This window comes from Anabrus simplex, chromosome X (assembly GCF_040414725.1).
Source record: "Anabrus simplex isolate iqAnaSimp1 chromosome X, ASM4041472v1, whole genome shotgun sequence".
Classification (NCBI taxonomy): Eukaryota; Metazoa; Arthropoda; class Insecta; order Orthoptera; family Tettigoniidae; genus Anabrus; species Anabrus simplex.
Genome location: NC_090279.1, coordinates 139,144,042 through 139,216,130, shown reverse-complemented (window position 1 = coordinate 139,216,130; position 72,089 = coordinate 139,144,042). Strand labels below are relative to the sequence as shown.

Below are 72,089 nucleotides of genomic sequence, written 5' to 3'. Positions count from 1 at the left end.
TTTATAATCATCCATGTCCTCATGCCAGGATTATCCAGTTTCTCTATAGGAATGCTGGCTTGCATGAATGCTTTTGTTTGGTCTATTACAAACTGCTGGATATCACTTTTCAACTTCCTTGCGATGTGTAAAGTATCGCCGAATATTATTTGTCGCTTATTTGCTTCATTCGTCTTTTTTGTGTGTTTCTGATTCTCTGTTTATCGCACCTGTCTTCTCGTTTCGACTTAATACGAACATTACAGTACTTACACAATCGAATCTTTCTTTCAGCACCAAACACATAGAACGCCCCACTGCTGTATTCATCGGGCCTCGGAAAAACAAACGGTTGTGACTTTAGTTTTTGGCATTTTTGTCCTTAAATGGTAGACATTTTCCGGTAGCGAACTCTCACTGCCAAAGAGTATAATACGCACTGCTGTATCTACAACCGCAACGCCATTTGCAGTAATCGATAATATATACCGATTTTGATTGATTGCCTTAGAGACTGCGGAACTGAATCCACAGTCCTCATCGCTTTGTGTGGAGAATATACAACCTATCAAGCAACAGACAGGAAACTAAAATATTCAAGTTGTCAGAAGAACTTCAACATTTATTGGAGAGCTTTTCCGGAATTATTTAGCACTTTTCTTAACAAGTGGGGTATATTTCGTGATTATTTGCGTAATTCGCGCAGTAGATCATATTTAATTTTGCTGAAATACGGTACTTTAGTACATATAAAGTCATATATAGGAAAGAAAGAAGATATGAAAAAATTCGTGCTTAAATACGTCAGCTCCGTGTCGGTAGATTTACTGGCAGAACTCCTACATGCCGGCACCTCGGCGTCTCCGAAAACAGCAGGTTCAATCCTAGCTTAGTCTAGTAGTGCTTAAATACGTCAGCTCCGTGTCGGTAGATTTACTGGCAGAACTCCTACATTTCGCCACCTCGGCGTCTTCGAAAACAGCAGGTTCAATCCTGGCTTAGTCTAGTAGTGCTTAAATACGTCAGCTCCGTGTCGGTAGATTTACTGGAAGAAGTCCTACGTTCTGACACCTCGGCGCCTTGTGTTGTTAACATGGCAGGTTCTATCCTGGCTTAGTTTGTAGTGCTTAAATACGTCAGCCTCGTGTCGGTAGATTTACTGGAAGAAGTCCTACATTCTGACACCTCGGCGCCTTGTGTTGTTAACATGGCAGGTTCAATACTAGCTTAGTCTAGTAGTGCTTAAATACGTCAGCCTCGTGTCGGTAGATTTACTGGAAGAAGTCCTAAATTCTCCGAATGAGACCTCATTGATGCGCTGCATTTGCCACTTATGTGGGTTTCTTCTTGTGTTTCGCAATCCATAGTAATGATAGGTGTCACCGAAGCGACAGTTTTGAGTGAGAACAAGTCTCAGGTACACCCCAAGGCACCAGACTCCCCTGACACCTCAGCGTTTCCGGAAACAGCAGGTTCGATCCTAGCTCAGTCCGATGGTGCTCAAATACATCAGCTTTGTGTCGGTAGATTTACTGGCAGAACACCTACATTCCGGCACCTTGGCGTCTCGTGTTGTTCTCGGCCCAGCACAACGGCCCTAAGAGGTTACAGGCAGGGGATATCGTAGATGATACCCCTTTTCTTTACGGTCTCTGAGCCAGGATCGAACCTGCTGTTTGACCGCTTCTTTGAGGAAGAAAGTCAGTGCATAAACTTTTGTTACAACTGTACTGCATACGTATGCAACTTGCTTTGCTGCATAGTAACAAGTCACAGTCCACCGGATGTAGTCTGTGTGAAATGCACGGCAGTTGCAGTCCATCCATGTGTGTGTAATCGTGTGTGCATATAGGCAATATACTGGATACCCTCACCTGCAACGAAGCTGACTATCGAGATTCATATCTGCTAAAAAAAGGTAAGTTTAATTCTTTGATTATTATTATTATTATTATTATTATTATTATTATTATTATTATTATTATTATTATTATTATTATTATTATTATTATTTCGAATTTTTACATTTTTTTTCTTTTTTTTTTTTATAATATCATCGTCTGCCTCAACATTATTCCAGTGAGCATTGTTCAGTTTGCAGTCTTCAACTTAAGGTAAGCCAAAGCTGTTGGTTGGTGCCAGGCAGTTCTGTTAACAATCCAACTAACGTTCGAGCGCTTCCATTACTATGTGCGATGCAAGTGCTGTGCTACTCTCAGGCAGTAATAACAGGCTACCTGTTAACCAGCTCGTGTCCTTTCCTATCCTTTGATCGCTATGTGCGACGCAAGTGCTAAGTTTACCTTTCTAGGATATCTTTTAGACATACATTAATATTTTTTTGTTTTCTTCTAGGTACATCAAGAATTATTGTTGTCATTCATCCGAGTTGCAGTTCGCAGTCTTTAATCGTCCCTCATCAGGGTCGCAGTCTTGAAACGAGCACGTCTTAAGGTATGTTTTAATATTTTTTAACGATCTCATATGTTTACATGGTTTTTAAAAATCTAAAAAATAGAATTCCGCTTTTGTTGTAGAAAAATCAAACGGATTAAGCAGACGGCTCAGCATTCTTCAGCGATTTAAAAATTGGAGGAAAGATTTTTCCGTGCCTGTGACGACTTCTACTCAGTGTGCTAATTGATTTTAGAACTAAATCTTGTGTCATTAGTTTTGTTGGTGCGTAATTATGACCATGAGTTCGGAAACTGTACATACATGTTTTTCATCGCGTATTCTAAGCGGCATGATACGAAATTCATTAAATATTATAGATCCAAATTCATTTTTACTCTCTTGCTATAATGTTTTCGAAGGAAAAGTCAGTTTTTTGCTGTCTATGTATACGGCGCTTAAACTAAACGCTAGTCTTGCAGGTTCTTTTATTCTTTTCAAAGATAATCATGAAAATCATGAAACATTTTACATTTGTTCTAAAATGACGAAACTCTTATGTTCAGACGATATTTCGATATGGTTTCGCGAACACATCGTTGACAGACTGCTAGCTAAAATTCAAACGTTTGAAGAAGGAGCGAGGAATAAGGCACTTGAAAGTGTTTTACATCTTCAAGTTAACGTGTGCAAATTTGACCCTTTCAATTCAGGTAGGCGACACATTAGACTTCCTCCAGCGGTACGTTTGCAATGAAACCACAAGGCACTACTGCTTGATATCTAATCTAATCTTTCCCGTCTGTTAAACTCTCAACTTTCAATACACCATGGGAAAATTTTTATTTGTGAGCGATGTTTGCAGTACTTTACGACAGATACCGGTAGTTTGTTAGCTACAGATGTCAATAATTGTACAACACATCCTGCCGTAAAACGTGTTCTGCCAACCACGGAAAATGCAGAAATAAAGTTTGAAAATGATTATCGACAGGAACGTTCCCTTCACGGTATATGGAGATTTTGAATGTTTTACTGTTCCTTTTCAATGTTGCCAACCCGACTTGAGCGAACCTTACACGGATTATGTGCGAAAGCACACTCCATTTTCAGTAGCTTACAAAGTCGTTTGTTCGTACGATGCATCTCTATCCTTTTTTAAGATGTGTCGAGGCGAAAACTGTACGGCATGGTTTTTCAATTAATTAAAGGGGTTGGCGGAACGCGTTCATACGCTTATTTCACAACCAGTGCCCATTCAAATGACGCTAGAAGAAATGATTTTGCATGATGAAAGTGATAAATGTCACATCTGTAAACAGCCCATTATTTCCCCACAGATTAAGGTTAGAGACCACTGTCACTTCACCGGGAAATATCGTGGACCTGCACATGATTCGCGCAATCTTTTATATCGTGTACCTAAATTTTTTCCATGCTTTTCCCATTACATGTCAGGTTACAACAGTCACTATATCGTTCGTGAATTTGGGCAATGAAATTGTACAAAGTTCACTGTGATTGCGCAAAATCATGAACGGTTTGTTTCATTCAGTTATCTTGTAGGCGATATTAGCATTCTCTTTCGAGATTCCTACAAATTTATGAACTTTTACTTGATACACTTGTAAATGGGATTTCCAGCGACGACTTGAAGTACATTCGTGAGTATTTTCCAGATCCTGAGCAATTTATACTTTGTATAAAGAAAGGGGTTCTGCCCTATGACTACATTCAGAGCTTTCAAACATTAGAAGAAACAAAATTACCTCCTCAGTCTGCTTTTACAAGTGTGTTAAGTGAATGTAACACGCCGTCACTCAGCTCATCGTCATACGATAAGCATACGGTATCTATTTCTGATGATGACTATTTGCATGCCTGCCAGGTGTGGTCAACGTTTCAGCTACAGATCTTAGGTCAATATGCTGACTTGTATTTGAAGATAGATACACTTTTACTCTGTGATGTGTTTGAGAAGTTTCGTAAAAGGTGTTTATCTATTTACGGATTAGACCAGGGATGGCGAACCTTTTCCAACTAGTGTGCCATTTTAGGTCTGGATTATTATTCTCAACTGTTTACTGTGCCACTTGTTATTTTCGTTTGTAATGGATACAACCTCCACCCCTACTCACCACCACCACCATCGACTTCCATCCCTAATTCCAAATTTTGTTTCATAATATGGTATTACATATATATATATTGTAAAATACCAAATACATGTGATTGCATGTTTCATGATTGTATATTGCGAATACTGCAAAAATACTTAGTAGCTTTGTCATTTATGTTAGGTTTATAACTTGTCTTCACAACGATCACTGTCGAAAATGTCTGCTTGCAGGCGTATGATGACCCAAACAAAGTAAGTAGCGCTGTAGCAAGTTTCTTCATGGCCGAAAACTTTTGTGGGAGACTGTTCCACTGTTCAAGTATTAAGTTCTCCGGCTTCTGGAGGGGGTATTCACCATCCAGAGCACACCCAATTTTCACTAATGCTTCATCAAGTTGTACGAAATTTTTCACCCATACATGCTTTCTTAAAATTCAGTCAACTCCATTTCTAAACTGTCAATATCTAACCACTCTAAAAAAACTCATTTGTGCAATATGAGGTTTGGAAATAAAGTGCGATACTTTCTCCATATCTCAATATTGGGATCATTCCTTAGCCACTATTTGTCTTACAAAATTCACAACAATAAACAGTTACTCACTAAGAAAAACTACGCGATGCTGGCAACCACACACAAGCCAAATTTCACTAATTCACTTGATATGGGTGAGCGAATGGCTCGTCGGCTGCGTCTGACAGTTATTTCACTTGACTTCCGGACCTGTGGGTGTTGTAATGTTGCCATAATGCACGTTCGAATGGAAATAGAATTTAGATATTCGGTATTTATTTCTTAAACCTGAAACACTATGACTATACGACGGATGAGATATGTATACTGTAGTTTGAGTACAAAACGTACATAAAAATGTTAAGATGGTCATGTGGTGTGCCACCGAAATCGTGTTCGCGTGTCACCTAATGACACGCGTGGCATAGGTTCGCCATCCCTGGATTAGACCCTTGCTATTACTACACAACACCAGGTCGGTCGTGGGATGCGATGCTCAAGTTTACCTTTGTTCAACTTGATCTTCTAACGGATGTCGACATGCTTTTGTTTTTTGAACGCGGCATTCGCGGCGGACTCGTTTCGCTTGTCAACAGGCATGCTATCCCGAATAATCCCTACCTCGACAACTATAATCCAGAGAAAGAACAGCTATACTTGATGTATTTCGATGTCAATAATATGTATGTGTGGGTCATGTCACAGCCATTACCGTGTAAAAATTTTGTATGGCTAACAGAAACTGAAATTCAACATTTAGATGTTTTTGAGGCTGCAAAAGATCCTCATCGTGGCTACGTGCTGGAAAGTTCTCTTGCATACCCTTCTCATCTGCATGATTCACATTCTGACCTTCCTTTTTTTGTTGAAAAAATGATTCCACCTAACGATACGTCGAAACACACTAAACTGCTAGCAAATCTTTTTCGAAAAAGCGCTATGTTATTCACATACAATGTCTTGTTCAATGTCTCGAATACGGCTTACAGTTAGAGTGTATTCATCGTATCGTTGCGTTTAAGCAGGAAGCATGGCTTAAACCGCACACGGATTTGAATACTGAACATAGTCAACGCGCTACAACAACATTTGAGAGTACATTTTTCAAACTGATGAATAACTCGATCTATGGCAAAAGCATGGAAAATGTACGCAAACATCGCGACATTCATTTAATTAATCAGTGGGATGGCCGGTATGAAGCGCGCAAGTACATCTCAAAACCAAATTTCAAAGCCTATCATGTTATTGATCGCGACCTTATTTCTCTTGAAATGAAAACAACAGAGATCGTCTATGCCAAGCCAATTTATTTGGGAATGTCTATACTTGATTTTTGAAAATTAAAAATGTATGATTTTCACTATGGATTTGCAAAGCAACAGTTTAGTGATCTTACACTTTTGTATATGGATATAGATAGTTTCATTTATCATATTCGGAAGACAGACGTCTACGATGTAAAGCGAAATCATTAGCAATACTTTGACACTTCTTCCTTTTCCCCTAGTAATCCGTTTAACATTCGACCGGAAAACAAGAAAGTCATAGGGCTTATAAAAGATGAATGCGGCATGAATATCATGACTGAGTTTATTGGTTTAGCACCAAAAATGTATGCCTATGACACTCAAAATTCGCAGTCTGTTAAGAAAGCCAAAGGCGTCGTTAGCTGTTTACACCTTCAACACTATCGCGATGTACTCACCTCAAGAAATGCCGCTTTCTGTATTAAAAAAAGGATTCAGTCACGTAAACATCATGTGTATACGATCGAACAAAATAAATGTTCATTGCTTCCTTGCGATGACAAACGTGTAAGGGATAGCGATTCCCTTACCAGTGTTCCATGGGGGTACAGCATCAAATAAAACTTGTACATACAAAAAAGTACAGGAACATTGTAAGCTAAATCTTGTACATATAAGAATTGCATCGAGAAGCGAAGAAGTACACAAACATCACCACGACAAATGATTCAAGATAAAACTTGTACATACAAGATGTAAATAAGTAAAGAAGAAGAGGCTGTATGTCAAGAAAGAATGTGTTTAGCAGATTCGTAAGTATGTTATCTTCTCAGAGAGGCAGTTTAGTAAGTATGTTGCGAATTATTTTTTCTACACAGTGTTTGATTCTAGTCTCACAATACAGTGTTCTGAACATCATCTATAGTATGTAATTCTAGTTATAATATGTATTGAACAGCAGTATGTGTACAAGTCTAAACATGCACAATCACGTCATCGCTGCAGCACGTTCACACTCTTACCTTGATGTCGTTACAGTAATGCATGTTTAAACTTGTTCGATAAAGCTATGCCTTGACAAAAAAGGAGAAAGAGCAGCTTAGTATGTATGATGAGAAAGGATTTTTTCTAAACAGGGTTCGATTCTAGTCTTGCAATGCAGTGTTCTACAACATCGAACTACAGTATGTGATTTTTTATTCTCAACACTTGTTGTAGTATGTTTGAACAGTAGTATGTAGTCAAGTCTAATTATGCACAATGATGTTATCGCAGCACACTCTTGCCTTCGCTATGTATGTTCGATAAAGCTATGCCTTGAGAGAGGAGGAGGTAGAGGGGGAGGAGGAGGTAGGGGAGGAGGAGGAGGAGGTGGAAGAGGTAGCTACAACAACCACCGCTATCTTGCGCTAATTAGCATTGGCAAGGGCATCTTGTCGTAAACTAAGGATAGTCTTCTTCAAGATAGTAGGTGAGAGGTTAAGTTCGCGTATGCACTAATGTTTTTTGTTGATAGCTAACGGATTCTTTTTTTCAAATTAACCGCTACTACATTTCAAAGGTATGTACCTAAGGATAGCAGCACAGTGCTCTGTTGATTAAAGATGGCAGCTTGTCAAGTTGAATTTTTCAAATTGCCCGCCACAACATGATGAAGGTATGTAGCTAAAGAGGGTAGCACGGTGTTCTGTTGATTAAAGATGGCAGCTTGTCAAATAGAATTTTTCAAATTGTCCGCCACCACATGTTAAAGGTATGTAGTTAAAGAGTGCAGCACTCAGGTTAGCGATGCAAGATGGCAGATAGCAGCTATCAAAAAAAGTCACGTAGCATTGTTTACCAATTCAGCTAGTAGCTAAAGAGTGCAGCACTGTGGTTTGTGATGCAAGATGGCGGATGACAGCTGGCAAAAAAGCACGTGGCTTTGTAAAACACGTTGAATTTATTGCCACCACATTTCAAAAGTAAGAAGCTAAAGAGTGCAGCACTGAGGTTTGTGATGCAGGAATGCTGATGACAGCTTACGGAAGTTTTCAAATTGCCCGCAGTGCCGTAAAGAAGGCAGCACGGTGTTCTGTTGATTAAAGATGTCCGATGACAGCTGACGAAATTGCTCCCTACTACAATAAGGATAGCAGCACGGTGCTCTGTTGATTAAAGATGGCGGATGACAGCTGTCGAAGAAAAGCACGTGGCTTTGTTTACCGATTCAAATCACGCGCTAGTAAGGGTTAGTGCCGTAAAGAGGGCAGCACTAAGGTTACCGATGCAAGATGGCGGATGACAGCTGTTAGAAAAAAGCACGTGGCTTTGTTTACCATTTCAAAGGTCAGCGATGCAAGATGGCGGATGACAGCTGTCAAAAAAGCACGTGGATTTGTTTACCGATTCAAATCTTGCGCTAGTAAGGTTAAGTTGGCAGCACTGAGGTTTAGGCCCGTTAAGATGGCAGCAATGAGGTTAGCGATGCGTTGTTGTCGAAGACAGCTATCAAAAAGCATGTGGCTGTCAAAAAAAGCACATGGCTTTGTTTACCGATTCAAATCTCGCGCTAGTGAGATTTAGTTGGCAGCACTAAAGTTTAGGCCCGTCAGGATGGCAGCAGTGAGGTTAGCGATGCGTTGTTGTTTGAAGATAGATGTCAAAAGCACGTGGCTGTCAAAAAGCACGTGGCTTTGTATGTAAACAAGAGCATGTGGCTTTGTTTACCAACAAGAGCACGTGGTGATTACGTCGTAGTCACGTGAACGGAGTCAATGATCTCGGAGTTAATGATCTCAGAGTCAATGTCCTCGGGTGCTGACTCAGCAAAAATAATGCTGACGAGGTGGATTGGGACGCCCACAGCTCCCCTACTTCTACTGACTGATAAAATACAATATAAACATAGACTCTCAAGCTGGAAACGTGTTGAAATCTTGTTCTAATGCCAACTTGGAAGATTTCCAGAAGTTTACTATCATTCTAAATGATTATGAACTTTTATAAAATTAATTAAATAATTAACTATCACATTACTAATTCATCTTACATTTGACAATGCCTTAATTGTTATTTCGATCATCACTGATGTAAAGTGCATTACAATAGTTTAATAACCACCATTTAAATGTTTATTACTGACACTTAGTGTCACCAATTATTGCATTATAATAAATTATAATTTTGCATCATGGGTTATTAACTTTTCATTTTCTTGGAACATTCCAATATAGCGGTTCCTTTATTGTATCGTGGTTGCAAAGTTGATCACAGAATTTGAAATAATTCTGACGGCTTGGGTAGGAATATTTCGGACTGAGTGACGTGGTTGAGAAATGGCGACAATACTGATTGTCCCGTGTTTAACTCTGTTAACTGTCGGCCACACATCTAATAAATTTTCTTCCTCCACTATTTACGCTTTATAAATCGGAGTATTATTCCCACAAAATTATCTGTTACTTCTGATTGATAGCCTATAGTGACTAATAATACAGAGCGCTAACACTGAAATACTTAGAATGGCGAATTTTCATTGGCTGAGGTATTTTGATGATTGTCTGTCTGGACGATTTCACTTCATTTTTAGGGGTTCAGGAAGGTATTTCCAACTTCTCTCTTCGTTGCTCCGTGGTTCCTTGTCTCGCAACCAGCGGAAATTTCCCACACGTCTGGGTGGGTTGTCCTACTTTCTACGCTATCTAGTGCGCACTGGTGAGCTTTTTTTTCGCCGAGATAATTGTTTTATTGCCCCCAACAGAACGTGATTTTAAGAAACTTGAGTGGTTTAAGGATATTCTTTGGCGGTCTTTGTCAAAATACTGCTGTAAGAGCATTGAATTTCGCTGTATGAAAAAAATCACATTTTTATATTCAATAAAGTTTTATTATGATCAAATGAGGCTCAATTCGATGGGAGCAGAAGGTTAACATTTACCTAAATTAATCTGTGGTTTCGTATATAATGACAAACTACGATGGTGTGAGAGGATTATATGCTTTATAAAGTCGTTGTCAGGTGTCTGCACAATACGAAAAATCACGTGTAATTATTTTTTTTGGTTACAGTTTCAGCTTCCCGGGTGCTGTAATTATGAATATTGTGCTTTAATTGATTTCAGTTTTCAAGCTAATGAAGCAAGGAAGAATATGGGTAATTGCATTAAGAAGGGAGAATTTCTTACCTGGCAAGCATTCAACATTATGCTCGAAGCATTTCTCACCGGAATGTTTTCACAACGAAGCTCATGATGTGGGAATTAAAATGAAGCAAAATTCAGTACCAACAATTCTTAATTTCCCACACCACATTTTACCAGCAGGATGTTTCTTTTCTTCAGCGGTTCCTATTTATAGGCCTATTTCAGATGTGCCATGCGCATTAGTTATAATGTGCTTTACCAAGCCGAAATTAGTAGGTGGAGTGAAATTTCACCTGTGTTGCTTTTTATGTATCCCTTTATTATTATGATCATTATTGTTGAAGCAGCATATTATAAAAGACTCATATACAACCAGTGCCAATTGAACTGCTGTTGACCCTAGTGTATTGTGTATTTTCCGACTGATGATAAGTGAACATTTCTTGTTACCTGTTTATCTTTTGCTCTTGAGAGTTCATCTTTTGGCGCTGTACGCTACTCGTGTCCGTTTCTGTCCGTATTTTGCTGTGTTTGCGCATCGCTTGGTGTAGATATATTTCAGTACACCAAGAATGGTAAATACAGTTTCTACAGCTGTTTGTGAAAGTTATGAAGTGTTTATTTCAGATGTCATTCTCATTAATATTTAAAATTAGGCTACATTTCCTTATGAAGAACTTTCAAATGTTACCCTCAACCATTAATCCGAATAATATGATGCGGTAATAGGAAAAAATAAATGTCCCTTATATTATAATAAATAATTGACATTAAACAACAAATACTTACAAAAATACGATCATAATGAGATTGTAATCTATGGTAGGTCACCTTCAGGAAGGACTTCCGCTGTAAATATCCATTTATGTCCACGGTTTTCATTGTAATTTACGGTTAACCAGAGCAGCTAAGTAAGTACCTCCCATGTTCCGAATTCATGACCTTTTCGAATGCCACTGTTTGACAATTAACCATATATCCCCTCAGAACCTATTTCGAATCCCCCATGATCTGATAATGATATTGGCCTCACGCTGCAACATGCACTCTGTGTATTAATGCACTAAAGGTAGCACTGAGGTATAATTCTAGGTGATTCGCCGATGATTGAAGTTTAAGAATAATATCGCCTTGTCCACAAAGTGTAATAATGTTCAATTTACAATATTTTATACAAAAAGTCATGAAATATGAGTACCGGTGGGTACACCTGCCCCGCTCATTTAAATCATGCGTATTGTAGAACGACATCTTAAATTGAAGATGGCAACAATTAGTGCAAGAAATTTGGACTTTTCCCTATAGATGTCTCTATTAAAAAGGAACTACTAAAATTCTGAAGATATTTGTTTTTCCTACGTTTCCTAAACTGAATTGATTATGTTTTGTGTTGTTATGTTCAATGGATTACTACACTTCTCTCTGACCGCCGACTTCCAATATTGACCAATAGGAAATTTATATATTTATTGCAACCAGTAGGGATTTTCATGTACCTATGAAAATTATCCAATAAGAATTGGGGGGGGGGGTGTCGGGTTTTACCCCAGTGTTTTCGGGAACCTTCCTCTTGAGTGTATAAGCTACCCATTTTTCGAGCCATTTTGTCTTGCTAATCGCTCTGGTCTAGTGTGTGTGTGTACAAAGGAGGCGGGGCCTCGCCAGTCGTCGAGCATCTACAGGTAATGACAGTCCACCCGTATTAAGTGAAAGCTAACTCGAAGGCAGGGTTTCCGAATTGAACCATGTAACATAAATTGTTAAGTTCTACTTCTAAATGAAATTTCTAGCAGCTGTAAATAACTTAAACTTCATTAGGGAATAGAGAATGAGTCACTCTCTCGACCTCCCTCTCATGTTGATTTTGAGGTGACTAGAATTATGTAACCTTTTCAATCTTTAAATTCTGTGACGTAAAGATTTTCTCCAGCTAGTCACTTCAGTAGTTAGCCTCTGTATCGTCGGGCCACGAGCCCAACTAGTGTTTTCAAGGAGTTCGATTGTTCGCCTACACTTCAGTTTGATTTTGGGCTCATAACGTTAACCTGTTGTATAACTCAAGCAACTGTACAGGCTGTGATGTGAAGTATGTATTGAATGCCTGACAAAGTTAGTAGGTAAACGAGCATGCACTGACGTAAGATATGGATCGATGGCCAGAAAATATTACTTATTAACTATTAAGCGTGAATGTAGGCATTTTGCTATATCATTCAAATAACATATTTCATTTCAGACGAATATTCGAAGGTAGCAGTGACTTGATAGTGCCCATTTGATGATTATTTCATTAATGCTGCAAGACCTAACATTCCAGTGGTCGCGTGAATCACAATGGTGATCCAGCCGTTTAGTTTCTTCGCTATTGTTTGTTGGTATCACTGTTGACCTTGAGCATCTGTGTACCTTCCTCACACCTCGACCCCTCTCTGACACGCAGGAGTCTGCTAACCCTTGACTGATGGCTGTTGCGTTATAAGACAATTTATTCTTGTGGATCACAACTGTGATCAGTGCGACCACTAGCGTGACTTCTTTTGACTTTGTTCGTTTCTTATTACAGTGTCTAATCTCAGTTCCTGTGCTTATATAAGCACCGTGTCATGAGTTTATATTAATTATTGGTATATATGAGCAAATTGAATGACTGTGAGAAAATAAATCTATGAACCATACATTGAGGGAGATAATGGAGGGAGTGAGTGAGATAAATCACAATGCCAGTAATATTTCAGGTGTCTCTTATAGATGCACACAAAATAATATTACACTGTACAGAAAATAGAGTTCTATGCACAATGCACAATCATATTCATTGAATAAGTAGCACAGAACAGCCTCATATCACAAAGAAAGTATGGATCGCAATTGTGATCCGCGCGACCACCGGAGAGTTAATTCCAAGTATTAATAATAAAGATGATAATAATAAACATATGTATCGTGTTAGCTCAAGATGGAGTTGTTTACCTTTAAAAATTATATTCGTACTTCCTTTGGACATGAAAGTCTTATGGCCGGAGATCGTCAGAAATAAGTCGACAAATGCGTAACACTAGCAACTGTACAGGCTGTGATGTGAAGTATTGATGGATGACCAGGAAATGTTTCCAGGAAGCAGTACAGGCTGTAACATGAAGTACGGATGGATTGCAAGACAATGTTACCTAGCAAACTTGCAGGCTGTGATGTGGGGTATGGATTGATGGCATAAAGGGTTACCTAGTAACCGTGCAGACTGTGATGTAAGGTATGGATGGAGGGCCGCAAAATGTCACCTGGCAAACAATAAGGATGTGATTTTAACTATGGGTTGATGGCCAGACATAGTTATCAGTAACTGCGCAGGCTGTGATGTGAAGTATATTTGGATGGCCAGATGATTTTACCCAGTAACAATTCTGGCTGTGATGTAAGGTATGGATGCATGGTCAGGAAGTATTACCTACAAAATTGAAGGTTGTGATGTGAAGTATGCATTGATGGCCCGAGAATGTAACGTGGTAACCGTGGAAGCTATGGTATGATGGATGGACGAATGGCCAAAAATTGTTACCTACAAGACATGAAAGCTGTGATATGAAGTATGGATGGATGCTCAGACTATTTTACCAAGAACCAGCGCAGACTGTAATGTGAAGTGTGGATGGATGGCCATCCAATATTACATGGCAAACTTGCAGGCTGTGATGCAAGGTATGGATGGATGGCCAGACAATATGCAGTAGTAACTGTGCAGGCTGTGTTGTGAAGTATGAATGCATGACCAGACAATGTTACCCAGAAACCGTACAGGCTGTGTTGTGAAGTATGAATGAATGGACAGACAATGTTACCCAGAAATTGTACGGGCTTTGTTGTGAAGTATGATGGATGACCGGACAATGTTTCCAAACAACCGTGCACGCTGTGGTATTACGATGAATGGATGGCCAGAAAATGTTACGTAGCAAATATTAAGGACGTGATGTGAAGGGGATGGCCAGACAATAATATCTAGCCACCATGCTGGATGTGATGTGAAGTATGGGTGGTTGGCCAGAAAAGGTTACCAAGAATCTCTACAGGCAGTGATGTGAAGTATGGATGAATGGATGGCCAGACAATGTTGTCTACTAACGGTGCAGGCTGTGATGTTAGTTATGGAAGTATGGCCAGAAAATATTACCTACCAAACGTGAAGGCTGTGATGTGGAGTATCGATGGATGGCCAGAAAATATTACCTACCAAACTCGAAGGCTATAATGTGAATTATGGTTGGTTTGCCAGACAATGTTACATAGTACCTTTGCAGGCTGCGATGTGAACTATGGATAGATGGTCAGGAAATGTTACATAGTAACAGTACAAGCTGTGAGGTAAACTACGGATAGACGGCCAGAAAATGTTACCTAGTGTAATACAGGCTGTGTTATGAAGTATGGATGGCTGGCTGGACAACGTCGCCTAACAAACGTGCAGGCTGAGAATTGATGAGCAGAAGATGTTACCTACCAAGCATTAAATCTGTGATACGAAGTATGGGTTGATCGCCCATAACTGTGCAGGCTCTGATCTGAAGTTTGTGTGGGTGGCCAGAAAAGTATTAAATACTAAACATGAAAGCTGTGATGTAAAGTATTGTTTGACGGCCACACAATGTTATCAAGAAACTGCATGGGCTCTGATGTGAAGTATGGTTTGATGGCAGGAATATGCTACCAAGGAAATGTACAAGCTCTGATATGAAGTTTGAATGGTCGGCCACACATTGTTACCTCGCAAACGCGCAGGCTAAGATGTGGATGGACGGCCAGACAATATTACCTAGAAACTGTGCGGACTCATAAATGTGAAGTATGTTTGGATGGCCAGAAAGTTTTACAGAGGAACTGTACAAGCTCTGATACGGAGTATGGTGGATGGTCAGTCAATGTTACCTACTAAGTGTACAGGCTTTGATACGAAGTATGGATAGATGGCCGGAAAATGTTACCTAGTAAACATGAGGCTGTGACGAGAAGTTTTGTTGGATGGCCAGAAAATGTTAGGTAGTATACATGAGGCTGTGACGAGAAGTACTGGTGGATGGCTATAAATAGTTATCTGGTTACTTTGAACGCTCTGTTGTATTGTGCGGATGGATGCCACAAAGTGCCATCTATTAATCTTTCAGGATGTGATGTGAAGTATGAATGGATGGCCAGAGAGTGTTACAAAGAAACTGTACCGCCTGTAATGTAGAGTATGGTGGATGACCAAAAATTCTCACCTAGCAAATGTGCCGGCAGTGACATGAAGTTCGGATGGATGGCCAGAAAATGTCACGTAGTAACCGTGCAGGTTGTGATGTGAAGTATGGGTGGATGCCAGCCAACTTTACATAGTAATTGTACAGGCTGTGATGTAAGATGTGGATGGACGGTCAGGCGATGTTACCTGGCCAACATGAAGGCTGCGATGTGAATAGTGGGTGGATAGTCAGACAATGTTACCAAGATACCGTGCAGACTGTATTGTGATATATGTATGGATGGCCAGACATTGTTACCAAGAATCTGTACAGGCTGTGATGTGGAGATAAGATGGATGGCCAGACAATGTTTACATACAACCTTGCAGTCTGCGATATAAGATTAGAATGGATGGTCGGACTATGTTACCTATCCACAGTGCAGGTGTCAATGTCAATACTGGTAAGTATGGGTTTTAAGGACCACTCTACCGCGCACACGTCGCACAATGCACGTACACCTTACACACCATACCTCAATACGGTAGCATAACAGCCTTCCTCTCAGGTCTACGTGCAAGTGTTCAACGCCTCACCGCTAGAACATTGATCTTAGTCAGTCACGAGACCGATGATGGGCGGCCGTGACTGAGAGACGTACAGAACGAAACTTTGATTTTCCTACATAGAAACGTGACACCAGTTTTAAACAATTTATAGGCGGAAAGCTCATGACATGTGTATTTCATTTCAAACTGAGCTGTTTTTAGTTCTGAGGAGATGAGTTGCTTGCAGAGGAATCTCGCAGAAAATACCGTTTGTTATTTAGCGAAAAAGCAACTTTAAAAGTATTTAGGACCTGTCTACTGTGTATACATTCTCTGTTACTGCGGCGGACAAGGTTGGATTCATAAAAAATAATTGTTTTCCTTTAAATAGAAATATGTAACAATTCATCTCAGCGACACAAAGGCCCCAGATATCAGAGATTATCTTGTGAAAAACGAAAATGAATTCTAAAGATGGAGACCGCAGCCCTGAGGAGCTGCTCTGTTATCCGGCTCTCCAGACGGCCACCAAGTGTGGCACAGTAGATCCATGCAATTTTCCTCTCTTCAGAATATCGCAGTTGTTTCTGGGGTCGCTGTTTGCTCTTGGGCGGAAGATGATCATGTTGCTCCGCAAAGCAAGATCATCTGCGTGTCTTCAACTAGGAGGTGGGTCTAGACCTACAATATTGTAGACGATCCCGCTAGAAAACAGCTGTGTTCCACTGAGAGTAATAATATCCATGGTTTGCAGGAGACTAATGGTTCAGGGCGTAGCGCTAATATCACCCCCCTGTGCCATGTGGTGTGTCGTCTTTGCTGGGAATGCTGAAAACTGCACACTCGGACAAAATCGGACATTCCAGAAACTGAAAAGGCACGACGTGACTTTAAATACATTAGAAACTGCTTCCGAAAACAATGATGTGCTTCAGATAGAAGTCACTGCCTTCGGACACGTTAAGCAGAAGTTAAAGTGAAATATCCGTCAGATACCGAGTTTTGTGGCTGGTTAATCCTCTGTCCGAAATGTGTTTCAGATCACAGTTCCCCGCAAAACCACCGTAAAGCTCTACTTGAGCATCTGTTCAAGATGAATCATTTTCAGAAGAGCAAAGTAACATTTGGCTGTACATTCAGGTTCACTAATTCTTCAGTGACAATCCGACAGAAAGTCAGTGCTGAAGTAGAAGACGCTGGTCTTACTTTTGTTACAATAACGACACACAACAATCCTCCATCTGTACTAAGCGTGGAAACTCTGCTTCATGGGGTGGTGGTGGTGGTGGTGGTGGTGGTGGTGGTGGTGGTGGTGGTGGTGGTGGTGTTGGAGGTGTTGGTGGTGGTGGTGGAGGTGGTTATAATTTAACCACTCTCTATTAACACTAAACAGAAGTTAAACTGATAATGTGGAAAAATGAAGGTATCAGCGAAAGAAAGACACGGGCCACGAAGCCTTGAAAATAAAAGACACCGCAGGCCCCGATACCTAATACCTAAGGGGTCAGAAAAGAACTAGTGTTGGCCAAGGAAGGTGGGTATGACAGATGAAAGTGAGGAGAGTTTCTATAGTAAGTTGAAGCAGTGCTAGAACTCAGCTAAGTGTGCAATGGTCGTCAACCAGCAATCCCGAATCAAGAACCTCTAGGGCTCCTTTAAGTCGTCTCTTACGAAAGGTAGGATTAACTTGGTTGTTATCAATCGCCTCCACACACAGGGGTGTGAACCAACCAGGCCGTCAATTCTTCCACTTGACTATTGCTATGCCAATAAAAATGAAGAGTGTCCTTTTGTTGTCAGACGTACATTGCCCCGGAGAAACTCAAGAGGCTGTAGCAAAGCTGCAGAGTGGAAGTCTGTTAGCTTACTGATAGAGAACCATCCTAAACCCAGCAATGTTTAATGTCAAAATGACGGTACAAAATTCCTCTAACGAGAACATTGCGAGAGTTCGGTCAGCGCAACTGTGCATCTCAGCACCGGCTTACTGAAGCCTAACCACATCAATCCAAAAAGGAAACATAATTCTCCCGCATGACCACTATCTACCTGAAGGTCAAGGAAAGGCTTTCTCAGGTTTCTCAAGGCTCCATGGAACCAACTGAGTCAGTAAGTGGCAGGAAAACGGAACGACAAGACCAACAGTTCTAACTTCGTTTTAAGTAGAAAAGTAGAATTATTTCATCTCTTTCGTCATTGAACAGCACCAGCCCTCACTTTGGGAGTCCTGCAGATTTCAGTGATGCAAGCAAATGATTAGGCAATTTTCTGAATTTAGGTTGTGCTACTTTTGACTTGAAACCTGAAGTACGTAAGTCTTCTTGGATCCCCCGTACTTACACTGGAGTACTTTCCAGTTGCGTTCCTTCTCTAGCTCTTCAATGTAACGCAAACTCAGATAACATCACCATAGCAAATGGATCGTGACCATTTGGCGATAACAAAGACAGTCCGAAGTGCCGAAACACGGCCTACCTCATGGGAAAACTGGCCGTAATTTTCCAAACGCCAAGTGACTGCGGGTCTGTTGAAAACCACAATGGGAATTGCGACTGCGGCAGAACAAACAAGTGTTTCCTCCTCCAGCATCTCTCGCAATTAGTCAGATGACCAAACATATAGCAATTAAACACCTACGGTCTAAAGGATTCCAGATGGCAGGTATAGTATGTGTCTTCCGTGACGGCACATTCTCCATCATCGCAAGTGTGGGCAGAACTCCCGCGTATCGTCGGAGTACACAATTCACCTACTCATCTCTATCTCCCGTCACTTTTGGCAGGTATGTTCAGTTTTGGCCATAAAGCGCGAGGTTGTGGCACACCATCTCAGGCGCCCCTCATGGAGATGGACTTGAGGAGTGCAGCAAAGCGTCTCCTGGGCCGTACAAAATCCAAAACCATTTGAGTGACTGATCAACAGCATATGGCGTAAGGGCACTGGGATTCCAATTCCCAAGCCAGGTAAAGATTATTCCCAACAAATGGCCTCTGAAAGCTGCCTGTAGGGATGGATAATGGAAGACTTTTGCGGGCCTTCGATGAGCGAGGTTTCTTGACGTGTGTGACGGTCTGCCGTGGATCACAATTCAGGAGGCTGCTCCTCGGCAGTAGCACTTAGTCGCCGTGTTTTATTTTTACCTGGGAATGTCTTAGAACGGTACCTGGTGGTATTTTCACCATAAAACAGAGGGGATTGCGGCGACTTCATGTCCCTCAAGCGTTTTCCGGTTCGTGTATCACGTTCAAAATCATGGAGATCTTTACTGAGTGCCGCTCTGTTCGCAGTCGTTCCATCGCTGTACGTAGACTGTCAGCTCTACATTTGAGCTCCAGAATGATGACGGTCCCTGAGTAAAGTGTCGAACGAGTCGAGAGACAGTAGAGAAAACCACAGTTGCACACTTCTATCAACAATGGCGTGAAACCTCAATGCCCACTACATATGCCAGATGGCCTTGTATTTTATAAAAGAAGGTAACCCATTACATGTCTCATAACTTTGTTGTTTTTAAGGGAAAGCTGAACTTTACGTGACTGATGACCTTGCTGATTTTCAGGGAAGGTAGAACATTATGTGTCTGGTGACCATGTTGTTTCTAAAGGTTGGTAGAACATTATATTTCTGATGACCTTGTTGTTTTTAAGGGAAGGTAGAACATTACATGTCTCATAAATTTGTCGTTTTTAAGGGAAGGTTGAAAATTACGTGTCTTGTGACCTTGTTGTTTTAAAGGAAGGAAGAACATTATGTGTGTGATGACCTTGTTGTTCTTAAGGGACGTAGATAATTGCATGCCTGATGACATTGTTGTATTTAAGGGATGGTACAACTTTAGATGTCCCATGACCTTGTTGTTTCTAACAGAATATAGAATATCAAATGTCTGATGACCTTGTTGTTTTTAGGGAAGGTAGAACATTACATGTCCCATGACCTTGTTGTTTCTAACGGAATATAGAACATGACATGTCTGGTGACCTTGTTGTTTCTGAGGGAGGGTAGAAAATTACATGTCTGCTGACCTTATTGTTTTTAAAGGAAGGTAGAACATTATATATCTGGTGACCTTGTTACTTTTGAGGGAATGTAGAACATTACATGTCCGATGACCTTGATGTTTTAAGGAAAGGTAGATTATTTGATGTCTGATTACCTTATTGTTTTTAGAGGAACGTAGAACATACACGACTGATGACCTCGCTGTTCTGTAAAGTTTCCCTGTAGTTAGTGTTGAAACAGGGGAAAGAACTTCACGACTTATTAACAAGTATCTTTATTATACACCAACACTGTACATGTTCACAGCGGGATCTCGCAGATGAAGGGCCGGAGTTGTGCACATTCGATGTTCCTCAGCAGACCTGTCTCGTGAGCAAGGGCGCACTTCCTACCAGCACTGTTATGCGGGTAACCAGAATACCACCAACTGCTGAGTGCAGGCTCACCTGAAACACAGGACACAAGTGTCGTACAGTAGATCCATAACACTTTATCTTTCTTCAGATTATCCCAGTAATTTCCGAGGTCACTGGAACACCCCAGGCTCATTTTGGTTTTCGCCTCAGATTTACGGCCAGATGGACTTCCTGACAACACGCGCATTTCTGGATGAAAATATCAACCCAGTATAGAGCGGGATTCGAACCTCAGCCTTCAGGACCCCCAGTGGATTTGGGAGTTAAGAAGAGCATCCACGTTATCCCCTGTTTGTCGTAAGAGGACACTAAAAGGTCAACCACTGGATCTCACTTGAGACCGTGGTTTGACTACCACGGTTCCTCTAGCTGAGCCTGGCATTTTCCCCACTAAATTCTTGTCAGGCTCCTCTCTCTTATCTTTCTTGTGCGACCTCTCTGGGTCAACACTTGTTCTAGTCCGACACCGATGTCCTTGGGAGTCTTTCATAATCACGACCGTCGTGGGGCTTCTCTATCTTTCCGGTACCTTCAATTTTTAGAAGTGCCGGACCGCTTCTGATTGGTGTTAATAGAGGATGGTCTCCCAGTGGTATTCCTATTAAAACAATATTCTCTGATGTTCTACTTGACTGCACTGTTAAGCCACCAGTAATCTTATTCTAAAAATAATTTCTTTTGATGGCAACAACTTACCACGTGAGCGGTTCGTCAAACTGGTATTACATATTGCTATCATGAAGTCAACCAGGTCCGTGTAAATGAGATCGGAATATGTTCACAGATCCACGAATTGGAGCAATGTCAATTTTATGTACGCTTTTCACAGGCAGCTGAAGCACTTTGTGGAAATTTATAAAGAAGTCTTGGATGTTATCTCGTGCTCCAGTTTTCAATCCGATAACTTTGATGTTACGAAGCTGGTACTTAAGTCGATACGCCGTGTGCTGCCAGTCAACTTCTTCCTGCACCTGGACTCTATTACGTGCATTTCCACATTCTGTCCCGCTCTTCTATATTGAATTGTATTCCCTATCATTACGCACCGCGGTATTTCTATTCTGATTTGATGTACTTATTCTTACAATTCTATTAATAAATAGTCTGTCCCTTATAAGACAGAGTCATCGCTTTCGGTATATTTTCAACATTTAAGTTTCGTAATTCTTATTCGTGTGTTTTGGGGTTGCGACAACATTGTTGTTTTATTTTCCCGATAAGTACGACCCCGTGCGTAGAGACCATAGAATACATCCATGGTATTCCCTGCCAATCGTAAGGGGATAACAAAATGCGCCCAATGAGCTCTTCATTTCGGAGCGTGACTTAGTGACCGTGGGGAAGTTAGCTGAGTCCTGGCATTACTTCCACATAATTTTGTCAGGCTCCTCACTTTCATCTATCCTTGGTTAACTCTCGTTCTTGTCCGACCACGGCGTTATTACATTTTCGATACCTGAGGAGACTTTCATCTCCCCCTTCCCTTTCTTTAGCCGATACCTTCATCTCTCGAAGTGTCAGAACTTTTCATTCTTTTGCTCCATTAGTGGATGGCTGCCCAATTGTAGTTCCTCATAAAATACAAATACCACAATACCACATTCCAGTAATTAAAAATAGTAATAAGTAACAAATGCCGACATGAAATATTGACCGAGCTGCCTCAGAGACGATGAAGTCTTGTCGCTATAACGTACTACAGTGGTTCGAGTGATTGAATAGGCCAGAGAAGAAGTTGAAGTACATGCTGATGCTCCTCAAACCAAGATCAAATCCACTATGCCTGGAGCACTGTCGTCTGAAGAAGTTGTGGCAGTGCCTTGTTATACATCTGTTGACCTAAAATGTCCACTTAGTAAGAATCGCGCCGTGCTGTCAGAAACTCACAACATTATAAACTACTAGTGCTGTACGACAAGTAATTGGAAATAAGAACCACACATGTTAATGTATTTATGAAACAAAAGACAGATAGTCGTTACCCCTGGAAGTACTGAACGTTGAAAGGCATAACAGTCCATAATGATAATGTATGTATGTATGCATGTATGTATGTATGTATGTATGTATGTATGTATGTATGTTAATAGTCTTTAATATATACTATGGAGATAACATGGTTTACATAGTGCGAATGATCCATTCACTGAGAGATAGTATTTAACACTTAACAGTTCGAGATCTTGTAATGTGTAACTGGTGCCAATGATTCCCGTTTCCTCAGTAACTTTGTGTAAGGCAACAGAAGAGCCGTTGTAGCTGTGCACATCATCACACGAGGCAATCACTTCGCAGAAGTGATCGTCTGTCTATAACTGTGGAAACATTCTCATTATTTCAATATCGTCCTGAATGACAAACAAAATAAGGATTTAATACATGAAAGATCTGGTCAAGGTTCCTCACAGCCACCGATCTCTAGCACTCGGCGTGCTGGTAGCACCTGCATATCGTAACGTGCCATCCTGTGTTCCACTGAGTAACATCAGAGATAAACAAGACTCCTTCATGCGATGGTTTTCTAGGAGGTTCCTTCCCATCTGTAATTTTTCTACTTTCATTGAGCACGCCCACTGACGAAACTATGCCCATCCCGATCTGTCACCCGTAGTACACATTTTATAACAGACACAAACATATCTAAAGTCAATACAAACTAGTGAACCACCCAAAAGTCAGCCAAAGTGAAGCGATGAGAATCATAATTGCGATGAACGAAATACACAAAGGCACAGTGCAAATATCACCCCAGTGGAGTGATAGTGTCAGACTGTACTTGTTGGTGGCTGCAGGGAATAGAGTGATCCGAAACGTGCAAGTCGCTGACTCAAAGAGAAGCGGAAATTGTAGTAGCTGCAATAAGGAAGCTGAAAAGAGAGCAGAGTGAGATTCACAACAAATTCGAGCACTTACTTTTATTATAACTGAGAAGAAACGGGAAGGAGATGGTTTCAAATATCACAAAAAATATGAAAATTCAAGCGCACCAGAAAGTAGAAACTGCTTCGTGAGTCGATGATGTGAAGGTGAAGAGAGCAAATACATATGTATCGATTAGTTAACCTGAGGTCAAGTGAAGTCACCGCGGTTCACGTCTAGACATCATCTGTTCAGAAGAAAACATTTCCGGGATCAAATCGCAGAGACTATTAGAACAGCGAAGTTGGCTTTGGTCGTCTTACTATTGACGATATCACTACTTGGTCTGAGGTTCAGCAGGTTCCGTAGTCGTTACCAAGGATATGAATGATATAGCCACACAACTTTCATATGTCTCTGAAGTGTTAGCATCTCAATTTGTAAATTACTGTTCACGTTCGAGTACAGAGAGACACCATTGAGTTCTTGGCGATTACGACGAAGTTAAGATCACTACGTATCTATTATACTTTCACGACGAGACATGTGGGCACTTTTAATTAATTAATTAATTAACAAGAGCATAGAAATGCACATAGAGAAGTGTGGGTGTTTATTCTCTGGTATAATGTAGTAGTGTTCTCTTGCGATTCTTGCAACAGGAGGAGTTTTATTTGTCACACAAACTACACGAAGAGTCCTTGTTGGGTTCATGGTATTTCGTATCCTTGCATATTCTGTGGTGGTATCCACGTATCGCCAGGCTTGTCAGTGCAGAACGCACGTCGTGGTTTCCTTTTGTCCATCCTCTATCAATCATGGCATCTGTAGAGTAGAAATTCTCTTCTACATTCGTCCGCTTGTCTCGTCGGAGGGTCAATAAATATTTTCTTGGCTGGTTAAGTGACATCTCAAGTCCTCATTGAAGGAGGTTCATACGCAAGCCTTGAGGGCGCTTTTTTGCAATTCCGAGGGCTCATTTTAGGAAGCGGACTTTTACTTTTTCTATTGTCTCTAGAAATTCCCAGATCAGTTGCAAGTCGTACGTGATAAGTGGTTAAGTGTAAGAGAGGGCCGTGAGCCCTAACTTCGCCACATACAAAGGCATAAAATAAATAAATAAATAAATAAATGGTACTATTTTAGCGCTGAACAGAGTCATAGCTCTTATCGCTCTTTCCCTGATGTGGATCCTGTATGACGTTCCTGATGTCTCTAGAGTTAGTGCTAAGTATTTGTTCCTAGTAACATCTTGTCTTCGGTTCGTACCCTGCCCCCTCTTCGAAAAACCATATGAATACTTTTTCCTGGTTTATGACGAATTTGTTGTTTTCAGCTCAAATGTTCAGTTTGTTTAAGGCTTCTTTAAGGTCATTTTCGGTCTACGAACCTAGGACCATGTCATGAGGATACATATAGGGCGACACCGATTTCAGATTTTCAATGGATTTTCTGCGTCAGATGTAGCAATGTTAAACAGGAAAGGACTAACTGGGTCACCTTGAATTACTCAATTTGTTTGAAGGATTTCTTTTGATATACTTATCCCGTCGTTTATCGCTACATTGCTTTGTGATAGGAGTTTCCTCTGAGTTTGACAATTGCCTTGTCTTCTATCATGGGGTCCATACTGTTCCTGTCCAACATGTCGAATGCCTTTGTAAAGTCCGTGAAAACTGTACAGTATTGGCCTTTGGGGTGTCTTAGCCGCCCAGATGTCTTCTTGTACACATTCTATAGCCTGTGAAGGTGATCGTTTCCTTCTTAATCTGAATGGATACTCTTATATTTGATGGTCAGTGAAGTTCGTTTGTCCTTCTGATATTATACTCCAGAGCAATCCCTCGTTATGAGATTGGTTTGTCGGCTTGTCCCTTCCTTTATATCATGTCTTCATTCTAAATTTCCTCCAGTCCTCGCAGATTTTTCCGCTTTGTAGACATTTGCTGAACAAAAAGATCCATATATTTGCAAGGTGTTGTGCACTTCTTGAGACCGAGGAATCCTAATTCCGATCGTCTGAATATATGATTGCATTATTTAAATAAATAACTTAATAAACTCAACTACAAAACACACCAAGGAGTTTCTCAGCGGAGGTTTACGAACACTTGGTCTTTGTCCACTGTGAGGTGCATTCGGTACTTCTCAAAATCTGGTTTCCGTTTTGTCCTCACAAGAAAGTTTTCAGCCCACACAATAGAGAACAGCTCTCCCACATCAGGGAAGCCATCCGGCTGTAAAATTGTGTGGCCCCACCAGAGAGTAGAGATGAGCTCCTATGTGTCTCAGGAGGATGTGATGACCAAACAAGTGCTGTTTTATCCCCACCGGAATTGTTCATCGTCTCTGAGCGCAAACGGTAAAGACGAGGCCACACATTCTACGAATCAGAAATGAGAAAATCTGCGACAAAACACGGAATTGCGTTTCTGCATTTGAGACTGAGATAAATCAGCATCTTGGAGGAATATAAAGTTCTGGCTATGATGTAAATGAGACCTGGTAATCTGGCAATCTAGAAGTTGTAGCTTGCTGCTTGTGAGAACTGTTTAAGTCTGCGAGGGCTCCTCAAACATTTTCACGTGTCGAAGTAATGACATTCCTGCTCTGGCTCAGCTCAGTAATATCAATGACGCTGATAACGGTGATACGCGTATCCTTCTAGATAATTCACGGCGATATATATCCTGAAACAGAGACAGCATTTACGTACGGTCGTCATCATTCAAAACCGTTCTTTATAATTATAAAAAAATATTGTTTTCGAGATCACCTGAGCGAGTAGCGAAAAGTACATTCTAGCCGTGAAAATGGAAATATGGATATTCTAAGCAAGTTTCTGGGCCTTGACTCACGAATTACTTCAAGTGATTCAGAGAAAATAAGGAAATGTTTAGTAAGAAATCGGTAAAACACAACGTCAACTATAAATAGAGATCGGAGTAACTGACAGCTGCTGGTGATTGGTAGTGTGTGTGAAAAAGAGAACAATAAAATATGACGACAGGCGGTACATTTAAACAGGAAGCTACACATTCTTATTCACTCGGGCTGTTTGTCTACGAGCTTTACCTGTAATACTTATCGTCGCACATGAGTGTGTTGGTGATCAAGAAACACCCTGTACCTGCTAGTTGGTAGTAACATTTCTCACAACGAGAACTCCATGACGAGCAAATTTTATTAAATAGGATGTGCATCGCTAAATGCAATTCACTTCTTCTACGCGATGCAGGAGCATTCGCACCCGTTTCCCAGGTGATCGACCGTCTGATGGTGAGAGATATTTCGAAGGCGTTTTTGACGGCTGCTTCGTTGTTGAACCTCTTTCGTGTCCAACCATGACCCCAGGGTACTGTTGTCGTGTGAGTGACTGCAGTCACGTCCTAGTACTTGAACTATGGGCAACGACTGAGGGGACGAGTAAGTTGTACTGAGAGTCGGGAGTAGTATTGAGCACCTCGGACATATTCTGAGTCATGGTCCTCCTTGAGTCGTGAGTAGTATTGGGCACCTTGGATATATCCTGAGACATGGTCCTCCTTGAGTCGGGAGTAGTATTGGGCACCTCGGACATATTCTGAGTCATGGCCCTCCTTGAGTCGGGAGTAGTATTGGGCACCTTGGATATATCCTGAGACATGGTCCTCCTTGAGTCGGGAGTAGTATTGGGCACCTCGGACATATTCTGACTCATGGTCCTCCTTGAGTCGGGAGTAGTATTGGGCACCTCGGACATATTCTGAGTCATGGTCCTCCTTGAGTCGGGAGTAGTATTGGGCACCTTGGATATATCCTGAGACATGGTCCTCCTTGAGTCGAGAGTAGTATTGGGCACCTCGGACATACTCTGAGTGATGGCTCTCCTTGAGTCGGGAGTAGTATTGGGCACCTCGGACATATTCTGAGTCATGGTCCTCCTTGAGTCGGGAGTAGTATTGGGCACCTCGGACATATTCTGACTCATGGTCCTCCTTGAGTCGGGAGTAGTATTGGGCACCTTGGATATATCCTGAGATAGGGTCCTCCTTGAGTCGAGAGTAGTATTGGGCACCTCGGACATATTCTGAGTCATGGCCCTCCTTGAGTCGGGAGTAGTATTGAGCACATCGGACATATTCTGAGTCATGGCCCTCCTTGAGTCGGGAGTAGTATTGGGCACCTCGGACATATTCTGAGTCATGGTCCTCCTTGAGTCGGGAGTAGTATTGAGCATCTCGGACATATTCTGAGTCATGGCCCTCCTTGAGTCGAGAGTAGTATTGGGCACCTTGGATATACTGTATTCTTCGTCATGGCCCTCCTTGAGTCGGGAGTAGTATTGGGCACCTTGGATATATCCTGAGACATGGTCCTCCTTGAGTCGAGAGTAGTATTGGGCACCTCGGACATATTCTGAGTCATGGCCCTCCTTGAGTCGGGAGTAGTAATGGGCACCTCGGACATACTGTATTCTGCGTCATGGCCCTCCGTGAGTCGGGAGTAGTATTGGGCACCTCGGCCATGTTCTGAGTCATGGCCCTCCCTGTGCTCAAGAGGCGAGGACTATACAATCAACCGTAGGTCGCTAACCTGTCAGAGGAGAGACTCTCAGTTGGACTATGTGTAAGTAGATGAGCAGCCTGCTTCACATAATTTACCGACCTGAGAATATTTTAAGCAAACCTCCGGGAGTAAAGGATTTCCAATTAGTTTTGACAGTGCTGGATTCTTTGGAAGCAAAGAGGTGAAGGAAATTATATTCGATATTAATCTATCGACCCACAGTAATGGGGAAATCATAACAAATAAAGTAGAAATGGGCGAGTTAGGAAGAGTTAGGAAATAATGATATTTCGGCAAGCGCTGATAATGAGGAAGGGATAGGAGGAAATCAAATGCTTTTAACAAGTGTTGAAAAGGGATGAGCAGCGTGTGGGTTACGGAGGGAAAAAGGAAAAAAGTAATGTTTTGGATTAATCTGGTAAACTCATAGTACTTCCGAACAGATAATAGTACAGGTGGAAGGAATATAAGAGGAAATATTCATCTTGACGTCGCGAGCAACCAAGCTGACAGAGTAATAAGATGAGCCTGGAAAGTTAGTCAAGGTCCTTCTGATTTGACGAAAGCAGTAATTGTACCTATTTGTAAGCAAGAGGACTGCTAGAACCATCAAGGTACTTCAACGACACTGATGATGGTGATTCCTTCGTGCACCGGGCAAGGTATTCACTAGTATTTTTGGAGGGAGAAACCAATAAATGTCTTATACTGTGTTGGATGAGACCAGTGTGGTTTCAGACCTCAGAGGGGTTTTCATGGTCAGGTCTTCAGTATTCGTCACATAAGTAAAAAGTGCTATGATATGAATAGCAAGTTTTGTTTATGTTTCGTAGATCTAGAGAAGGCATATGAGAGAGTACTTGAGGGAAGGATGTCAGCCACACTGGGAGAATATGGGATTAAGCCTAGATTATTGGGAGCAATAAAAATCACTTATGTTCACATTGAAAGTGGATGGTAGAACGAGTTCTTGATTCAAGGTACTTACAGGGGTGGGATATGGCTGAAATCTTCAATGTTGTTGTTCATAGTTTACAAGGATCATCTACTGGAAGGTATAAAGCGCCAGGGATGCTGAAATGTCGTAAGCATTTTGGTGTTAATGGCAGACAGAGCTGAAAGCCTGCAGTCTAATTTCTTGGAAAATAAAATAGGTGCAGTGAGTCCGGCATTAATATTGGCATTACCATGAATAAAGGGGCTCCCTGGCCGAGGCGGTAAAGGCGTACTCGGTTCGCCCGGAAGGACGTGGGTTCGAATCCACGTCAGAAAGTCGTAAAATTTAGGAAATTAGATTTCTACTTCCGGAGGTGCATATGGCCCTGAGGTTCACTCATCCTACACCAAAAATTAGTACCAGGTTAATTCTTGGGGGCAAAGGCGGCCGGGCGTAGAGCTAACAACTCTACCCCATCAAGTGCCGAGGTTACGAATAGTGGAAGCCTTTACCTTCCACCACTCCCAGGGCCTTCGTGGCCTGTACGGAGGTGTCTTTGCTTTTTTTTATTGCCAAGAAGAAAGTCATGTCAGTGGGGAAGAAAGTTCCGAGAACTGAATGTCAGGTCGGAGATACAAAACTGGAACTTCTCCCAGGAAGCAAGGTGCAGCATAATTAATGCAGTGAGCTCTGGGATGGAACGGTCTGTTTTCAGGAAAACTTCGCTGTGTGGGAGTGCAAGCTGGTAGGACTCTGGATATCTCGTCCATACGTCAGTTGTAATATACATTGCAATAACGAGAATGAAGTCTAGAAACACCGGGTGGGAACAATGACAGGAAGGTACCCAGAATGAGAATATAAATGCTAAGTGATGCATAAGCTCCATTGATGAAGCGGTACTCCGGTGTTGGGGTCGCGTGAGTTGAATGGAGGCTGATGGGTTACCTGCGAGAATAACGGAGTAAGCCATCGAGGGTAAGAGCAGCAGAGGAGACCAGGACTCAGTTTCTAATGATTTAAAGACAAGAGGTGTGGAACCAAACGAGGGAACAGCAGTCTATAATGATGATGTCCCTACCACGACCCCAATGTGTCCTACTCTCTAGTTGACGTCCGTGATAAACCCGCACGCCTTGATGCAGCACATAGCCTACTCCTGTCAAAGAACACCGAGAGGTCTGCTCAAGGATTAACGTCTCCCTCCTACAGATGAATGTCCTCATACCCTCACTTTACGACTCTTTCCCTTCATTTAGACATAAGTAATATTATTCACTTTATGTTCCAGTAACTACATTCGTATGGTTTGGGAGACGCCAACGTGCCGGAATTTTATCCATCAGGGTTTATTTTATGTCCCAGTAAATCTACGGACATGAGACTGACATACCACCGAACTGAGCGAGGATCGAACCTGCCAAGTTGGGCTCAGAAAGCCTGGGCTACTGAGGGCAGGACTTCTTCATTCCTCCCCTGATTATAGGCAATACGGTGTGGTCATCAGCCAGTGACATCGCTAACTACAGCTAAATGTCGGCTTCTGTTGTTTAATATGACAAATGTCTTCCGTCCGACATTCGGTAATTCATGAGGAGAAGAGAGCTAGAGAGAACTCACCTTTCACAGACACCCAACGATCTTCACCTTCGGGCTTGTAAACTCCCATCCAGGGGCTCCAGTACCCCACACTCTCGAACATTGTAGGGAACACCTCGCTTCTCTCCCATTCACTTTCCAATACCATGAGATCGCCTCCGTCTCTCTTGCACTGCTCCCTGGCGTCACTCCAGCTCTTTTCTTCACGGTACGTCTTATAACAGTTGAAACCTTCAAACAGTCGGTAACCTGTGGGCAGATAGAACATCACATTTAACAATTAGTTCGCATGTTCATATTTTAGACCATCCTACGAGTGAAAATGACGATCCTTCATTACTTGTCGTACTCTTCGATGCATGATATGATCAGGAGACACCGTAGCGTACAGAAGAGGAGTTGATGAGCTGAAGTGAAGGACATGAGGTACGATAGCGGAAAAGGAGAGGGTGAAACGCGGTGCCGACATGCAGCCTACTTCGCTCATAAAGCAGCAAGCGATTTGCTCATGGCTCAACTTCGCCCTCACTCTAAATGAGCAATGTGGTGAGGTTTGTAATGAATCCAGGCTTTTGTACGCAATCCACCAGCACCTCTCCCACCCGGCTGGCCAACATTGTGATGGTGAAAATTGTTTCGACCAACGGGACGCCTTAAGCATCTTGCCCAGCAGGCGGACCAGTGCTTCTATCTACGTGATAAACTGATTTGTGCAGCTCATTTCCGGAGCTGGATCGTTCGGAGTATTTTCGAGATGATTTAGCTGACTTGCAAACAGCCGTCTCTCTTCGTATTCTGGAGGTGTGAAAAATTAATAATCTAGGAAATCACCGTCGTATTTCCTGTACTTGGTCATGGATACTTAAATATGTGTGGCGCGCCTGAAAGTGCCCAGTTTTCTGCTGAGTAACTTGGACTGGAAATTGGACATATTAGATTCTTTATGTTGCCGGATATTGCTAACGATTTCCATAACATTTTATTCTACTGGCTACCATGTGACTTGAAACCAATGATTCCTACACCCGCCTGCTCTAATTGTATGATGATATGAATTAGAATGTTTGCAATTATATCACCAGGGGTGACGTTCATTCCAGCACGCATTGCTTTGGGCTGGATCCAGCTGAACACACAGGGAACAAACATGAAGCCAGACCATGATATGCCAACTGATCTTCATTTTTCTGAGATAAATGCTTCCTAGTAAGAAAACCTTCACTTGTAACGATTCACAGCTAAACATACTTCCTTCTGTAAGCTTTAGCTCGTGTAATATCAACGTCCATGCTCCTTCTTCCACTCAAACATTGCACTATGGCAGCAGTAGCACGATCATTTAAGGCCCTTCACTCAAATGAGCTTTGGTAGGCAAAGTGGCGGTAAGTCGTGATGATTAAGCGGTGCCGAAAACCACTGGGAGATTTTGTTTTGAGAATCCAAGGCAATGCATTCCATTCTTAAATTTCAGTTGATATTTCTTTAACATTGTATAGAATATAATTATTTCCTATTCTTGTTGACTTATGTTCAGATTCGGGATTTTTATAGTGACATCTGTCCGCGTGGATTGCTCCTTCTCTGGAGAGTTACGTTTCCTAACTGTCCTCGGGAGAAATTTCATCGATCTCTGTAAATTACTTTACTTTTACCAAGAAGTAAGGCTAAAAATTGATATTACACATAAAAACAAATTATGAGTCGGATATATGTCCTTTCCTCGGACAGCCTTCTCCCACTGCTCTAAATGGCTACCTGAAGATGATCGGTTATGTATACGAAACATGCGGCAGTGTCTTCAAGCGCAGTAAGACATAACTCAAGACGCACTATGTATTAATGACTACCTCTTGAATTTCGTTGTATTTCCACTGTTTTTTTGCCACCTCAATTTGCTCACTATTAATAACTCTGGAGCCGCCTAAATCTACATTAATCATTCACTAGAGGGGCCTTTTCTCCAACTGAAAAGTTTCTACTATGTACTGTATTTCCAATAGTTGCGAGCAATAGAACCACTAGAATGTGGTCCACATTGGATTTCTTAAAAGTGAACGACATATTACTAACTTCATCATTTGTACAACTTTGGTTAAATGACACGGGACATTATTTTGCAATATTTTAAAAGTTAAATCTCAGCGGTTGGCAACACTCCATTTATGAGTATTTCTACCTCATTACGCCCTGATAAGTCACAAAATGCAGCTGTTTTGTGTTGGCCTGCGAGGCCCATGTTACACATTAGTGTAGAATAAACGAGCACTCACACAAAACAGGAGCACATATGACAGTCAGTAAAACTGAGAACATCAGCACTGATCAACGGCATCCACACTTGGGAAGAACCGTCGTTCTCAGACCGAACTACAATAATACTGTGAAAGAAAACAAAGGCCAAGTCATATCGTCTTAGAACGTCCTGAACCCGCACATATTGTGCCACTCATCGGAAAGGCATCCGCAGTTATACCAAGTAAAGTAATAAGAGTTACCGAGCGCAAGAGGTAAATGGAGAACTTCTGCTTGACCACTGTCTACCTCAAGGTCTATGAAGGGCTTCCACATGTTCTCAACGTGCACAAGGAACCGCGAGGGAAGAATGGAATAACTGACAGAGAGATGACCTATAATTCAAACTTCAGCAAGTTTTCTATATAAAAAATCTTTACAAGATTCACGTGTCTCTTGATTTAATATTTCAGAAAAATGTCTTGATAATTATTCCTTTCATACGTAATATTGATCATCTTTATGTTTGTGTCCTTCAGATTGGAAGATGGAGGGACATACGTCACTGGTGTGTAACCATTCAGGGTTCTGTGGTAGGGTGCATGTTTTTACATAGAGTAACTCTTCTTAGCGAGATCTAAGCAGTTATCTCCGTTAACGTTATGTTCACTAAAAATGTGATGTAAGGGAAGTTGTAGGAATTAGAAGTTTTGATCGATTCGTTTACATACAAATTCATCTTACAACGGATAATAGCAGAGGTGATTAGTTGCAGTCCTGTGAGATGCTACGTCCATATCACATCGCGGAGACGTTACAGAAGGAACAAAGCAGTCATTTTACTTTTTTGATAGCGCAGCAAAAAGGGAGACATCATTAACAACGGATTTTTCAGTCAGAGTGTTGAACTGTACCGCAGTTCACTTTCTGTCCGGGTTAACTCCGTAGTGTAGCGGTTCAAGTGTGCCCATGCTTTCTTCCCACTGCTTTGAGAAATACAGTATAATGTTGGCAGGACTGCCGATATCTAGTTAAATATGCTCACCTCCATTGGGAGTGCTGCTGGAAAGAACAGCAAGGACACGAGTTCCCATTACTTACCACTTTCAGCACCGTTACGTGAACTGAGTCTTGGATTATTCCATTGCAATCTGCTGTTCGAGTGCTAGTAAATAAATACGTGGAGTCAGCAGCTCCCTTACATCATCTAGAAGCTGAGGAGGGAGACGAGCCTACATCATGGGGGCTGTTTGCTAGGTTGTGGACGTATTGCATTTCACTTGGAAACTAGAAGTAAGGAAGTGTGGATCCCTGGTGGTTCCTATGGGGTAGTTTCTTGTTTGCTTTCCTCCCACACAACATTACACAAACTCAGATAACGTCACCCTAGGAAAGTGCCATAAACGTGTAAAGGTACTAAATGTACACACCCAGATATTTGTGTCGTGCAGAACTAAGGAGCCACGGAATCACCTTGGGGGATTTCGAACCCATGACCTGTATAATACAATCCTACAGTTGTTTCCACGTGATAGTAACACCGGTTCGCGTGTGGGGCTACGATACGTCGCTCAGCTATGGAACACTCACCGGGTCTCGCCTTCACTCTCGTTTCTCTTCCTACAGCAAGTTTATCATATTCTCTTTACTACAAGGAGAGCGTAGGTCCCTCTTACACCATTCACGGATAATCTGCTTAACTCACCTGAATGAGGGCATGACTTTGGTTTAGTAGTAGTTGTTGTAGTTGTAGTGGGTGTAGTAGTAGTAGGTTTGGATGTAGTATCTATAGCTGGTGTAGTATTCGTAGAAGTACCTGGAACAAAAAACGCACGAAATAATTAATTTCTGGTAAACAAAAATCCCGAAAATCTATCAGAGTCTCTGTAAGTAAAATCCGGACATAATTATTTCACGGTCACAGCAATGTCTGCTTCAAAATACAGTTATGTATAAAAACAGGTCTGTACCAAGTTTTGGTAAAAGTATGTGCTTCTCCCGTCTTTTAAATGTTCGTTGTTATCGTGTGGAACATTACTCTTTATGATAATGCTGCTCCAGATCGGTGTATTTGGTTTGTTTTTTCATTCTTGAAGGTGAAAGAAGGTTACATTTTAACTTAGATCCTTCTACACAGAATGACAAGCTTAAAACCTATAAGGTTTATTTTGATTACTAATGAAGGTAATTTCAGTTGATGTCACTACATATTGCTGTATTTTCAAAGCTTGGCTATAAAGCAACGGGAATATTACATCTTAGGTCTCCTTTACTCAGGGCATTCATTCCAGCTGTCAGTTTTACCGACAGTAACCTTGCTTTTACAGCAAGCTCTAAATCGTCTCATTTATAACTGATGCCACGTAAATAAGTTATGAGTATAAAATCAAAAATTTAATATTCGGTCTGACCTGAAAGAAAATGTGAACATAAATTTCCGAGTTCTGAGGTGAGGAAATGTCTGTAACTATAGGACATGGTTCGCTGGTGGTGGCATTGGAAGTCTTCACTGGAAACTCCCGTAGGAGAGTTGCGTGTGAACCATTCTGTTTGGAACACAGCTAACAACATATGGCCTGCTCTTGCTGTCCTGCAGTAGTGAGACGATCACCGTATGATCTGACACTTGGTGAGGGAACCCTGACAAATAGGTACCATCCCAGCATTCACCGAGCAGTGAGATGTAAGGATCTCCCACAACTTAGTGTTGCTTACGGATACTCAAAATGCTAAAAACAGGAAACATTCTTAGATTTTCAACCTTCAAAGGAATTTAAAATTTTTGATACAGCCCGAGTACCATATTATAACCTTCCTCGTTGTTTGAAAGTCAGGGACAGCTTAAAGTGAAAGGAAATCATAAATCTTACTCAACAGGTTTAATTCCGGTAGAGTGGTCTTACAGGAGATGAGAATAAGGTCTCTGCTCATTTCAAACTTCTGGGTATAGAAGTTCAGGGACGAAGGGATAACAATATGGAAGTTTGTTCCTTCCAGCTCTCCTTCAGAGCAACACTCCTCGCTCATTTTTAACCACAAAGGAAAAAAAACCGAACGAAACTGTCGCCAAAAGAAAGGCAAGAGCCACAACGGACAGGAAACTGAAGGACCCGCTACACCAAGAGACCAATGGAAGTCCACCTCTGTCTGTGAATTGCAATTAATGTACATACTAACATTTTTGCTACAATTACATTATACTCTCTGTCGTTATCCACATCTGATCAAATATTTCCTCGTCTGCATCAAGCCAACCATGTCAGTAGGCCTACACCCTGAATATATCGCTTTCTGAACACACTTTTCAAGTTTAACTTTTTAATAGATAACACATTCTTCTTTCATCCGTATAAATACTTCCCCTCGTATCCATTGCATCCTATCTGAACAATAAACACTCCAATTCCGGAAGAAATTTCCGCATCACTTACACACACACATGAACTACAAATCTCACTCCCAGTCTCACACATACCTACTCCTTAGTTTCATCTAAAGTACCCCTTCACTCAATATCCCTCCTAGAAAGTATCCAAATAATCATAATCTCCCTTCAGCTTCATAACAAGATCCCACTCTATGTCGGTAGTTATTCCTGCTTGTCGTACGTTGTTCGTACCAGCATTGAAACTACCACACAATCCTTACACTACTCTTTCGTCAACTTCTGACTTAACCTAACTCCCCTACCTCGGTTCCCTTTCCTCCACGCACTTCTCCCGAGCCTAACTATAGAGTCCTCAATGACCAGAGCCTCGACCCCACCCACCTCATTAGATCCCCTCCCGTACTACTCTCCCTAATCTTCTTTGATGTTCGCAGATCCTACTTCATCCTCCATTTTCTCCTTCTCTTGATCCTCTTTCACGCCCTCTACTCTACGTTTCCCTTTTCTCTGATCTCCCTACTACCTGTAACACTTTCAATTCCCCCTCTTTCCCTCTGTGTTTTACCAGCGGTGCCTCACAGATACTCTAGTGAAAATTCCCCTTGTCTTGATCCCTTTTCCCTCAGTTTCCTTCCCCTGAAAAAGTTAGCGTACCTGTCTTTCGGAACTTCCCCTCCTATCGCACCCTATACATTGTTCCTGTTCTCCGTCGAAACCCTAAGCTTATCCCATATTTTTATTGTTGGATGCGCTTGAGAACGGTTGGCTGTTGAGAGAGCTCTTGCATTATTGTAGTGATAAAGTAGTGAAAACCTATTGAAATAGCTTAATTTTGTGTATATCTGATTCATTTAGTGCTGTTTATATAGTAGTGTTTAGTGCTTGTTGGTAGAAATTGGGAGTAGTGATATTTATTTAAATTTTGTAACAAGTAATTCAGTTGGCATTCAGTAAATTACGTTTTCTAGGTTAAGTAGGCTAGCTAGGTGCACCTTGTTTCGAATTTAGGTTTAGGAAATACTTTAGGTAATAATATTAACTTCAAAAATATTTGTAAATATCTGTAGGTTCGTTGGTTGTACTTACAAAGGCAGATTATCATAAGGAATAGTACCGTAACTTCTGCAGCAACTTCTACGGTATTTCGTATAGATATACGTTCAAACTATCGCGAAGGTAAAAATTTACTACATTAAAAAACACGATACGCCTGTAAACTTCCATTTAAAAAGAAGTTAAAGAGATTACACGGTAATAGTTAACAGTCTTTGTATTGTTATTGATTATTATCGTTCCTCATATTCAAATATTGCATTGTTGGCTACAGTCGTGAACAATGGGTGTAGTGTAGTCAAGTAAATATAAATAAAAATCAGCTGACCTTGTATTCCATTCATTTGTACTTCTGAGTAGGTAGTTAGTATCCGTAATTTATATTTCGCTCCCTCGATCTTTCATTATTCATGAGCGGTTAGCTAATAATAATAAAGTTCATATATCCCAGTAATTGCACTTCAAGTCCCTGGAGTAGTAGTAGTTTTGATATAAATATTTGAGAAATTATTGTAGACAACTTCGTATTTTTCAGTAGGCCTAATTAAGGACACTTTTTTTTTCTCCGTCCCGTGGAGTAGGGAAAATAATAGTAATCCACCAGCTGTAATAAACACATAGCCACATTTCAGTAGAATTGTAGTGAAGATAAGGTATAATATATTAGATAGTATCTTGCCAGTTATATTCGTGTTTTTCTTCGTGTACGGCAATCCTTTTGATACTTAAGCATTTAAACAAACGCAGTGTAGTGTAGTGTAGATACATTGTAGTATAGATACAGTATATTTAGATAGTGTCGTATCTTGCCTGCTATATTCGTGTGTTATATTTCGTGTGTATCTATTAGACCGTAATACTAATAATAATTTGTCTAAGCATTTAGCTTCGTTGGTAATCTTTGAGTACAGTAGTTCTTGCAAATTTTATTTCTGTTGTGCTTAGTAGTGACATACGGTACGGTACCGGTATCGTAACTAGGATAGTCTGAAAGTAGTTTAAAAATTACTGTAGTGTACTGCACAGTAGTATACGAGTAATATCCTATTAGAATTTAGTATGCTTATTTTATTATTGTAAAATATTTGTGTAGTACTGGTGTAGTAGAGGTATCCGTAGAAACTGTTACAAAAATACTGTTGTTGAAATTAGGATAGGCTTGATTGCAGTTTGGAATTGTGTAGTTCTTGTGTATTACTTTCGATATTCGGTAATTAACAGCAGTTTTTATCCTGTTAGGGGTTGTAGGATAAAAAAATAGAGCACGACTAAGTAGTATTCTAGTGTAGTCGTATATTAATTACCTTATTGTTGTGTACTATCCCAGACAATATATCCCTCCGTTCATTTCTTTTTGCAAATAAGTTATTTTATTTTTTAATTTAAAATTTTTTCCCCGTAAAGAATGGCTAAGGAGCGCGAGTGTACTTATTGTGGGTGTGGTGAGGCATTGAGGGGTATGAGGGAGGAGTTGGAAAGTTTGAGGGAGATAATTAGGATTCTCACAGAAGACAGGAAGGAAGATAGGACTCCCTCAAACAATGTACAGGTTACAGTAGGTGTACAAGAGGGAGGGGAAGGAAAGGGAGGAAATGTAGAAGACAGGTGGTCTAATGTTCTAAGGGGAAGGAGATTGCAGGATAAGGGTTCTATTCAGGATCAGAATTCAGGACAGGTGTCTGTGCGAAATCGGTACGAGTCACTCCAGGGAGAACAACAGAGGGAAGATGACGGACAGGGAACTGTTGCTTAGATGTGTGGAGGTAGGAGGAAGGGAAAAGGTAGGAAAGGGAAATGTAGAGTAGAGGATAGGAAAAGACAGGTGGAACGGGGTCATGGGAAGGAGAAAAGGGAGAAGGAAGTAGCTTCTGCAGCTATCAAGAAAGATAGGGCTGACCAGGAGGGGAGGGGATCAAATGAGGTGGGTAGGGTTGAGGCTCTGGTCATGGGGGATTCCATCGTTAGACACGTGGGGAAAGTGTGTGGAGGAAAGGGAACCAGGGTAGAATATTATCCAGGAATTAGGTTGAGGCAGATGTTGAGGAAAGTAGAAGAGAGGGAGGAGGGGAAGGAGAAGGTGTTAGTGTTTCACGTTGGTACCAACAACGTAAGGCAAGCTGATATAAGTACCAACATAGTTGGAGATGTGTGGGATCTGGTAAATGCAGCACGGGTGAAGTTTAAGAAAGCGGAGATTGTTATTAGTGGAATACTGTGTAGGAGGGATACTGACTGGAGGGTGATTGGGGATTTAAATGAGACTATGGAGTGGGTATGTGGGAAACTGGGAGTGAAATTTCTAGATCCTAATGGGTGGGTAGGAGATAGGGATCTGCGCTCGGATGGCCTTCATTTAAACCGCAGTGGTACGTATAAGTTAGGAAATTTGTTTGGAAGGGTAATAGGGAGGTACATTCAGGGAAACGGGATGGCCTAGGGAGCGGTGATAAGGGAACAGGGAACTGGGAACTGGAAATCAAGTAGGGATGACATAAAATTGTTAGTGTTGAACTGTAGAAGTATTGTAAAGAAAGGAATAGAATTAAGTAATTTAATAGATATATATTTACCAGATATTGTAATAGGAGTTGAATCATGGCTGAGAAATGATATAATGGATGCAGAAATTTTCTCACGGCACTGGAGTGTGTATCGTAGAGATAGGATAGGAATGGTGGGAGGGGGGTGTTCTTTCTGGTGAAAGAAGAACTTGTAAGCTACGAAAAAGTTAAAGATGAGGCACATGAAATTCTAGGTGTAAGGCTCATTTATAAAGATAATAGGCAACTTGATATATTTGGAGTGTACAGATCGGGAAAGGGTAGCACTGACGCAGATTCAGAATTATTTGATAGGATAGTCAGCTATGTGGGAAACGACATGGAAAGAAATGTGATTGTAGCGGGAGATCTGAATTTGGCAGATGTAAATTGGGAAGGAAATGCGAACGACAGGAAGCATGACCAACAAATGGCAAATAAGTTAATATGGGAAGTACAGCTGATTCAGAAATTGATGGAAAAAACCAGAGGGAAAAATATCCTGGATGTCGTGCTGATAAAACCAGATGAGCTCTATAGGGAAACTAAAGTAATAGATGGTATTAGTAATCATGAAGCTGTTTTTGTGGTAGTTAAAAATAAATGTGATAGAAAGGAAGTTCTTAAAAGTAGGACTGTTAGGCAGTACCATATGGCTGATAAAGCAGGCATGAGGCTGTTTCTAAAAGGTAACTATGATCGGTGGAAAACCGTGAATAAAAATGTAAACAGACTCTGGGATGGGTTTAAAGAAATTGTTGAGGAATGCGAAAACAGGTTTGTACCTTTAAGGGTGGTAAGGAATGGTAAAGACCCACCTTATTATAATAGAGAAATAAAGAGACTAAGAAGGAGGTGCAGACTGGAAGGAAATAGAGTTAGAAATGGCTGTGGAAGTAAGGAGAAATTGAAGGAACTTACTAGAAAATTGAATCTAGCAAAGAAGGCAGCTAAGGATAACATGATGGCAAGCATAATTGGTAGTCATACAAATTTTAGTGAAAAATGGAAGGGTATGTATATGTATTTTAAGGCAGAAACAGGTTCTAAGAAGGGCATTCCAGGAATAATTAATGAACAAGGGGAGTGTGTATGTGAGGATCTTCAAAAGGCAGAAGTATTCAGTCAGCAGTATGTACAGATTGTTGGTTACAAGGATAATGTCGAGATAGAGGAGGAGACTAAGGCCAAAGAAGTAATAAAATTTACATATGGTAACAATGACATTTACAATAAGATACAAAAGTTGAAAACTAGAAAAGCGGCTGGAATTGATCAGATTTCTCGGGATATACTAAAGACAATGGGTTGGGATATAGTACCATATCTGAAGTACTTATTTGATTATTGTTTGGTTGGAGGAGCTATACCAGATGAATGGAGAGTTGCTATAGTAGCCCCTGTGTATAAAGGAAAGGGTGAAAAACATAAAGCTGAAAATTACAGGCCAGTAAGTTTGACATGCATTGTATGTAAGCTTTGGGAAGGCATTCTTTCTGATTATATTAGACATGTTTGTGAAATTAATAACTGGTTCGATAGAAGGCAATTCGGTTTTAGGAAAGGTTATTCCACTGAAGCTCAACTTGTAGGATTCCAGCAAGATATAGCAGATATCTTGGATTCTGGAGGTCAAATGGACTGTATCGCGATTGACCTGTCTAAAGCATTTGATAGGGTGGATCATGGGAGACTACTGGCAAAAATGAGTGCATTTGGACTAGACAAAAGAGTGACTGAATGGGTTGCTATATTTCTAGAAAATAGATCTCAGAGAGTTAGAGTAGGTGAAGCTTTGTCTGACAATGTAATAGTTGAGAGGGGAGTTCCTCAGGGCAGTGTTATCGGACCTTTATGTTTTCTTATATATATAAATGATATGAGTAAAGGAGTGGAATCGGAGAGGCTTTTTGCGGATGATGTTATTTTCTATAGAGTGATAAATAAGTTACAAGATTGTGAGCAACTGCAACGTGACCTCGAAAATGTTGTGAGATGGACAGCAGGCAATGGTATGTTGATAAACGGGGTTAAAAGTCAGGTTGTGAGTTTCACAAATAGGAAAAGTCCTCTCAGTTTTAATTACTGCGTTGATGGGGTGAAAGTTCCTTTTGGGGATCATTGTAAGTACCTAGGTGTTAATATAAGGAAAGATCTTCATTGGGGTAATCACATAAATGGGATTGTAAATAAAGGGTACCGATCTCTGCACATGGTTATGAGGGTGTTTAGGGGTTGTAGTAAGGATGTAAAGGAGAGTGCATATAAGTCTCTGGTAAGACCCCAACTAGAGCATGGTTCCAGTGTATGGGACCCTCACCAGGATTACCTGATTCAAGAACTGAAAAAATCCAAAGAAAAGCAGCTCGATTTGTTCTGAGTGATTTCCGACAAAAGAGTAGCGTTACAAAAATGTTGCAATTTTTGGGTTGGGAAGAATTGAGAGAAAGAAGAAGAGCTGCTCTACTAAGTGGTATGTTCCGAGCTGTCAGCGGAGAGATGGCGTGGAATGACATTAGTAGACGAATAAGTTTGAATGGCGTTTATAAAAGTAGGAAAGATCACAATATGAAGATAAAGTTGGAATTCAAGAGGACAAACTGGGGCAAATATTCATTTATAGGAAGGGGAGTTAGGGATTGGAATAACTTACCAAGGGAGATGTTGAATACATTTCCAATTTCTTTGAAATCATTTCGGAAAAGGCTAGGAAAGCAACAGATAGGGAATCTGCCACCTGGGCGACTGCCCTAAATGCAGATCAGTATTGATTGACTATTGACTACAGTTGCCTGCTCTTCGTTTGTGCTATGATCGTCCAATCTCGTCTTAAGCTCCATAGTGTAACGGTTAGCGCAATTACTTGCAATTCAAGTGTGCCCATCCTTTTATACCCACTGCTTTGAGAAACTTAATGTTGGCAGGACGACAGGTATATAGTTAAATATGCTCACCTCCATTGAGAGTGCGGCTGATAAAAACTGCACGCCCTCAAGGCAAGGACACGAGTTTCCATTACTTGCCTTAAGCATTCTTCTGTAACCCCACATTTTAAAGGCCTCTACTCACTTTCTCTGCTTAGCATGTTGCTATCCCATGCAGTCTCTCGTTTCAGACAAATACTTCCACAAACGAAGGCCTGAATAGTATATTCATGGTGAGTAGAAGGTTTCGTCCTGCTAGCTTCTCCTGTCATTGGTTATTCTACTTCCTAGTTCCCCAAATTCCTCCACCTCCTTAATCAGTACAATTCCTAGTCCAATATCACCTGCTTCACCTGACTTTATCCACTACATTCCACTGCTCTTATTTAGTATTTCTTTGATTTCCTCCAGAACAATGACTACTATTGCCTGCGCTATATACACATTAAGATGTAAGAGAGGCAGACTACACGCCTACCCGCTCGCTGGCGGATTGTTGCTTCCATTATTCTGACCACTACAGTTTCTATTATTCTTCGCTCCCTGTAATTAATTCCAATCCTCTCCGGAATATCAGAACGCGTTGTCCAGTCTCCTATATCGAACAGGTAGGAGACTGACACGAGCACGCTCCCTAGCTGATAACCGCCCACAAACACTGGGGTCCTACTTCTTTGAGTTAAGGGATACCGAGTGTGTATGAGAGTTTCATTACAACACTTGGTCTTACCGTGTACTGGAGGATGTACAGAAGTCACCGAAACAAGCTGCTCAATTTCACTGCTATCACATGATCTTCTTTCTTGGTGGACATTCACGGCTAATTCCCATTGGTTCTCCGTCGATGTGAATCGCCGCGTATCAACCTGTAACGAAGATCGCAAACCTTAGACATAGAAAATTATAACCTACATTTAGTTGACAATCCACTGTAATTCCAAGATGGATATGGAGCACGCATTTGGAACAATCCTGCCTCATCACACTCGTGATTATTTTTTATTTTTTCGCACGTCACAAGAAATGCCATTATGCCCATCTACGACATCACACAACGATGATTGGTTTTTTATTGGACGGTTCGCCGTAGCATAGAGTGGTAATTGGAGACATGCTGTTTGTTCCTTATTCTTAGACATTACTTTGAAAATCGCAGAGTCATTTTATTCAGTGTATTGTTCGTGTGTTTATAAAGCACGAGTTGTCGGGTTTTCTGGGCATCATCCTCCTGCTGTAAAATTTGACAACATGTCCAACAACGACGCTTCTGAAGTCTCATGACAAATGTTGCGAGGTAACTCGTAACTGTGTCGAGAATTAACTTTTAAACATTAAATAGCATTTGGTGTTCGGTTGTTCTGCGTAGCTGTGAAATATTTAAGCTCACCAAGAAGACTGAAGGCGTACTCTAAGTCCTCGATAATATCTCCTTAACACAGGAAATATCAATTTTAGAAGTTAGGAGTGGAGAAAATCAACAGCAAATCACAGATAACAGAGAGTACTTGTTATCATTCCAGGCAGTTTAGCAGTAGATATAGCCTGGCTGGACTACTTCTTACAGTTCTAGGCAGTGTAGCGGTATATATCACCTGGCTTATGGCTCGAAGCAGCGTAGATGTAGATATGACCTGGCTGGACTACTTCTTACAGATCTAGGCAGTGTAGCAGTATATATGATCAGGTTGGACTACTTAACATGGCTCCAGGCTTTTTAGCTGTAGATATGACCTGGCTGGAATACTTCTTAAGTCTCCAGGCTTTGTAGCAGTAGATATGATCCGGCTGGAATACTTCTTAAGGCTCCAGGCTTTGTAGCAGTAGATATGATCCGGCTGGAATACTTCTTAAGGCTCCAGGCAGTTTAGCAGTAGATAACGTCTGGATGGACTACTTGATACCGGTACGGCTCCATGCTGTGTAGTAATAGATAAGACTTGGCTGGACTGCTTCTTATGGATCCAGGCTTTGTAGCAGTAGCTATGACCTGGCTGGACTACTTCTTAAGTCTCCAGGCTTTGTAGCAGTAGATATGACCTGGCTGGAATATTTCTTAAGGCTCCAGGCAGTTTAGCAGTAGATAACGTCTGGATGAGCTACTTGATACCGGTACGGCTCCATGCTGTGTAGTAATAGATAAGACTTGGCTGGACTGCTTCTTATGGATCCAGGCTTTTTAGCTGTAGATATGACCTGGCTGGACTACTTCTTAAGTCTCCAGGCTTTGTAGCAGTAGATATGACCTGGCTGGAATACTTCTTAAGGCTCCAGGCAGTTTAGCAGTAGATAACGTCTGGATGGGCTACTTGATACCGGTACGGCTCCATGCTGTGTAGTAATAGATAAGACTTGGCTGGACTGCTTCTTATGGATCCAGGTTTTGTAGCAGTAGATATGATCTGGCTGGACTACTTCTTATGGCTCCAGGCTGTGTAGTAATAGATAAGACTTGGCTGGACTACTTATTATGGATCCAGGCAGTTTTATTGGAAATAAATATTTATATAAAGAATGAAGAGCAGATAAAACCTCTTGGCAGATATGTAAGATATGTCCAGACCAAATCATGCGTTCGTCCATGATAACGCTGAGGTTCTTCACTTGTGGTACAAAAGGAATTGCAACATTCTGAAGGATTACTCTCAGCAATGGAAGTTTATCAATACTTGCCATTTGATGTTGATAGCCTAGAAAGATTACTTGTGACTTTGTAGGATTCACTTGAAGGCCGTTGGCAGCAGACCATTCACTAACAGTCTGTAAGTCAATGTTTAGTAAGTCTATATTTTCCTGAAGGTCTTGCGCTGTACAGTCTGTGTAGAGTTGAAGGTCGTCAGCGTACATGCAGTATTTACAATGTCTTAAAATCGATGATACGCCATTCACAAAAAGTGCGATAAGAAAAGGTCCGAGTACAGAGCTTTGAGGGACTCCTCTATTCACGTGACGCCACGAGGGAACGATTACATTATTAGCTTTCACACATTGTTGACGTTCGTGAAGGTAGGAATGCATATATGTCTGTATGTATGTATGTATGTATGTATGTATGTATTGTCCCCTTCTCCGGGGTCGCTCAGTCGGCGGAGCGAGAGTCCCAAAAGGGTGGACCGTTCGCAGGGCCGATTATGCTATTAAGGGACAACTTCATAGAATTCATATTTTCAGGACCCTTGGTGACTGGATAGGTGACACAATATAAATGAAAATCAGGGCAAAATAACAACAACGTTTATTAAGAACATAATGGAAACTCAGTCTGGACAAATGCATGAAAGAAAAAAAAAGAATTATTAAATACAATGTGATTTTTGCAATAAAAGGAATATCTCAATCTTTAATGGCTTGTGAATAAATGAATACGACTGTAAGTCCTCGCATGCTTCTGGAGTTAGATTCCATTGCTTCTCCAATGAAATTCCACCTAAGATTTTACTCTGTAACATCGAATGAATCACTAAATTAGCAAAGCTGTCATTTCCCGTTATAACTCATGTTTAGTCATTTACAGGTAAAATAATTTCATACATTTTGAAGAACAATTACTATTAACTCAGCATTTACTTGTTCAAGAAAATTTCTTGAACATTCATTTCACTCTACCTGTGAAAAATCCTCTAACTCATTTTGTCATCATAAAATTCCTTTGCAATTTCATTTTAGTGTTGGGAAATATTTTTACAAATTCTTCACTTTAGCGTTTGGAAATATTTTTACAATTTCTTTGGCATAACTCCCTCTCTCTCGTAGACTACGCTTGACTGTATTCTTTCCTTACTCTATTTAACCTTTCTAAATTACCTAGCATTTCATGGATGGATAGAGCATCATGTGATCCTACACGGAATCAACAACAACAACAACAATGCATCACAGTCACAAAAAAAATATACAAGATAAGTTTCCTTGGAATGATAGAAGTAAATGACACCAAATAACCCAATTCTACCAACTGGTTATAAGTACATTTTTATCACACAATGAATCTGTAATATTTATTATTATTATTATTATCCAGTCATTTAACTCGTCTTCCTCTTGAGTTTTATTGAAGATCCTTATAATCATCTGACCAGAATAAAACTCGCTCATGACTGTAGTTATGATGATACAGAAAGCCAAATTTCTCTCTCGAAGAATAACCATCACCATCGTCAGTGATAAGAGCTCAAGAGCCTCGAAAACATCTAATAACGATTAAATCGTGTATTATTCATATCAGTGGGTGAGCCAGAAATAGACCTATTATAGTCCCTAAATCCGTACATCCTCATAAATCATTATCGCCATAATCATTCATTACAATCATTGTGACTCATAATACCGTTTAGGCCCGACATGCACCCTAGTAGTCCCATGTCGTCCATTAATGGCGAACTCCATTATCACAATGACCATACAAGTTGAATCTCAACAACTTTTACATTATCCGACCTTTACTATTTTGATCATTATTATTATTACTATTATCCTATAATGGCTCCTGGATCGTTCTCTCGAAGAATATTTCTAACATTCGTCGTTCACTTTCCCTTCTACCATCAATCACTACACATGACTAACAGGATTTTAAAACTACGATTTAATTATAGTTTACTCCTACATTTAATCATATCTTCATTTACTATTTTTATGAGTTTAATTTACTCTTATTATTATTATTATTATTATCATGATTGTTAGTAGACCTTACTCCCTTAAATCACTTTCGAAGATCATAATCATTCACTCTTGTCAACTCGAGAACAACTGGGATTATTCATCATCAGGTCCAAAAATAAAATTATCATTATTCCAAGAAAATGCAAAGATAGAACAATATTGAAATTACAAATCAACGAAGTAAGGAATGCTCTCCCATCACCATTACATACAAAATTACTAAGGAAACTACTTTACTCTACGCAAGAATACAATCTAGTCATCTACTAAAAGAGAAGAAATTTTACAAGGGTACTCATATTTCCGGTGAAAATCCTTGGCGTCGGGATGCTGCTTCAGGCGACAACGTCTCTTGCCTCATCTATGGTGGTTTACGGATGTACAAAGTCATCGCGTTGGCGTGCACTCTGGAATTTAGTTCCTCATGACTGTAGCTATATTCAGCGTCTTCTTTTTACTCCAGCAAAGTCCCAGAAAATCTCTCGATTTCCCTCTTGATCGCCGCATGTCGACAACTTGGTTTCCTCGGAGATAGCTGAAACTAAAATATTCTATTAGCACAGGGATCCACACTAGCTATAACTCACTAAGTTATGTACAACACTTAACTTGGCGCAACGATGTACTTTAGGTCCATTATTACTATAAGCTTCGTCTTCTGAACACACTCATTAAGTTACGATACGCCTTAGGCTGACAAATAATAGGGCTGACTATTATGATGATTAAATAAAGGTTAGATTTCCTCTCGCCTATCCACTTGAGATCGTGATTTCCTTTCATAATGTCCAATGGAACATTCCTAAAGCTTCTATGGCAAGAATCGGCTTTAATGAGCACGCTGACTGTCTGCGGTTTAACATTTTCCACCCGGGAGAATGCACGACTGTAATAAGCTCGCTGGATACTGCGTTGAGCTAACACTGAATTACACTGGCATTCAAGTAATGTAATGATCGTGCCCTACAAGGATTACACTAGTATTCACGTCGTCTGAACATATTCTTCTTTCCCGTAGAGAATACACGGTTCGACTTCTCGTAAGAAACAACTGTCCGACGTGCTCTTGAAAAACTGTTCTGGCCGTCGTCTCGTAAAATTTCTCTTGAACTGTTCTGACGTTCTTACCCAAGAACTTCCTTCGACTTAGTTCCAGAACAATCCTAATATTTCCAGCACTTTCCTCAATTTCTATTGGCTGGTAATCGACCTGCGCCATAGCTCGTCCTTGACCGCTACGAGTGGATTTTATGAGAACATTTCTCCTCCCCTTTGTCGTCTGCCGGTGTCATGACGTAACTGCGCTCTGGTCGCCCTCGATCAGCTGTTGACCTAGTTTCGGCCGGCTCGCTCTCGCACAACTGTGTCACAGCTGGTACACGCGCACTCGTAAGCAATGCTCCGTAACAAATATTCCCAGCTTTCTCAAATTAACTGAGGTACCATTTAGACGGGTACAGTATGTACACGCATCATGAGAAGTCCGTGGATGAGTCACTACAATCTAGGCTATAAATAATTTTATTCACGCTGAGTGAAAGTAATGATAGTTTAGGGGTTGGCCTAAAACATAATTCTAAAATATTTATATTATTATTGGTCCTATCGATAAATACTACATAACTAAAGTTTCATAGAATTAAATTTCCGATCATTTCTGTCATACATTTTTACCGTACCCGCTGTGATAACAGAAATATTCATGAATTTGTATTTTTGTTACTGAATCCATATCAACACCGAGCCACGAGAAATTGGGTTAGCAGATTTTAATGAAAATCGGTATATAGAGTTGGGAATTAAAAAACTACAGTCTAAGCTGAATGAAAATGTATTCTACGGGGAGGTGCCTAAAATTTAATTTTTAAATACCTATGTTATTGGTGCTGTCGAAAAGTACTACGTAAGAAATGTTATAGAGAGAACAATTTCCGATCTTTTATGTTTCATTCAGTTTTACCGTACCGACTGTGATAACAGTGGTATTTCAGAGTCGGAAGAAAACTAAATGTGAAAGCCTTAAATGTCGAAAGCGCATAACATTGATCAGCAATATCATTATATTGACCATTGTTTGTTGTGATGTTCTTTGTCCCTTATGCTGCCACTCATATCCGATAGATGGGATTACTACTGTGAACCGAGTATAACAGACTGACTGAATATCGGCTGGAAATAGCTGGGAAGTTTGAAATCTTTCTCCTTTAGCATGCCATTCCTTTGGTTCATCCATTTTCTGATACTGCTGATACGTAACACACTGGTTCAACATAGTATTCCACGTGTTCGATTTCTACTATGACGCGCTGTTTTGATTGAGCAATTGCACACTTAGGCCTAAGGCAGAGGCTTACTTATTAGTAGTAGTAGTAGTAGCAGTAGTAGTAGTATGACCTGGACTAGAATGATAATTAGGCCTATTCCAAATTATAACACCACAATTCACTAAATAACTCAAACTTCAACGCTGAAAAGAGCCGTTTCTTAAGAAAAGCTTCTCACTCTTCACTTTTATTAGATTCTACATTCATTTTTATTCCAACTTAGCAGTGAAAAGGGTTCCTCCTCTGGCTTGGACGAGAAATTTTCCTCCAAGTCAGTTAGATTTTTCTGCGGCCAGTGTAGTCTAACTCCTTTTCTAATACTGGCTTTTCTTCTGCCTGCTTGATGATTATTTTTGTGCTTTGGTTCAGATACAGTTGATTAAACACCCTTATATCCTTTCAGTCCAGTCCTATTTCGCTCATAGTTCTAGACAGTAGTTCCCAGTTCACATTGTCAAAGGCATTTTCTGAGTCAATGAAGGTAAGACAAGTTGTTCTATTCATTTTAATCCTTCTCTCCACTAACATGCGTAAGGCCAGAATTGATTCTCTTGCTCCTCTGCCTTCTCTAAATCCAAATTCGTCTTCTCCAACATACGTATCTCCTGTTTTGTTCTTGACTATGTTAATGTGTATCTTGGAGCCATGTGTTAATATTGAAGGTGTCCTCTAATCGGTGCGGTCACCTGCCCTTCCTATTTTCTGTATGGTAATGGCTCTGCATTGTTTGAAATCTTCTGCCACGATTCATCTTTCGTAGCATTCAGTTATTACTCTGAATAATTGGTCTTTATGTTGATACCTAAATGTTTCCGTAATTCTCCAGGGATATCATCAACACCGATTGTTTTCCTACATTCAAACCGCGAATGGCATGTTAAAATTCATGTCTCATGATTGGAGGACATTGCATTTCTCTTCCACACTCATTGATGTCTTCAATTTGATTATTTTCATTCTTGAAGTCCTAGTCACCGTACAGTTCTTCCATGTATTGTTTCCAGCGAGCACATATCTTATCGTTGTCTACCAGTAATATTCCTTCTTTATTTTTTACTACTGGAGATTTAGTTCCAATTTTGTAGTTAAGGGTACTGATTTTCTTATAAATTTGATCCTGTTTTCCCTTTTCCATACTTTCTTCTATCTCTTCAGCAAAGCTTTTGGTCCATTTCTCTTTTCCTCTTCCGTATTTTGTTCTAATCTGACTTTAAGCTCTTAACTGAAATCAATGGCCAAATCCACAGCCTCCTTAGAGTAGAGTCTGTGAGTATTAATTCTGCTAACTACTAAGTCCTAGCGCATCCGGTGACCATGTCGCGAACAAGCAGACTGCTTGTCTTGGGGCAAGCCGATTAGGAAGAAGGCAGATATAATTTAAATCGCTTGCCCAAGTCCCAGCGATAACACTACACATGTATGTAATTACTTCTGCTATGGGATACCTCACTGCTATTTATTGTCTGTTCCTAAAGTCGTTAGTGGTTAGCACATGTAAATGAGGTTTTGGTTTGATCACTGCCTTCGTAATAAAGAGGCCGTACTGTAAAAAGCGCGCCAAACCCATCAGCTGGTCAAATTTAATGAGCTAAGTGAATGCTACGAGTTGCGATTGAAATTCATTCCATGGATAATTGTCACTGTTGAAAGGCATAACTTAACATTAATTTAAGTATATTGAATGTTCCTTCTTCAAACTTATCACATCAGAATTGACGTAGATAATGAGACAGTAGGGGAGCAAAGACAGTTCACCTCCCAGAAATGTGTCAGCACCCGAGGTCTAGTAGTGTACCAATGCAGGTTCCAATGCAAGATCACCATCTTTATAGGCTCTTAGAAGTTGCAAATATTTTACGAGTTGGTTGGGGTCCTTACACGGGCTAACGTGGGATTGTTGTTAACTTTGAGCCTATATGCACACATTTGATGGGTAGGGACTTGTTTTAATGTAATACGTGCTTCAGCAGCAGCGTTTCCAGGTACAAACTTAACATCTTTCGATAACAATGAAGCGTTGAAATTTTCTTCTACTTTATTTTGCATATCTTTCTAGGTAACCTTCTGTCATTTCTTTATGGATACAGTACTTTTGCATCCATCTCTTGGCATAGGCCAGAGTAAAATGTAGCTTCCTACGAACTCCCAGTCAACATCCATGGCTGTGACAATATGGAAGCTGCTAGGGTGCATCTGAGTGTTATGAAAGGTGCTGCTCACAGGACCAGTCGTGCTGCAATAGTAGTACTTTCTGACCCAGTGAGGAAAGCAATAGCAAACTACCTCACTCCTCATCTTGCCTAGTACGCCTCATTTTGGTGCTTCCATTGGCTTTTGGGGTTTCTTTATAAATGCATAACATTTGGTAGTGCTATTTGAGGATCCAACCAGCCTCTGGGCTGGTGACCTAACAGACAGACATCTTTTTGGGATGTTTGCACGGCGACAGAACGTGTAATACACTTAGAAAATGAAATAAAACCATACGGTCTGATGGTAATGAAACACTGAGTTCTTCTTCTCCTTTTCCATTATTATCAGCATCATTATCCTTATTATCATAATCATGAACTTGCCTCTCTTTATCTCGAAATGTGTGCTTAGTAACAGAACTTGTAGCGCTTGTAGTGCTCATAGATCGGACATGCTAAGATAACAGCTGACATCTTAACGACGAAGGCGTACGAAATATAAAATCTACCTGCTTTCTGACAATTTCTAACCACATCCGCGCGGATTTTGAACTACGGGTGCAGGCGCAGCATACCACGTGACCGTGACGTCGCGACCACGTGCTCCTGTGTGTAAACAAACTCACGTGTTGGCCGCGTGCTTTTGTAACAACTGCCAGGGTAAGAGCTGTCATCTTAACGGACCCAAACCTCACTCTTAAGGACAATATAGCATCGCAAACCTCACTGCTGCCCTCCTTATAGCGCTAAACCTAATTGCTGCCACCTTATGCACGTCGTGGAGCGGAATATAAAATCCACGTGCTTTTTGACACCTGTCAAGATAACAGCTGCCATATTTAACCACATGGGCACCGAACTTTAAACAACAGAACATCGCTAATCCCACTGCTGCCATCTTGACGGGGCTAAACCTCACTGTTACTACCTTGCTTATACGCTTTTCTGTTAGGTTACTGGTAATCGTTAAGCTGTTCGCATCATCGAAGTGTAGAGTAACAAGTGTCTAGTAGATTTAACTTGTATCTTTCAATGAAGAATCTGTTAGCAAAAAATTAAAGTCCTTCGTTGAAAAACCTATTTCTAGCTATATTTGCAAAGTGTGTGGAAAAATATTTCCCGAGATTAACACAAGAAACGTCAGGAGATATCACGTAGGACAATTTTCCAATGTAAATATTGTAGAAGAGAGTTCAAGAACGCATAGAACGTTCAACGTCATGAAGCTGCGTGTAATGTAGATTCAGCGAGAAGAAAATATAAAGAGTTCAACCGTAGTCAAGAAAACTTTGATTAATTTTTAAAAAGTACACCTCTGCGTGAGATTTTTAATTCTCCGTTGCTGTCTTGGCATGCTTCAAGTTCTGTTACTAAGCACACATTTCGAGATAAAGAGAGGCAATGTCATAGTTATGAAAATAAGGGTAATAATAGTGATAATAAAAGAAAAGGAGAAGAAGAAAGAGAAGATCTCAATACTTCATTGCCATTAGAGCTTTATGATTTTACTTCATTTTCTAAGTCTACTTCAGGTTCTGTCGCAGTGCAGGAGATGCAACATAGAGTGGAAGAAAATTTCAACGTTTCATGCTATGGAAACAAGTTAATTTTGTACCTGGAAGCGCTACTGATGAAGCACGTATTACATTAAAGCAAGTCCCTACACATCAAATGTCTGCATATAGGCTCAAAATTAACAACAATCCTATCTTACCCCACGTTGACGTAAGATACTGTAAGGACCCCAACGTAGTTGTAAAACGTTTGCAACTTCTAAGAGCCAGTCAAGATGCTGGTTACTCACAGTATAAAAATATTTTTGAAATACAACAAGAATTACGTTGTGCAGGTATTATTGACTAATAGCTCTTCAAAGTGAAGAACTTTCCTGCAAGCTCCCTCCCGACAGCACAACAGCCTAAACACCTTCCTACCTTCCCATCCCTCACCTTCACTCTCATCTACGTCATCCTTCTGTAGCATATAGTAGAACGATTACCTATATTGGTACAGACTCTTTTCCATCATTCTCCCATCCTCAGGGTGTTAACTCAGCTCTAGCTGTAAAGCCGGACTCAAGCCCTAATAAAGAGAGGAGAGGCTCCCTAAATACTATAAAAATGTAAGCAATTTTGCCCTTTAGAACTTTTGCCGGTTTGCCCTTTATCCCATTAGCCCTTTAGGCCATTAGCCCTTTAGCCCCTTAGCCCTTGAGACCTTTATGCCTACGAGGAGAAGGTGTTCTTTTACATTTTTGCACTTCTAATAAGATATCATTAGCGCTTTAGCCCATTAGCCCTTCAGACCATTAGCCATTTAGGCCTTTATCTCTAGGAAAGGGGAGGAGGAGGAGGAGGAAGAGTCATTTTACCCTTTTGTCCTTCTATTAAGATGTGGCCCCTGAGTTCCATTCCCTATCATGTGTGTAGCACGATTTATTCGGCTTTATCGCTCCTGCATTAGCTACAAGCTTTTATAAGCAATGCCAACAGATTCAATTAGTATATTCCCAAACATAATTTCAAGTTACATTGTTTATTCGATAATTTGATCGACTGCTAGGTGTTTAAATGTAACCAATATATTTCCTATGGCACTAGGCGTTCTTATAGCAGCCCATGTGTGCCATCTTGTGCAATGGTCCATAGCCGTAATCTTTCTCCATAATAGCTCCTGTATAGCCCCCATCTTGTGCATTCACCCATGGAAATCATCTTTCGACCTAAGAGCCGGTGTATACCCACCATCGTTTGCAATCGCCGCTAGGCCGTCTCATAAGACCTTCTGTACATCCGCAATCTTGAGCAGTAGGCCTCTCAGCTAGCTTTCTCTAAAAGAGCTTCTGTATAGCCGCCATCTTGCGCAAGAGCGCTTAAGCCATCTATGTGTAGGCACCATCTTGCGCAAGCGCCCCTAAGCCGTCTGATAAGAGGCTATGTATAGCCGCCATCTTTCGCACGTAACCCTAGGCCGTCTCATAAGAACATGTGCCACCTTGCGCAAGCGCCCCTAGGCTGTCTCATTAGATGATGTGTATGGGCGCCATCTTGTTCAGTTGGCGTCGGGAAGGGCTCTTGACGTGAAACTAAGGGTAGTCACTTCCAGTTGGTGGATGTAAGTTTAGGCTCTCTCTCTTAGGCGTCGGGAAGGGCAGCTAGGCGTTAAAGTATGGTTAGGCCCCTCAACATAGCGACTGTAAGGTTAGATTCGCTCTCTTATGCAAAATGCGCAAATCGACATTGCTTATCTACTATACTGGGGTTCAATGACCTTGCATTGGAACCTGCATTGCTACACTACTAGACCTCGGGTGCTGACTCATTTCCGAGTGTTGAACTGTCCTTGCTCCTCTACTTGAGACCGCATAGTTTAGGTTAGGTATGGTATCTTCTCGTGCTGAGTAATATCAACTCAAGGGACGTAACACTTCCCGTGGAATTTCTTATTTAATTGTTATCTTACATCACTTTTAGGCGGAAGTATAATGTGTTGCAAATTTTTAAAAAGTGTATGGAGTTTCGCAGTTGCCACACAACTATACAAGTAAGTACACACTAATATGAGGGTCGCAAGGCCAGCGCTCAACCGCCTGAGTCACTCAGCCCGGCAACATTTTATGCATACTTTTTAACATCTTTAAATCATTGCTGGTAGATAATGTTTAGATGTTTGAAGCAATGTAACTTAATAGTTAACACTTAAGTAATAATTAAGAAGTTATTCCTCGGCAATTTCCGTGAATGTGGGAAGTAACTAACAGATTTTACAAGTCGGCGTATTAATATTTGGGAAAACATGGCTATTCCTAATCAAAAACTGATACAAATGTTTGTGTAGAAGAAAGGGACTGAAGGGTAGTGCCACAAGTGTCAAGGAAAAAACGAAACAAGAAAGCTACTGTACGTTTGACCATTATTATTGGTAGTAGTAGGACAACGCGGATTCAAAAACAATGGGTGCTGCTTCAGCAATGTCCCACGAGGTCATTTACCCCTGGCAAGGTCTTTGGACCCATGATGTCACGGTCATGTGACCATGACGTCACGGCCACGTGCTCGTGCATCTTGACAGACACTAACTTCACTTTTGTTTTCTTACGCGGATTTTTTGGATAAGTGCTCATGGCTAAACTCACTACTGACATCTTAACTGGTCCTAACCTCATGCACTTGTTATAGCAGGGACTTTGAATAAGTCGGCGATTCCAACCTCACTGCTGTCATCGTAACAGGTCATAAACACGTGCACTGGTTTGGCGCGGAGTTTCAATAAGTGTGCATGGCTAACCTCACTGCTGTCAGTTTGACAAGTCCTAACCACGTGCTCGTGATGGGCGCGGAATATTGAACGACCCTAACCTCACAGCTGCTATCATGACGGGACTTAGCCACGTGCTGGCGCAGAATTTTAGGAAGAGAGAACGACTGGGGGCGTAACTACACAGAAACTAGTTTTACAGCCAAGTAACTCTTCCCGACACCACCTTAGAATGGCCTAAACTCAGAGGATCCTAGTTTTAAAGCTAACTGCCCTTCTTAACATACGCCTTTCCCGACACCTTTTTAGAGAGACCTAAATTCAAAGGACCCAAGTTTTAAGGCTAGCTGCCCTTCTTGACATGCCCTTTCCTGACATCACCTTACAGAGATCTAACATCACAGGTTGGAGAGATGCCCCTTCCCAAATCCATATTTGAGATCCCCTTCCCGATGTGACCCCTGGAGGGGTCTATCCTTACATATCTTGTGATATGCGCCCCCTTCCAGTCGCCATCTTGTGCAAGTCTTAACGTCTCCATCCGACGCGTGACCTCCCCCGTTACAGAGGACCGGCAATGCATTGTGCTGTGCCCTCTACCAAGAGCAACATATACAGTCTGTTGCTACCTTATATTACTCATACATTCCAGATATAAATGTATGTTTGTAGCGATTTGAATAGTCAGCATACATTCGCCCGTGTTCTGAACAGGGAAACTTGGCTTGGTTTTAAATATATGTTAGGAGCGCGATAACTTGTTGGTAAAAAAGATAGAAATTGACACGCATTCAGACGGTGATTGCACGGAATAAAACTGAACGGGAATCTACCTCTCTTTCCTTATTTCTCGAATATAACATCAACTTTATGACGCAAACACAACAGTCACCTTAACAGAAAAAATGTAGTCTTGAATTCGTTCCCTGTTCTCTCTGTTCAGTTCTAGAATAAAATATCTCGAGTACATGCAACACATGGATTCGAACCCTGATATCTCTGATTAATGGTAGAATAAAAAATAATCAAATAATCAAACTACCTCACTCCTCATTTCGTGTCCTCCCTGAACCATTTGTGCGTTTATTGTCTCCATATTTGTATTAATGTATAATAATTCTTTGTTGGGTAAACTGAAGAGAAAAACTCTCAAGCTTCGAACGTGTAAATCACACTTAAAACCTACTTAGATAAAATTACATAGACCTGACTTACGAATTGTGATGCGATTACAGTTGGTAATGATCTTGCCTGTTATATTAAATCAACATTTGTGAATATTTCATAATTAAGAAGTAGAGACATAATATTACGTCCTTGCATTGCCTCTTTGCGTGACGTCATAAGAGCAACAGAATAACCTGTACATCACGAAGGCAGCGGTTCGATACCAAGTACCTATCAGATTAATTCCACGAACTGTATTACTGTACTTTAAAAGTTGTGTTAAATTCAAATGGCGCATGCAAACATTTTGAATATAAAGAAATAAAACACGTGTATTTATAACATAAACATAAAATATTATCCGTCCAACACAGAAGAACAACTCTGCAATTGAGAACACACGGTACCGTTATCATCCAATGTCCACTGGCGTTCTTGCGGCCATGCACAGACACGTCCAACTTAGAGCCCACGGACGATGCACAGTGATCTGCGCTCGCCAGTGAAACTGCTAGCATCAGGAGCAAGAGAACCTGGAAAAGGTACAGAGTTCAACAGTTAACTATGACTGAAGTGACATTCTAAAGGAGGTTGTGACAGAAAAGAACACTGATTTCGGTTCCATCTATCCAACGTCAGTCAAACAAACACATTACCTTAGTTGTCGGCCCACTTTGACAACTTTGATGGTCAGTTAACAAAACAGCGCGCAGTATTTACCTATGTAATGTAATCGTCTGTTTCCCCGTGCAGTTTTATGTATTCTGGAAAGATTTATGAACTTGATCCAAACTACTTCTTAATTATAATCATGAGAGCTTAATGAACTTTGTTAAAGGAATATACGTATGTTAAATTATCTGACAATTCCACGTCCCTTGTTACATTTTCTCCCTGTCGTGGCCTACATTTATATACTTTAGTAAGACTACAGCCCCATCTAGTCCAAGTAACTATTGTGCGGGGAACTCGTCCTGTGGTAGTTTCTCACTGAACACTGATTGCAGTTACTTGCACGGGGCAGAGAGCGTGAGGTGCACAGGTAATATTTACCAATACAATATATTCGGAATTGTTTTTCTTTCCTTTCTAACTCTTTGAACGTGAACCAAGAAATGGAATTTCAACGCTCGAGAAATGTACAACATATCTGGGGAGAGGACTCGCGTCTGTCACAGTCTGATGACCCGTGCTAGTCTTTACAAATGGAAAACTCATAATTCACGCAGAGAAGCCGCAGCTTCCAGAGCACATTACATTGGTTGGGGCTCGAACTCTGATATCCAATTCGTAAATGGTTTTGCAAAAGGTAAACCGAATCGGCAGGAACCGTGGTTTCTAGTTTTACACCAGACTGGGCTCGAACCCTCGATTGTAGTTCACAATGATTTTAGAATACGCCTGTTTTCGGGGCAGTATAATACATTATTTACGATTGCCTGACATCACGGACCCTTAACGCAGAAGGGGTATTTTACCCACGAGTTTAGTATTACCTGGTTACCCTCTCTATATTAAGGAAACCAAACACCAGAGAAAGCCCTACATACATTTCACAGAAATGCGGACACCCTAACTGTCGCGTGCTTACTAAAAACATCGAAATCTCTCCCGAGATTCACATAGTTAAAGTTCTGCCATACGTTGTTAATTAGCTCATGTTCAAGGTACTGAGTCGCTTCCTCTCCCTTAATCCGCCATCAGATGATACACACGAAAGTCAATCAGTACAAGAAACCTTGGCTCAAAAATTCACTCTTTAAATAGAGAAACAGCTGCTCTTTCTGGAAGGATTTATTTTTATACATTTCGATTCGACAATCTATTTGATGTTATATAAATTGATAGGCTGATTAAATTGTTGAACTACTGAATGATTGAATGAAAACTGACTGGCGATAGCTCACCCAAGCTCCAGATACCAATTTTCCTTCAGGTTGATAATGTCCTTTCAACAACAGGGAGCAATAGGGACATTTGTCCCAGAAAGACAAACTACTAGAATATCTGACATTTCAAGGTATTTCACACAGGTGACAGCATATACAACTTTACGAGGCCACGATACAGTGAACATAAAATACCTACAACTTTTCTCTAGTATTCTACCATACATATTCTCTAAATGTGACAAAGTTGGACATAACTACCTATTTATCTCTGAGCACCTCCCCAGTTACTTGGCAGTTTGCATGAAGGAGCTATACCAAATTAATTCAGAGTCTATAGTATCCCCGGCATGAAATGTGATAAGCGGAAGCTGAGGAAAGTATTCTTTATGGTTATATTGAACACATCTTTAAAATGTCAAATTGTTCTGATAGAAGAACATTTTTGTTTAGGAAAATTCATTTCCGTGAGGATCAACTAGCAGGGCCCAAGCAAGATAGAGCAGATATTTTATATTCAGGAGGCCAAATGGACTGCATCGCTATTTACCACTGCAGGGCCTATCAACAGGGCGGTACAGGTAAGAGAGGACTATTGGACTAGAATAGGTGGCTACATTTCAAGAAAGCAAGACCATTGCAATGGAACAGGTGAAGCATTGTCTCGTCATATTATGATTAAGAGCGAATTCTGCAAGGCAGTGTTACTGGACGGCGGTGTTTCCTTGTATATTAATTACTGTGTCGATGCTGTGAAAGTAGTACATGTGGATAACTGCAAGTACCCAGGTGAGCTTTACAGATCTCTTCATATGGTTATGGGTGTATTTAGGGGTCGCAGTAAGGATGTAAACCAGAGCCGTATAAGTTATTGGTAAGACCCTTTCAGCGTGTGAGAGACTCACCAGTAATTTTTTTTTTTTGCTATTTGCTTTACGTCGCACCGACACATATATGTCTTATGGCGACGATGGGAGATGAAGGGCCTGGGAATGGGAAGGAAGCGGCCGTGGCCTTAATTAACGTACAGCCCCAGCATTTTCGTGGAGTGAAAATGGGAAACCACGGAAAACCATCTTCAGGGCTGCCGACAGTGGGGTTCGAACCCACTATTTCCCGATTACTGGATACAGGCCGCACTTAAGCGACAACATCTATCGAGCTCGGTCTCACCACGATTACTTGACTCAAGAACGACATGAAAAGATCCACAGGAGAGCAGCGTGATTTGCTCTGGGTGGCTTCTGTCAAGGAATAGTGTAATGAAAATATTGGAAACTTCGGTCTGGGAAGACTTGGGAGTAAGAATACAAACAGCTGAGCTGTAATGCGTCACCTCACGGACACTCATACTACACACACAATACTCTATACATGGACATTATCAGGGATATACTTTCAAGTTTTATGCCCCCATGACCTAAGCACCATCACAGTCCTGGTTCTGTGGCCTCTTAGTACACTTTACACGCATATTCATTGAGGAAAGAATGCTGTACAAATAGACTGCCGAAGTGCAGTATATCTTGGTGTGAGGAAAGCCATCGTCAGAAGATCAGGAGCGTTTGAAATGCGGGTCTACTGTATTAACCAGGATGAATAGAAATGTGCAGCTCTCCTACTCCGGTCATATCATTAGGCTCCCGCCTCCAAATGTTTATACAAGGGAAGATCGAGAAAAGAGGGGATCTGCGAGACCCCGCACGTGTTGGCTAAGGGGAACCTTCGACTGTAGTTCAGCCAACAGCAAAACTAAGATCCAGAGTCCAATGACGGGTACGGCACTTCTATCCAGTGTGATTTAAATATTTAGGCACACAGTCCGGTCAAAGAGACGGGAGGATAAAAGTGGAACTACTTGCATAGAATAATGTACTATTAATAACGGATTGTTCCTCTATAGCTCGCGTGGAGAGACCGCACTTAACTGTATAGCTTGGTGCCTACTGTCCGCACTTAACTGTATAGCTTGGTGCCTACTGACCGCACTTAACTGGTGCCTGCTGCAAATGAGCTCCTGAAAGCCTCTCTATAGCTCGTGTGGAGAGACCGCACTTAACTGTATAGCTTGGTGCCTACTGACCGCACTTAACTGTATAGCTTGGTGCCTACTGACCGCACTTAACTGTATAGCTTGGTGCCTGCTGCAAATGAGCTCCTGAAAGCCTCTCTATAGCTCGTGTGGAGAGACCGCACTTAACTGTATAGCTTGGTGCCTGCTGCAAATGAGCTCCTGAAAGCCTCTCTATAGCTCGTGTGGAGAGACCGCACTTAACTGTATAGCTTGGTGCCTGCTGCAAATGAGCTCCTGAAAGCCTCTCTATAGCTCGTGTGGAGAGACCGCACTTAACTGTATAGCTTGGTGCCTACTGACCGCACTTAACTGTATAGCTTGGTGCTTACTGACCGCACTTAACTGTATAGCTTGGTGCCTGCTGCAAATGAGCTCCTGAAAGTCTCTCTTTTCTCTCCGTCGACTTATCTCCACCTTTGTGTTACATCACGTTCCCTTGTTTAAACATTCATCAATCACAAATATTCCACTCAAATTCTGTGAAAATTCCACTACTATATTGAGATATTTCTGCCTTAAGTGGTGAAATGGTTTGGTACAATAAGTACCGGGTTCGATTAGCTGCCGTGTCGGGATTTTAACCTTAATTGGTTAATCGGGGGCCGTGTATTTGTGATGTCTTCTAAAGTAGGAGCCGCATCCACAGAGACATGCAGGTCGCCTATAAGACCTACCCCAGGCCTGCTCGGAGGATATTCGCCATTATTATTATTATTATTATTATTATTATTATTATTATTATTATTATTATTATTATTATTATTATTATTTGTCCAACCCTTGTACCGTTTCCTCTACGGGGTCGTGTATGAGGTGAGATGAATCTGTCGAGGCGGTTTTGTTATGACCGAATGCCCTTTCTTATCAGAAAAGTTAATGAGATGAAATATGATAGTTAGAGAGGAGAGGGTGAGACCCAGTGCCGGCACATAGCCTACGCTTCCTCTTGTCGAATAGCAGCAAGGGGACTGCTCATGGCTTAACGTCTCCATCCGACGGTCGAATCACCAGCAGCAGCGTCATATGCTCTCACTCCGTATGAGCACTGCAGAGACGTTTGGAATTTAATCAAGGCTTATCTAGTGATGAAAGTAGGACACCAGCAATTCCCCTACCCTGGCGGCCAACATTCTGATGGTGAACGTTCTTTCGACCAACGGGACTCGAACCGGGTAACCACGTTGTCAGGGCCATTTAGACTTCAACGCCTTAACGATCATGGCCACGATGCGTCCTCTTATTATTATTATTATTATTATTGTTATTATTATTATTATTATTATTATTATTATTATTATTATTATTATTATTATTATTATTATTATTATTATTATTATTATTAAATTTCCACTCACCGGGCGAGTTGGCCGTGCGCGTAGAGGCGCGCGGCTGTGAGCTTGCATCCGGGAGATAGTAGGTTCGAATCCCACTATCGGCAGCCCTGAAGATGGTTTTCCGTGGTTTCCCATTTTCACACCAGGCAAATGCTGGGGCTGTACCTTAATTAAGGCCACGGCCGCTTCCTTCCAACTCCTAGGCCTTTCCTATCCCATCGTCGCCATAAGACCTATCTGTGTCGGTGCGACGTAAAGCCGCTAGCAAAAAAAAAAAAACAAATTTCCACTCCAAGCCTGACATCAACTCTCCCTTGACCCCTTGTTATCAGCTACAGAGAAATAAACAAACACTCACCAAGAGAAGCGACATCCTTACGAGTTCTGACATTTATCATTCGCTCTGGCTTGCTATTTATTTCATTGACTTGAGTGTTAAGAAAGTCCCGCATGCTGAATCCAGCCAGCTCGCTTGCCGACTGGATGACCTCTCCAACCTTCGACGTCATATTCCGATAACCGAGCGGAGATTTATCACGCAAAAAAACTATCTGTGTGAGCCTGTAACAAAAAACTATGCATAAAGACCAGATTTTAACAAATCTCTTGCATTTTGTGACCACAAATCTTACATTTATTCAATAATAAGGTAGCAGTTAGTTTAACTTTATGTTTGGTTCGATAACTGTCTGGGCCTCCAGTGAGCTGAAAAGGAGATAGAAAATTATACAATATCGACATTCTTTCCCAAATTTACAATTTTGTGGCCTTGTTAATGAGTTCTAGAGTGCGACTCACAACAATATTGGTACCCTAAACCAGCAGCGTCTTTGTTCAGGTACGAGGGCGACCAAGTCGATGTTCCACGAGAAGTTGGAGACTTGATTTCCTGTTTATGGAACATCAACTGGAAGAGGTACAAGAGGAGTTTAGTAGCTAATATTACAAGTATAACGGAAGGGCCTGTGATTACAATGGTCAGTCGCATCAAACGGGAAGACCTAGGGTTGTAATCTTGATATCAGTTGCTACGACAGACGTGAATACTTTCTTAAGCTTCCTGTACGTGTGTAAATCTTGACAGCATTTTCATATATTTCAGTTAGATCGTTGTATTCGTCTTGCGGTTTAAATTAATTTTGTTCGCACAAAAATCACCCATGCACCCGACGATGTCATTTTCGAGATTCTCGGCGAGGTTTTTGAGGTGCGACTGCCGCGTTTAAATGACAACAACCACAGCAACAGAGGAGGGTTCGATTTATTATTATTATTATTATTATTATTATTATTATTATTATTATTATTATTATTATTGATACGGGGATACCCGTGGAGCAGAAAGAGGTTAAAGAAGGTGCTGGGGTGAATGGGTCTAACTACAATGTCAAGAATTGAATTTAGAACTTAAACTGAAGGTTATATTTTCAGAACTCAAAATTTAACAATTTTTACAGGTACAACTAGCAAACACAAAAAAGATTGTGAAAAAATTCAAGATTCAGAACCTTGACACCTTGGGCTTTAAGGGGGATTATGACTGAAATTTGTGGAATATGTGTCGAAAAATCACTTTTTGAGTTTTGTGTTTAAAAAATAGCTCCATCTTCCCTCCTTCAGAAAATGTTATAAATTTCCTTCCAGCGCCATTTTTAAACCTCCCAGTGGCTATTTAAAGGGAGAGCGCGTGGGATTTCATGTCCGGTCCACGCTCTCTTTTTACTGAGACGCCACAATCGTCGTTGTTGTTGAGTTGTTTGTTCGGAGTTTTGAATATTGCGCGAAACATTTCCCTCCGAGGACGACAGACACTCAGCTACGCAGCCTCCTTTCATTTGTTTACTTCATAGTCAAAATAATTACTAAAATAAGAAATAATTTACTAGTCCAACAAAAGGAACTAAAAATGTGTTGCAAAACAAGAGTAGATTTATTTTAGCCACACAAGTGCATTTTCAAGGCTGCATATTTTCCCTTCTATGTTTACATTTTTTACTTAGTATTTATACTAGTCGCGTTGTGGAAGCCTGTTCCTATTTTAATTTGTATACAGTTTGCACGAGAAATCTTATTCCTGAGTGATAAAATTATTTATCCAGTGAAAAGCAGTACCCTAAGTTCATTTTACTGTGTATATATAGTGTGAATATTTTTAATTCAGTGTATTTAACGGGATAGTGCTTTGTTTCCGGTATATTTGTAATTATATACAATGTTAGGTTAGGCAAACATCCTGTGTTATGATGAATAAAGGGCCCAGAACTTCTTATAGGTCAGGAAAGAAACGCCCTTCCAGTAGAAGTCTGGCTGCAAAATTGAGATATTCTGCAAGGAAATATTAGGAGGTAAAGCAAGGTACAGCTCCATTTAGGCCTAGTGAGGAGGTTCCTGATTCTAGTACCTTACCACCTCCAGTTATTACTGTTTCAGAAAGAAAAATCGACTCATTTTCTGATTCTTACCCTACCTCTAAATGTTCTAATTTTGCACCTGTAAATTACACCTTAGTACATAGTGATGTGTGGAGTGAACTTCTGAAAGAACTGCTATGTGGTGAGTGTCGAACCAAATCAATTTTCATTCAGTTTAGAGAGAGCCATGGTTTTTCCTCTAAAATTATTGTTAAATGCAGAACTTGTGATTATGTTTCTGCAAACGTATATAGTTCTCCAAGAGTGAAAAATAATAATGCACAGAGGCCTGCTTTCCATGTGAACAATGCTATGTTTGAGACATTTAGCACTCTAGGTAAGGGTCAACAAGGGTTGGAAAAATTCTCTGTTGGTGGCATGAACACTTTAGGACCTAGGCCTTTTTCAGCCCTTCTGAAACTTTTGAATGATGAGGGCAAATTAATGAGGAAAGAAGTACTTGATATGGCTGCACAAGTTGTACGCAGTGCTCATGGAGCTAATGACAATGAAATATTAGATATTTGCGTACGGTATCATATGATGCCAGTTGGCATAAATGTGGTCACACATCCAACTATGGAGTAGGGTTTGCTATTGACATGCAGACTGGTATTGTGCTAGATTACCATGTGCTGTCAAAGTACTGTCAGAAGTGTGTGGTAGCTGAAAGGGACTTGGGGAAACATAGTTCAGAATTTGATATATAGTATGAAGGTCATAACAATTCTAGTGAGTGTGAAAAAATTATTGTGGGTCCTCCAACGCTATGGAAAGAGATATTGGACAGATTCTGTGGAGGAGATCACTTGGCAAGGGGTTCCGCTACACTACCATGTTGTCAGATGGGGATGCTAAGACTCATGCTCATTTAAATCAGATTCGAGTATATGGACCAGGTATCACTATAGTAAAGGAAGAGTGCATTCATCATGTATCGAAACGCCTTGGCACTGCTCTTCGCAATACTGTTAGAGATTGGAAGGCAAAGGGTGAAACACTAGGTGGGCGGAAAGAGGGCAGCTTGACGGAAACCACCATGACCAAGCTTGGGCATTATTTCAGACATGCCATAGTCAACAACATCCCAGATGTGGCTAAAATGAAGAGGGCAATTTATTCTACCCTTAGACATTGCATGTCAACAGATCTCAACCCTCAGCATATAACTTGCCCCAAAGGTGTCGATTCTTGGTGCTTCTTTAATAGACAGCAGGCAGAGGGGAAACCAGTTGACAGTCACAGTCGAATGACTTGCAAACTTAGGCCATCTGTTGTAACCAAGATTGCACCAGTATATCAGCGACTGGCTTCGAATGAAATGTTGCGACAAGACAGCTGAGACCCTTCATGCCATCAGGAATTCAATTCTTTCTTCAACCACCCAGTCATTGTGTAAATCACAAGACAACCGTCGTGTGGCTCGGGGCAGGAAGAGGAGCTTTACATTTCTTGAGCTACGAGCTCAAATTTACAAAGAGCACAAATTTACTCAAGGGCAGAAATCCCCCAAATTCATGGAGCACTTGCTCCCAAAATACAATGTCTAGCCTTCCAGAGGCACTCGTTATAATCACAAAATTGAACAAGAGCTAACAGGCTCTCAGTTTCTTCTAGCCTATTCAAGGCAATATCCGAAAATTACAATCACTCGACATCAAGGTACAACTTACAAATTTGAAACAGGGTTATCTTGTACCCAACCTATTGGGCCTTTGCGGAAAAGAACAGGTTAAGTTATTGGCCCGAAACACAAATTGAATGGAGGCGTGTACTTGCACTCCTAGATAGGAACTCTTAAAACCTAAAGGGCACTAGGCCGATGAAACATGGGCTACTCCCAAACTACTAAGGTGACTCGTATAAGTATAAATTAATGTCTTACGTAAAGGAAGAAAAACAGTTACAAAACGTAGTCACCTCAAACCAAGATGAAGGGGAGCTCCAGAGGGTACATCACTCTCTATCCCCGATTTACAGTCGAAGATTTTATGAATTTTTTTACATTAGCCAGCAGAAAGTTACATTTTAGAAAAGAAGGTTACATAGTTAATGATTCGGAACTTTCCCTCGGGTTCCACTGCGGAGCTAGCAAGAAAGAAAGATGTTATGTGGCCATTAGCTGGTAGATGTACTGCTGCCTGACGAAGGAGGCCTCCTGCTTTGACACACGCTCCTAGTAAGATGACAATCAATTGGCCAAGAGACGTACAAAGCCGCAGTTTATAAACCCTCAGGGAAGGTTCGAGATCTTTCACGAATGAACCCCGCCACACCCTCTCAGTTTATTGGTCAATTTAAAAGTTACACTCAAAATCGAAGAAGAAGAAGAAGAAGAAGAAGAAGACTGTGATTGGTAGAAAATTAATTACAGAAATTAGTGATTAACCCATCACTAAAAATTGGCGGAAAGAAAAGGTAAATATTGCCAACCCAAAACTAAATGACCATCAATCATTAAAAAATCTTATGAATACATAACTTCTTTAAATCAAAAGTTCTTAGTTTTCTGAGTACTGTCATCTATGGGAGAATGTCCGAACTTCTTGATGAATGGCAAACCAAACAAGTAGAAACTCACACAGGTAAGGAAACTGCACAATAACAAAATTCTTATCTTCTGAGTAAAGTTCTAAGTTGGTGTAGTTTCAGTCTCACTGTTTTCCAATAGAGGAGTTCATTTAGGCGCTAGTTTTGAATACTCGCCGTTGAGGTGTACCTCCCGGTACAGACCTCTACATCCCCCCCCAAGTGTCCTTCCTTGGGGTGACCCAGAATAATTTTGAAAAAATTATTTCCAGTTGAAGAAAATTTCTAAATCTTTTTGTTTTTGAAGTAGATAGTTGGAAACTCGTTTAACTTCAGTTTTAGAGTGTCCTTGTTGTTGTATAATATTAACAACATGTTGACAGTTTTAAGGCTAGACCTGCCGCCGCTGCCGATACCCAGTTGAGGTCGCCCGGACCCCTCAAGCACCCTCAGATACACCTCTCCCGCTACTATGAGAGGAGTAGTCGTGGTGATGTTCGCCGCAGATTAGAAGTATATGTGCAGTCCCCAGATGGGTTGGCGGTAGGGTCATCGCACTTCAGCCTTTGCCGGGAGATGGACTCTGGCACGCCGTTCACAAGGAGCCTTCACGGGAGTAGAGAGGGCTCGTACCCTACTTCAGTCGCAGTACGGCGGCGAACGGCTGAGGGGGCACTGAAACAGTAAGATCTCGGCGACAGAACTGTGTAGTAGTAGTAGTAGTATTTATTCACTCATTATGTTGTTTACATATTTACAGAACTCTGTTTCTTATATACATAACTCTTCTAATAACATTGTTACTTGAGAAAAATTAATCTTGTAAATAAACCACATATATTACAGAAATAGTAGGATAATTATTAACATATTAATACTTAAAATAAATTGTACTTAAAACTATCTGTTGCACACATTAAATATATTATTATTATTATTATTATTATTATTATTATTATTATTATTATTATTATTATTATTATTATTATTATTATAACAAAATCACACCAACTTCAACAGAGTCGAGTAGATATCAGTAAAATACCACGTAAGGTGAAACCTTTTGGGTGGTAATTTAGAATATTAATTACATAGAGAGAAATATACTTTTAAATGATGCCTGAAGTACGAGTATGTGTATGAGTAAATGATGGATATGATCAACAGCTCATGGTGGAGCATCGAATAGAAATTGCATATGGTGACGTGATATTCTCATTTAGTTATTTTTTCCATAACAGTTTTATTATCCCTGACAGTCCGGCTCCATGGCTAAATGGTTAGCGTGCTGGCCTTTGGCCACAGGGGTCCCGGGTTCGATTTCCGGTAGGGTCGGGAATTTTAACCATCATTGTTTAATTTCGCTGGCACGAGGGCTGGGTGTATGTGTCGTCTTCATCATAATTTCATCTTCATCACGACGCGCAGGTCACCTACGGGTGTCAAATCAAAAGACCTGCACCTGGCGAGCCGAACATGTCCTCGGACACTCCCGGCACTAAAAGCCATACGCCATTTCATTTTCATTATCCCTGACAAAAGATTTAAGACACTTCAGACTTATTTTCTGACTTAATGAAGTAGTTTGTAAAGAACCAGACAGGACATTAAAGCATTTTGGAATGAAGTACAAGAAATTGCGCTTTGTTATGCTAAGTTTGGGTTTGTATAAGATACAATGGTGGTACATCTTACTGTGTGTTGAATATTCATGTTTAATGATCTCAATTATATTTTTGTTTTTGTTAATAATATTTGTATATTTCAAGGGCATAGAGCTGTTTTACATTAAATATATTTGCTTCAGCATATAATTGACTACTTGGGTACAATCTTCCTTTCTGGTACATTATTCGTAATATGAGGTTTTGAACAACCTGTATTTTATTGATTACATTTTTGTAGGCTCCTCCCCATGCTAATATTCCGTAGCTAAGAATAGACTGAACTAATGCGTAATAAACCTCTCTAAACAATTTCATACTGGATATGTATTTTAAATTGTGAAATATATAAACAGTTATTCTGATTTTCTTTCTTAAATCGGTGATGTGGCTTTTCCATTTCATGTTCGAATCAATTAATAATCCAAAATACTTAACATTACTTACTTTATAAATTTTGTAGCAGTTACAAATAAATTTACAGTTGTTGTTGTGTACAGTTAATTCATTAAAATCGTTCCGTGTATCTATTACTGAAAAATTCATATTTTTTTTTCTTTTTAATGTTTAAAAATAATTCATTATTATCCAACCATGCTTTAACTTTAAGCAGTGCCGAGTTGCTCTCTGTCTAACGAGATTCCAGCTATCACCCTCTACATAAATGACTGTATCATCTGCATATGTTACGATGTGCGTATGTTCGGCATTTTTGTTGTTTGCTCTAGATCATTATTAAATAGAATAAACAATAGTGGACCTAATACTGTGCCTTGTGGGACCCCCTTTATTACCTTCATCGGCGCGCTTAGATGTTGATTAATTTTGACATACTGTACTCGATCTCTCAAGTAACTCTCAAGCAAATCCAGCACATTACCACTAAAGCCGTGTTTTTTCCAATTTCTGGATGAGCAAGCGGTGAGACACACTATCGAATGCCTTTTCAAGGTCGAGAAATATCCCTGTGGAGAGCAGAGAAGAATTAAGATTTTCATATATTCGTTTGTTAAGGTGGATATAGCATCAGTCGTTCCGAGATTTTTAATGAATCCAAACTGTCTGGGTGAAAGTATTTGGTGTTTTTCCTAAAAATTGATAAATATTGTTCTTTAAGCATTTCTCGAATATTTTTGATATTGTTGTAGTTATCGAAATAGGTCTGTCATTTATAATGTCATAAATATTTCCAGACTTGTGAAGAGGTTTTACTATTGTTGTTTTAAGCAGCTTTGGAAAGTAACCTAAGGTGAAGGAATCATTGATAATATTCAGCAACGGTTCCTTTAATGACTCTATATTTTCTTTAATAATTCGAGCCGAAATATTGTCTATTCCTACGACTTTGTTTTCATGTACTTCACTCAAACATCTCTTCAGAAACTATTATGTTACCGGTGCAAGGAAGCAAGTATGAGGGTTGCGAGCGATATTTAACGTGGAGTCGGAAATCTGTCTGTGATGATTTTCTTTCTCAGTGGTTTCGTTAATGAAATAATTGTTAAATTTATTAGAAATATTTATGTCATCTTTACAGATTTCTCCTTTATATCCGATTTCCTTAATCTCTTCTTTTCTAACTGACCTTTGTGTTATTTCATTGACTATGCCCCAGACCTTACCCCGGTTATTTGAATTGCGATTGATCACATTCCTATAGTACTCAGTTTTCGTTTTCAAAATTAGATCATTTAGTTTGTTCCTATATTTCCTGTACTGTTCTTTAATTTCCAAGTTATCCTTATTTTTTAAATATTGTTGATAAAGTCGGTCTCTTGTGTGAATAGATTTCACCAAACCGTAAGAAATCCATTCTGTTCTTTTAACTTCATTTGATTTCAATTCAACAGTGGACAGGCTCATGCATCTTTTAATCGTATTCACGAATTTATCAAGTTTGATATCTAAATCACTGCTGTTTAAGATGTCTCCCCAATTAATTTTACTTAAATGATTTTAAAGCTCAAAATGATCTATTTTAAAACAGTTACGTCGAAAATTTGGTATATTATTAGGGATCGAGGCATTTTGAATGTTGAGACTTACTATTATAGGATAATGATCTGAAATTTTACTTTGAGAGATGATAGACAGAATGTCGTCATTTCTCAACCTACTTTTAATCAAAGCATGATCAATACAGGATTTACTTGTGCCAGATACTTTCTTGTAACATGTTGAGATATTCGTCACAGTCGTGTTCATTTAAAAGGTCTATATTTGTGTCCCCTATTATCAGTTCGGTTTCAACATGGCATCTATATTGGATATAATGATCTAACGCACTGAGAAGCCGCTGTTTGTGATATTCATGTGACCGATATACTCCCGTAATAGCTACTTTCTTGTTGTCATAGTTAATTACTACTCTGAGAAATTTAAAGTCATCATACTCAATAATTTCCATTTCGTGCTCCAAACAATTTTTTATCATTAATATAACACCATCACATTTGTTAACTGAACCCTCATTGTAATAAGATTTATACAAGGCATGGTTACTTATATTTACATTACTCAGTGACCAACTTTCTGTTAAAATTATGACATCAAACGTATGATCATAAGCTTTCAAAACAACGTCTAAAATGTTCTCATTTTTCCTTATGCTTCTAATATTAGTATGAAAAATTTCTAATATACTTTTCCCTTCCGCATGCTTCTGAAATCTACTCATGCAATCTTTAATGCCCCTTCTCGTCTCTGAAAGAGGTTGGTATGTTAGACAATCATGTTCTAAACCTATTCTGACTATTTACAGGAAAAGATGATAGTCAGCTGTTAGTTATTACTAAGAAGGAAGTTACTGTAACTACGGAGTTTGTACAGAGGGTTGGGACAAGGTCAGTGTCCAGTAGGGTACCGTAATTAACGAGCTAGTGAAGGTCACGCACGTACACGACAGCCGTTCAGCCAAACAGAGTGGAATGAAATAGCAGTTGGAGGG

General features: G+C 40.6%; 1 protein-coding gene across 1 annotated transcript; it reads right to left on the bottom strand.

Moving 5' to 3' along the window:
- Positions 1 to 20,421: 20,421 nt before the first annotated feature.
- On the bottom strand, positions 20,422 to 62,919 carry LOC136886594 (hemolymph lipopolysaccharide-binding protein-like). Its single transcript, XM_068230513.1, has 6 exons — positions 62,897 to 62,919; positions 57,649 to 57,774; positions 43,370 to 43,505; positions 34,440 to 34,550; positions 30,524 to 30,751; positions 20,422 to 20,589 (listed from the first exon to the last, which is right to left on the bottom strand). The coding sequence occupies exons 1-6, from the start codon at positions 62,909 to 62,911 to the stop codon at positions 20,444 to 20,446; spliced, it is 762 nt and encodes a 253-aa protein (XP_068086614.1). The 5' UTR covers positions 62,912 to 62,919; the 3' UTR covers positions 20,422 to 20,443.
- Between the last annotated feature and the right edge of the window lie 9,170 nt (positions 62,920 to 72,089).

Bases quoted from the DNA above. Each gene is read 5' to 3' on its own strand.
- LOC136886594 (XM_068230513.1), bottom strand. The intron at 43,506-57,648 runs GTACCGTGTGTT...TCTTCGTTACAG, and splicing joins GTGGACATTGGATGATAACG to GTTGATACGCGGCGATTCAC. The intron at 34,551-43,369 runs GTAAGACCAAGT...TTTTTGTTCCAG, and splicing joins TGTACATCCTCCAGTACACG to GTACTTCTACGAATACTACA.